Source organism: Protopterus annectens, chromosome 14.part0 (genome assembly GCF_019279795.1).
Source record: "Protopterus annectens isolate FY-2018-M chromosome 14.part0, PAN1.0, whole genome shotgun sequence".
NCBI classification, from domain to species: Eukaryota; Metazoa; Chordata; order Ceratodontiformes; family Protopteridae; genus Protopterus; species Protopterus annectens.
The window spans coordinates 201,543,473-201,615,561 of record NC_056748.1 but is presented as its reverse complement, the minus strand read 5'-3'; positions in this window follow the sequence as shown (position 1 = coordinate 201,615,561).

Genomic DNA, 72,089 nt, shown 5'->3' with positions numbered 1-72,089 from the left:
ATTGTTCAGTACTAGCAGCAAACAAGATCTGGGGAATTACACCACTGCATTGTGGGATACCTTCTTGCCATGAGCCAGGTTTGAGATTTTCAGCTAAGTATTTGGCTGAGTTGGAGGCGAGGATCGGCTCCAAACCCATCATTGTAAGAATGAACGATGAGATGGACAACAAACATGGAACATTATGGTGAGTCATAACTTCTTTATTTCACAGATCTTGACTGGATTGCTCAAAAAAAACCATGTCTTCCTTAAGCCATATGAGACATGGCTGCACTTTGGGCTATGCACTTTACAATGAGAAGGTAAAGTTTGGAATGTAACTGGAGGCATGAGGATCTATCTGCAGAATATCAAACTTGATCTGGGTTAACTTTTATTTTTAGGTTCTCTGTCAGCATTATTTGCTATTTGCATTTTGATAAAGGGTTGTAAAATCATACATGCTGTTTCCAATTTAATATGTGAGAGAAATGCTATAGTCACATAATCTGACATGATTGCCACCAAATAAAACATCAGGGGTAATTGACCATAAGAGTAAATGGTAAATGTACACTGCTGCCTTGGGTAATAGCAAACTCCTGCCAAACTTGAATAAGTTTAACACTGAATAGATCACATTTACAGTCACTGGCTCCTATTACTTGAGACATTTCAGACTGAGCCTAGTGTCTTCTAATAAAATGTTATCAATAGAAACAGAACCTTTTTCCAATATTTGTTTAACACAAATACATGCAAAATACTTTCTTGGTGGTATTTATGATATCTGTCATATATCAGTACTCCCTTTCCTGTTTTTACAGTAAGATTGCTAACACCTAAAATTACCCCTAAAATACAGCAACAGTTAAACATCTGTGTATTACTATAGCCTGAGCAACAACTCTTTATAAGGCAGGAGTCAATAGTAAATGTTGCAGTTAAATACATATACCCTTACTCTAATAAATAAATCATCAGTGGTGTAGATTAATGAGTGAGTATATACCTTTAAGAAGCTATCCAAGGGCTTGAGTATAAATACTGAGCACATGTGAGCCTGACTGCTAGCTGTTGAGATGTGAGCATGTATGTATGTAAGCTCTGTCTATTAGTCTGTTTGTATTTAATGATGCTGCCATTCATCCTGATGTGTTTCTATGTATTAAAGCATCTAAACAAAAACCCCAGCCTTCTTATTTATTTTAGAGACAAATGAGTGACATGGTGTCAGAAGCAGGGTGTCCAAAGGACATAAAGTCAGAACCGGCATATCCAAGGGGCATGACATTTGAGACAGCATGGCTAAAATGATTAGAGGCACTTCGCTACAGCTAGAGAAATATACAGGAGAGAATTGTCTTAAAATAGGGAAAACTTTGCAAAACAGATCAGAAATTAATTTTAAATATTAAAACTTACTCAGCACTATTTCTTATTTGCAAAATTTGAAAAGGGGCATACAGAACATTCTAAACAATATTCACATAAATAGATATGTACGATACTGATAAAAGTATTCAAATTACTATGGAAAATGTTTGAATTAAAGTCCAAAATGGATAAAATTAATAAAATAAGGAGAAATAACCACATTTTCAAAAAGCATATGTATTTTTGTATTAAGCAAAAATATTTGAGTTATAAGAAGTGTATAAAGTGTTTGCATATTTGTGCAGTGTTACAGGAAAGCTATTTCACAAAAGTATAGCCATTACAAGGCATATTTCACAGAATAAAGCCACTACAGAGCATATTTTGCAAAGTACAGTATTTCGAAGAGTTTACTGGTCTGACTGCCATTTTGTAGTTAGCTGTTGAGATGTGAACATGTATGTACGTATGTAAGCTCTGTTTGTTTGTATTTAATGATACAGCTATCCATCCTGATGTGTTTCTATGTATTAAAGCATCTAAATAAAACCCCCAACCTTCTTAGTATTTATGTTATAGGTGAATGAGCAACAAGTGGCAAAAATTTATCACTGAATAGTAAAGGTCAGTAATATCTGAAACAAATAAAATTAAGCAATGCACTTTGAAAAATCAAATATACAAGCAGTTATAAGGTTACATAAAGCACCTGCAAACTAAATGTGTTTAAACAGGCAAGTGGCTTATAGAAGGCCTCTAACAGCTTACCTGGATCTTCTCTTTACCAGTAGCTAATTATTTTCCTAATTATCTATGAATACTGACTTGCACATCTAAACAGTTACAGATGAGAGAAAAAGAACTTACAATAATGGAGTCCAGTGTGGCTGTTTTAGAATGAAGGCAGCAATTGACCCGGCTGTTGCCTTCTTTCTAATTAATGAGACCAAAGCAGTATTTCTTATTTTTCTTCAAATGCAGACAATGTTTATTTGGAGGAGAGAAGAGGTTGACTCCCAAACATTTTTTCCAAATAAGGTGATACATATTTCAAGTTGAAAACACTATAGATTTGTGCACATGCAAAAAGATAGATTTCATTTCACGTTCTAATGGTTCTACTGCATTTTTATTTATTTATTTATTTATTTATTTTAATCTATTTATTAACTGGATAAGCACACCAATATCCCAACCTGTACAGGCTGGACAGCCTGGGGGTGATCTTAATCCAAGTCAGGTTGGAAATTTGACTAATAGAGGCAATACCAGCACTAATAATGAACCAGTAAGTTGGAAGAATAATAGTTTTGATTTTCAGTTTGAAAGAAGGAAAAGTGGCATAACTCAGCATGAAGCTCTGACCCTGGTTGAAAAGTTAAAAGTGTTTGAGAAGGATTTGCTGGTTTTCAAAAAACTTCAGATCGAAATAGCATATCTTGAAAGGAATATTAAACTGGGACAGATACCACAGGGGTTACACTTATGGAGATATCCCAATGGAGTGGAAGGTCAGCCTGGATTACTTAAAGAACTGCAAAATTTATTTGATCATACAGGCATTGAAATGTTAAAAAAAATGGTGAAATATAATGTACAAGCTATGGATAAACTCTCCAAAGATTTGGATGAGAATAATATATTAATTCAAGCTGATTTGGGGTTTGAACAGTATAAAATTAATTATTTTAATGTCTTTACAACTGTTGGAAATGTTTGCGTCACTATATTCGTGAGGAAAATGAACAAAATTAAAAGAGACATCAATGAGTATGCCAAAGAGAAGGTGTACCCTTTTTCAGCAGGTCCCCTGGGTTAATGGTAGAGAGGGGACCAATAGCGAGGCGCCTAGAGAAGAGGATATGACCTCAGAAGCAAGATCTGATAAGCAGCAGCATAACTTTTTTCAGTCCTATAATCAGAATGACGAAGGAGTGAGACGGTCTGAGAGGCTGAGAAGCAAGGAACAACAGCCCCATTTTTCCAGGAAGAGTTACAGAGACTATGTTGTCTAGGGGGGCAGACCGAAGAACAGGAAAAGCAGGAGTCGGTGACGGAACAACTAATAGACATGGCCTTGTCCTTACTGAATAATGTAAGTGTTAATATTGGCGGTTCATCCGTTAACAATATTCATGAACAAACACAAATTTCTAGTGACTGTAAAATCATTACCGAGACTGTACCATTGTCTAGTTCTGCCCGTATTGTGCTTAATAACACTACTTCCGTTCCATTAGGGGACCCGAATGTTGGAAATGCACACGTTATTGATAATCATTTTTTAGTTGCAATGATGATAGCGGTGCTTGTTCATTTACAGATGTAATTTCAGCAGCAATGTATGTTTTTAATGGTGATAAAGATAATACAGCTGGTAATAGTGCCAGCAGTGAACCTTTATTTGCCATGGAAGGCATTAACATTAATATGAGTGGTCCATTGTCATTCATGGATATTAATGATATACGAGCACATGTTACTAGTGAAAGTAGCCTTAGTTTTAGTTCTAGTGCTAATATTGAAATGCTATGTGAATGTATAGCGACCCATGGGAATCCTAATAGAGATTTCAATTTGCAAAGCAACAACAATATGGGTAATCAGAATGTTAATGCCATTTCTTGTTCTAATATACATGAAGTATTAATACCAGTACTTCTTGTTAGCAATAATGATTGCATAATGAATAATTATGCTGAAGGACAAGTATATGGTCGCAATGATGGCAAGAATGTTAATAATGTTGAATTATTAAGCAACTGGGATCAAACTGTTGGTTTAGCTTTATCAAGTGTTTTTAATCTGCATATTAATGACAATTTAAATATGCAAGAAACGATGAGCAATTCTTGTTCAATTTTAGATGAAGCTAATGGTTCTAATGATAATTTTAATGAAATAGTGATACAGTTTGAACCACATGTAATAATGAATGAAGCCCAAGACTTTAAGGTCTGTAAGTATTCTGGAAAGTATATAGGAGTAGAACATGCCAATCTCCTGGCAAAAGGATTTACGTATGAAGGGGAAGGATAGCTGACATATTAATAGATTTAAAGTGCTTTACCCAAAAGTTTAACCTGAGGGTGTGGTTTGGTGATGGTGGGCCTATTCCTGAAATACAAGAAAAAAGGCTAAAAAAAACAAGTGTATTTAACCCCCGATGAACAATTTGGTAAAAATATATGAAAACGTTTGTGAGAAGGAGATTAGGCATGCACACAAACAAAAGGATTATATAAAACATTAATAATCTCACTCAGGAAAAGGAAGTGTTATTAATGGATTTAGCTGGGAACATGAATATCTGTACAATGAAACCCGATAAGGGGAATGGAGTGGTCATTATGGACAAGAGTGATTACTTAAATGGTATGAATGTCATATTAACCAATGGAACATATGAGGAAGTTTCCTTCAATGAAATACTCATATCATATAAAAAAACAGACCTAGGTTTGGAAGATATGTTGCCCCAAGGACAGATTAAGGAGGATGAATATAGTTATATGATTAACCAATACCCAATGATATCTAATATATTCGGCATACCTAAAATCCATAAAAGGCTTAATAAACCTAAGTTTAGACCCATTGTGGATGGAAAATGCTCAGAAACCCACTTTATTAGTAGAGTTTTGGATTTTCATCTTCAGAAGGGGATGACAGTATTTCCATATATAACAAAAGATTCATGGCAATTTTTAGAAAGGTTGGATACATTAAAAAATAATCACTTCAGACCAGTGACAAGTGGAGTACCACAGAGGTCAGTTCTGGGTCCTCTCCTGTTTAGTATCTACTTCTCTGAAGTACAGGCTAACACAGAAGGTCTTTGGCTAACAAAGTTCGCAGATGACTGCAAACTAGGAGCCATAATCAAAACTCCTAACGATGTGGGCATCCTACAAAAGGGCCACACTGAGACAGATGCTTGGTGTCAAAGCCATGGCCTCAAGCTCAATGCCAAAAAGTGCATTGTCATCCCTTTGGTAAAAACTCTGTACCCATGAACTACCATATACGTGATAGTCTACTTAACACCGAAAGTGTGATAAGAGACCTTGGGACACAGGTGTACACTAGTCTCTCCTTTGATAATTATATCGCCACAGTAGTCAGGAAATCCTTCTATGTGGCACACCTCATCACAAAAGGTTTCTCATCCAGGAAAAAAGAGGTCATTGTTCCCCTCTACTCATCACTCATTAGACCCATTATAGAGTACAATGCCCCATTTGGTATGTACCTCACAAGACATCTACAACTGGAAAGGCCGCAGAAATACCTCACAAAGAGGATTACTGGCCTCAAAGAGATGCCCTATGCAGACTGTCCCAAAAAACTCCAGCTTTACTCTGCCGCATATCGCCTACTCAGAGGTGATCTCTGCCTAACATGCAAAACTATGTCAAACCCAGAGCTGTTGGACATGCTGCACTTAAAGAAATCCCAGTCCCTCCGAGCTACATGCTCTAGGGACCTAAACCTTGTCACCACAATAAACAGAACATGCCGGAAGGATATATTCCTGTCCCAGAGACTTCCCATACTCTGGAACAAACTACCTATCTATATCAAACAAAGCTCCTCGTTAGCACTTTTCAAGAAAAATCTTGATGATTGGATGGGAGATAGGAAATTCACCCCAGGGATCACTTCTGTGGCTCTGCTCGACAGGGGCACAGGAAAATAATGTTCTTGGGTGGCGAAAGCCAGGGTACCATTTGGCTAGGCTTATATAGGCCCTAGGGAAAGTAGCCTAATACCTACCTATGAACCTGTGGAGATATTATCTTTGTAACCATTGATGTCTGTAATTTATTCTCTGTGATTCCCCACCAAAATGGATGTGACTGGTTAGAAACCCAGTTAATTAAAACTGGTACCTATGATCAGGAAGATATAAACAAGTATGTCACTCTAATGGAGGTTGTATTAAAAAATAATTATATATATTTTGAAGGACAACATTATAGACAATTAACAGGAGTTGCAATGGCATTTTTGCTAACTATGGTATGTCCTTCTGGGAACAGCAATACATAATGGATGGGCCTTTATTTAGTAAAATTCAGTATTATACCCATTTTTTGGATGATTTGTTTGTTATTTGGAAGGGTACCAAATCGGAGCTTAAGCTCTTTCTTGAATATGTGAATAATACATTAGAATCTTTGAAATTTGTTTATAATTATAGTGAAACACACATTACATACCTTCATGTGGACTTGACCTACAATAAAGTAGGTAGAATATTGAAGTTGGCTATTTATAGGAAGCCCTCTTTCTCCAATTCCTATTTGTAATTCAATAGCTGGCACCTGGCTCATCAGAAAAAAAAATCAATTGTTAAAGAGCATATGGTACGGGCTGCCAGGATGGTCACCATAGACAATGAATTTATTGATGAATTGTCCTTTATCAAATAGTTGTTTCTTAAGAGAGGGTATCCTTTAGATTTACTTAAAATACATGAAGAAGTTGTACAAAAACATAGGAATGGGTTTTATAAACCCTTATTAGAACTAGGTGAAGGGTTGAGTGTTAGAGTGCAGAATAGTGAAGGATGTACTATGAATAAATATTCAGTTAGTTTTATTACTACATTCAACCTGGATACTCCCAATGTAGTGGAAATTATTCAAAACAACTGGGAGATTTTGAAATATGATAATCATATTGGACAAAGGATGGGTACAACACCTAAGGTGGTCTATAAAAAGGACCAGTCCTTTAAAACTATATTGGAGTCAGCTGCCTATGCCAATAATAGGCATCAACACAGAAGTAAGGGGAAATTTAAGTGCAGAATGTGCACTTTTTGTCCATACATTTTGGAAACAGCTGACCGGTTTAGGTTAAACAATACATCCATATTTATTAATGGACATTTTAATTGTTGTGGCCAAAATGTAGTATATGTGGCTAAGTGCCAGCAATGCCCTATTTTCTATATAGGGAAAACAAGTAGTCAGTTTAAAAATAGAATAGCTGAACATTTGTTGGATATTAGATATAGTAGGTTAACTAATGCTTTAAGTAGACACATTAAAGTATATAAGGACCATAAATTGAAATTATTGGCCATTCAGCAGGTGGTAAAAGATTCCCAGGGAAGAAATTTGGATATTCACCTAGATATATGTGAACGTAAATGGCAGTTGCATTTAAACGCAACTGAGTACCCGGGTATAAATGAGACCACTGCTATTACATGTGTTTTAAAATTGAAGAACATTTTAGGTTAACTTTGTTTTTTAAGTGTAATTTTATTGCATCATATATATGTGTTTTAAATTTATACATATAACTTTAAATGTTGATTGATGGTTAATGAACTAATTGATCAGTTAAGGATATGATTTTTTATATAAAGGATGGGTGGGTTATTCTTCATTGTTCTGAGGAAGTCCCTGTAAGTGGGAAGAAAGCACTAAACCATTTGTGAATAAAGATTGTACTCTTCAGTTGCTGTGTCATGCTGTGCTTGTGTGGTTCTACAGTTTTTCAGTTGGTTGTGAAACAGTTAACCTGAACACCCCAACCCCACGTAGAAAACTGGGAAAACAACAGAGTTGATGATGATGATGAATGACTGTATGCAAAATTTGATACTGTTGAACATGGCATTCTAATTTATCTATTACATTCTCCTTGTGATCTATTTTTGTAGTCTGTGACTAGCTACATTCCATCTCTTAGACTGTACCACCTAGGTAGTCTTAGGTCTGAATGCCTCTTTCTCATCTTCTTGAATGTAAGGCACGCTTGAGTCTGTTGATTTGCACAGAGTTGATTTTACCCTTAAGGAATCTAAATAAATGGAAAGGTTTAGCATATAATGCTGGCAGAGAATTTTACCTCCTCTTCATTTGGAAACACAAGGTCAATGTGTATTCACTCTAGATGACTTTAGAAGTCACTGATATTTAGGTTGATAAAGGACTAGATGAAGTTAAACACATCTAAGAACTAAGACCATGACTGAGCATGGTATCTTGAGATCTTGATCAACTTATCTGCTTCTACCTTTTATTTTCTGTGATAAAATGAACCTTGGTTTGTGTCAAAGGTACATGATCTTTGGGTTACCCTCAATCTTCTCTCATCTAGACTGTAGTAATGTCCACTTTCACTGGGAATCATTTTCTACAGTCTGTACAAAGCTTGGCAATGTGTTTGTTTACTAGTGCATCACACTACAACATAGATTTTACTGGTTTCCAATTTATTTCATATCATTAACATTTTAGTGTTGTTATTTTGGTCTCTGAGTTTCTTTTACTCAGTGAGCTTACTGTTGTCCCAATCTGCTACTCTGTGGCTGCTGGTTTTAATTCCTGGGGGATAACTAGATATATCTGTCACTAATTTTCTTACCTTTCAAGTTGTGGCCCTTGGAAACATATTGTCTCAGAGGATTATGACTGCTCTACTTCTTCAAACTCTTATTTAAAAACACTGATTTATTTGGCTCAAGTTTTAATGAACATCTCTTGGACCAGTTACATGTTTACTATAATTATAGATGATTGCATTATCTTGTTAGAATCGATTGCTTTTTGTTGCTTCTACTCATAAAGCACTTTGATTGTAATATCTTGACTTTTTTGTTTGTTTGTTTTAACTATATTATTATTTAACCATTGTTCAAGTATTTGGCCGACTAAGGAATTTAATGAATATGAACAGAGGTCCTAAATAACTCCATTCCATCCAGCCACAACCCCTTTTTTCTCATTTTCATCCATGGGGTTGGGTTGTCTCTTCAATAGTGACAAACTAGATCCAAGGTTTACACCACAGGGTGGTGAGCCTGCCATAGTAGTTCGTCCACACCACACACTTGCATCCATTCTCACACCTATGACCAGTTTAGAGTATCCAAACCACCTACTGCATACTGCATATCTTTGGAATCTGGGAGGAAACTGGAGCACCTGGAGGAAACCAATGCAAGCACAAAGAGGATATGCCTTAAAAAATAAGGTAGTAGAAATCTTTGCTGGCATTGTGACTGCCACTGAATCTCTAGATCAAAGTCAGCAATCTTACTCCTTATGACAAATGAAAATTTAATTTTGCCTAATGTAAACAATTTATATTTCTAATACAGAGCTTGATGTTATTCTCATAGTCTTGAGTATGTCTGCTCCTACAAAAAGAAGCATAAAGCACCAAACCAATCAATAAAGTACAAGAATTACTGACCAGTTAAACAGATATAGGAGATACTTTATTAAGTATTTCATATACGAGATAATATGTCTGAGATAAATTTAAAAAATGTAAACATCATTTAACTGCATGGATTATATTTTTTATCTTGTTTTACCATTTTGGTTGGTATCTAAGACTTTATGGTTTTGACTGTTGAGTCAGGTTTTTCATGTTCAGTTGGTTGCATAAACGTTTGATTGTATCTCTCATTTTTTCATAATTCATAGCTTATTTCAATGCTTTGTGAACCCTTTTCATATTACATGAATCAGAAATGGGGTTTTATCATATGATTTTATACTTCAAATTAAGGAATTTCTTTTTTACTTGAAAATATGATAGCTCGGTAGTCCCTTGAGGCTTTTTATTGGGGTATTTACTGTTCAGTGTTGTTTTCTCCAATATAAATATACTTTGGTCTTGCTTTACAAATTTGCTTATGCTTTTAAATGAATTTTATTATACCTAATGCCAGTAAAGTTTTGTATTTTCAAAGAGCTATAAAAGGGTTTCAGTTTTAGTGTTCTTCTAATAATTTTATAGTAAGTTTTCAATAAAACTGAAGTTATAAATTTCAGCAAATGAAGCATTTTACTTTCTTTCTTTTTATGACCAAACATTCAAAGTAGCTGATGGTTATAAACATTTCATTATTATTATTATTATTATTATTATTATTATTATTATTATTATTAGTTCCCTTCACATTTAGGTAAAAAATCACTTATGATATCATTCTTTTTTCTTTATAGAATACTCTCTACTCATATTACCAAGGTTTGTATTTTAGTGTGCTTCTCTATGATGTTGCTTTTTTTTTTTTGCTTTTATACCAAGTCTAATTTCAAACATTTGCAGAGGAAGCTATATTTATTCTACATGCCTTCATGTTTGTAGTTTTTAGTATAGTAGTAGGTATAATATAGTATAATAGTAGGTTTAATAATCTTTCTGAGTACTTTATTTAGTATTGTTGCAAACTGAGTGGCTTGACAAATGTCTTTTGTGATGTTTATGATGAAGGTCTGATAAGACTTCTACACTTTGAGCTATATTTATCCAGAAAGAATAGGGGGTTGTTGTTGTTGTTTGTCTTTCGGCTTTTCCCGGTAAGGGGTCGCCACAGCGGAACTCCAGTCCACTAATGATTGGCAGTAGATTTTTTACAAAACGCCGAGGTGCCAGCTCAATGCTCAACCTTCAACGAAGGCACACCCATTTACGCACGCATGTCTTTCAAACACTACCCAACCGCGGGGAGGACATGCAGACCCCACACAGAAGGCACTCCCAAGCCCAGCCGAGAATCAAGCGGGAGAACCTCTTGCTGTGAGGTAACAATGCTACCGCCATACCACAGTGACATTACAGAGCAAAATTTGCTGATTTCACTCCGTGTGATTTTTGAAATGTTTTTTCATTCCCTGGCAGATTTGCAACATATAATATAAACAGATGATCAACATATTTTTAAATTTTTGATTGTGGAAGTTGTTACAACTCGTTTATGTGAAGGAGACATTAGGAATTTCACTGAAAGCAGGGAGGTTAGATGGATTATAAAGTTAAGGGCAGACCAAGGTAAAGGTCTTAATGAGAAAGAGCCCCTTAAACCTATTTTGAAATCTAGAGGCCTTAGCAACAATTACGAGAATGATTGATGTATTTATTTATGTGTTTGCACATACATTTATTATTTTATTACATGTTTTACTATATATGTATTTTTGTTGTTTATTTTTCATTAATGTATTTTCTACTGAATATTTACTGCTTATTAGGTATTTATGTGTATGTGATTGACTCTTGTATTTTTAATTAGAATGCCAAACAATTTAGGTGATTCATTTTCTGATACATTTGCTGCTCAGATATATTCAAGTTCTATGGGATATGAACTATATGGTCTGAAGAACCTGTTAGTAAAAGTGCTTACCTCTGTTCTACTATTTGTGATTAGACATGTTGATTTTATGGTTCCTTGTGCCTTGGTTCATTCCATTCTGAACGTCAGTTAAAACGAAGGATTTACAAACATCTAAATGATGTCAAAAATCAGAACGACCGGAAAGCCCTTTATAAGTATACATTAGTTTGTAAAGAGGCATTTTTTTAAATTTTTTGTTATTGAGGTGGTGCCTAGGGATGTGAGGGTTGTCCTTGGGAAACCAAATTAGAATATAGAGAAACCTACAGGCAGATAGTGCTGAAGACTAACAAGAACCCTGGACTGAATGATAATATCTCACTGGCACCAGTTTTAAAAGTTAAGGGCTGCTAAATTGTAATTGTATATTTTTCATGTCATCACATAGAAGGCATTAATTTATTTATCTAATTGGAGATGTTCTTGTAGTATTATTTATTGTCAGTAGATGGTATAATGACATAATTTTTAAAGTTTAATACATAATATTTTATATATATGTATAAGTATCCCTTTTATTATGTAATGCTAGGATTTTTATATTCATTTTTAAATGGATGGATTTTTTAGGGAATTAGTATGTATTAATCTATACTATTTGTTGAATGTTAATTCATTTTTACTTATGGTACATCTTTTTAAAATGTTTGATTGATTAGGTCATTTTGAGTGACAATATAATAGGGGTAGAGTGTATTTTTTGTTGTATCTGATGAAGTCTTGGCATTTACGGATGAAAACATTTTATCTAGTTATTGAAGTGTTAATATAGTGTTTTGGCAATAAAGGAGTTGTTTTCACCACCAGATCCTTTCCTTCTGTGTCTTCATTTTTTCTGGTTCAATGTTATTGTTATTGTTCTGGGCATATTCTCCACTTTCTTTGGGTTAATTTCTTCTGAATTATATCATTATTTAAGGTTTAGCAACCCCCTTATACATGTCATCCAGGGACTCCATAAGATTCATAAGAACAACATTAAACCACCCTTAAGACCTATAGTTGCTAGACGTGGTCACTTTATGTTGAGAAGTTTCTGTGCCCCATTTTAGATAAAAATAAATTTGTCCTGAAAGACTCCAAACAATTCTTGATGGACCTATATGGCTTTACTAAGACCCTCCCTTTCGATAGTGATTACTTTTTTGTGACATTGGATGTCCAATCATTGTTTATGATCATTCCAAATGCTGAAGGGGTTGATTGTGTGCAGAAATATCTGACCAGATACAGTGGTTATAGTCAGTCCTCCATTGATCCGTTATGTCTGTTATTAGAAACAGTTCTTGAGAACAATGTCTTTATGTTTGATGGGGCCATTAATTTGAAGAAGGATGGCATAGCTATGGACACTTTGTGTGCCAGTAGCTATGTCAACATGTTTATGTCATCATGGGAGGAAGATTATATGTTTAAAATAGAGCTATTCACATGCTTTGTTACTTTCTATCATCGTTTTGTTGATGATTTATTTTTTATTTGGGCAGGTAGTAGAGAGCAACTGGTTACCGCCCATGAACAGGGCCACTAGTTATTTAAAATCTACCATTGCATTCTCTCAGGTTAGAATTGAATATTTGGATGTCTTCATACAGAGGCAATGGAGTGGTTAACATGGGGGTCTTTAGGAAACCATGCTACAGAAACACATTACTCCATAGGTGCAGTATGCATCCAAACTATGTTTTTAAGAATGTTATTAAAGGACAAGGCATGAGGGCCTCAAGACTTAACGCATCTGAGGAAGGCTTTCATTCAGAATTATTGGAGTTGAGAGACAAACTATTGGTTAGAGGGTATAGTGCAACTGAGGTGGATAATGTGCTAGAGGAGATACCATGGCTGAGGGGGAATTCAGCGTGCCCTTACTTTTCATCTCAAGTTAGAAATGATACATCTGTGACACCATGTAGGAATTTGATGAAGGTAAAAGTATCCCTATATTATACCAGTGACATGAAGGCAGTAACAGAAATTATTAGGAAAAACTGGGGTGTATTGACGGTAGACCCTGAGCTGAAGGAGATAGTAGGGGAGGCACCAAGCTTTTTGTATTAGAATAAGTTGAATTCAAAATGAATTTTATGTTATCCAAAGGACACCTTGACCTATACACCACCTGATAACTTCGCCACGGTCCCATGTGGTAGGTATAATTACTGTGAGCATATTGCATCCAGACACTGGACAGAAATTTGTGTTTAAAATTTATTCTGATTGCTCCACACAACATGTGGTTTACTTAGCCTACTGTATAGTATGTGGGTCATACTATGTAGATAAAACAGACAGGATATGGGAGCATTTATATAATATCAGAATACACTCTAGTAACAATGCACTTTCTAAACACATGATACAAATAGATGATCAACATATTTTTAAATTCTAGTAATGGAAGTTATTACACCTAGTTTACGTGAAGGAGAAATTAGGAATTTCACTGAAAGCAGGGAGCTTAGATGGATTATAAGGTTAAGGGCAGACCAAGGTAAATGTCTTAATAGGAAAGCCCCCCTTAAACCTATTTCGAAATCTAGAGGTCTTAGCAACAATTAAGGGAAATATTGATACATTTATTTATGTGTTTGCACATATATTTATTATTTTATTATATTTTTTACTAAATATGTATTTTCATTGTTCATTTTTCATTAATGTATTTTCTACTGAATATTTCCAGCATGTTAGGTGTTTCTGTGTATGTGATTGACTCTTGAATTTTTAATTGGACTGCCAACCAATTTAGGTGATTAATTTTCTGACTGGTTTGCTACTTAGATATATTTGAGTGTTATGGGATATGAACTCTATGGTCTGAAGAAGCTGTTAGTGAAAGCACTTACCTCTGTTCCACTATTTGTGATTGAACATCTTGATTTTATGGTTCCTTGTGCCTTGGTTTGTTGTTATTTTATTTTTATCATTATATAATGGAACATTTACTCTCTGGAGTTCTTTTTTGTATTTGCTAAACATTCAAAGTAGTTGATGGTTATAAACATTCCATTATTATTATTATTAGTTCCCATCTGGATTTTTCAGTTAGTGTTTCATATTTAGGTAAAAAAATCACTTATGATATCATTCTTTTTTCTTTATAGAATACTCTCCACTCATAATACCAGGGTTTGTATTTTAGTGTGTTTCTCTATGATGTTGCTAGCTTTTTTTTTTTTTTGCTTTTATACTAAGTCTAATTTCAAACATTTGCAGAGGAAGCTATATGCATTCTACATACCAGATTTTCATGTTTGTAGTTTTTAGTATAGTAGTAGGTAATATAATCTTTCTGAGTACTTTATTTAGTATTGTTGCAAACTCAGACACACACCCCTGCTTAGCTGTGCTTAGCTGAGTACAAACAGGAGCTGCTGAGCTTACACAAACCCCTACACACACCCTTTTCATGTCAGCTGCCTCTTCTGCCTACACTACCACATTGTAGCCCTTACACAGTTAGGTACCTGCGGACACAGTGGCCCATTTTGCTATTCAATAAACTTAGCTCATTTACATACACCTGAACCTATGTCTTTAGCAACCACTATAACCTGCCATTGTATGACTCTGCCTACTGGCCAGTATAATGTGAAACTTCAATAGAGATTTATATCTCATATTTTACTAGTTTCATTTTTATTTTATGCCCTATTATGTTTGTGCATTACTGCGCACCACTTAAACATGGCATATGTGTTAAAAAAAATTAGATTTTTCATTGATTGCATCACTTTTAAATGTCAATGGCCATAGTTTTGGCCATGGGCATGTCTACTGCACCTAATACATGCTTTTATTTCAGTTGTCACAGCCCCTTTTTTATTTTTACATTCAGGTACACGGTTAGAAACCGCATGCATGTTTTCTGCAGACACGGCTCCTACACTAATGGCTGTCTGCTTCCTGGATCACAAATACATCTCATTTGCATGGTTTTCACCTGCAAATGAGGTGATCTGCATTATGCGATCATTTCTATGGCTGAACAGAGCTGGGAGGCTTGTGCACGCCCCCAGCTTTGTTTCCTGGATCGCCCGGCCTCCTGATTTCGTGTTCGGACCGTGGCACTATTCCTACATGGAGAATCACTCCATGTAGGGCTTACTGAATTACCCCCATTATCTTTTCTCAGAATACTCCCTTTTCTCTAAGGTATGTCAGTCTTGAGATTGGGGATCTGGGCAGCTACAAAATTTGCTCCTCTCATTGATTTTTCTTTTTTTTTGGGGGGGGGGGGGTGTCAGCAGTGTCAACATTTCGATAGAGAGCCAAATAAATATAGTTTCTGAAGCTATACTAAATTGGTGTGTATGAAAGCTATTGAAAAGTACTGAAATGAATGACTGAATTAAGAATTTAGATGTGAGATGGGAAAAGATGAGTAATAAGGAGACTTGGTGTGATGGCTGGAGGAATATTCCAGTTATAGTGCTGGATAGATGAGATACAGTGGGGAACTGAGAGCAGAAAGGGAAGGGAAGAACATCAGTGGGGTTTATAATTAGTGGACTGAGATCTAGACAGTTGGTGTGAATAAATACAGACTGGAATGTATAGAGTAAACATGTATAAGTTTGTCTTCTCAGATGTGTGCATTATATCTATGAAAGTCTAATAAAATGGTTTAAAAATGTGTATTTTATAAAAAAATTAGCTGTATGAGAGGAGGGAAAAATAAAGGGAAAAATATTCAATATCTGAAAGAAGCAAAGAATTTTATGAAATCACTCCCCTTCAACTATTTAAATTTATTGACCATCCTATTGTATTCCATAGTACCAGAATACAAAAGTGACCACCCCCTTTCAATCTATCTTGCTGTTATAAAAATAGCGACTCTCCACTAAAACTTAACTTTTTAGATGGGTAAAACTTAAGTTACCTACTTTCACATCTAAATCCTCTAGTGCATAGTGCAGTGTTTAAGAGAAACTATTTTTTCATCTTACATTTAAGCATCCCTGTGACTAGCACTTGGTCTAAAACCTACTGGAAAGCACAAGGAGGCCATAAACTGAAACAAGCACTCAACTCTCCTTGTTAATAAGGAGAAATTAATCATAGGCACTAAGCCTATAATTTCAAAGTACCTTGCTAAGGTAAGGGAAAACAGCTCTTGTACTTTACAAAAAAAGCACCAAACCAGGCATGTACAAGTGTCAGCTTCCGGTGATTTCTCCTGTCCACCTGGTGAATCTTGGCATATTGGGGCAATGCAGCTATTGCCTCATGTACACAGACAACCCTCTCCTCCTACCACCCAACACTACAACCTGTGAGAGATGCATTTACATAGCCAAACTGGAAGCAAACCTCTCTCCAGCAAAGATTGTGCTAGACAGTCAAGAAGAGAAGGTTAACACCCACATTACACCTCAAGCAACACATAGCCCTTTTAAACCCACACCACCAACACCCTCACATAGCAACACTAAACCCTTATATGCAGAGGCCCTTAACAGTAATCTGCCCAAGCAACAGGGACCTCTGAAGCTGAAATGCAAACAAACGCCAATCACAACCAAAGTGTCACATAGCTCACAACACCAGTGTGCCACCCAACAACAGCCCCTAAGGCAAGATAACATACCCAACACTTTAGTCATAAGTAACTCTATAGTCAGGCATACTGATGTCCCACTCACCAGGCTGAACAAGGAGAAAATTACAGTCAGCTGCCTGTCCGGTGCCAAGATCCGCCACATAATGCATGCACTCAAGTCACTCCACAACAAGTACAAATATGACTCTGTCATTGTCCATGTTAGAGTGAATGACTTGAGACCTACCTCCCTGGACTGCATGAAAAGAGGCATGGAAGAGCTCTTGGATCATGTGGCCCAGGCAAGAATGACCCTAGCCCTAAGTAGCATCCTGCCTTCGCCCAGAATGATACCACAGTATAAGGACAAAATGATTGACTTCAACAATTGGCTAAGCTTCTGGTGCCATTCAAAGGGGATCCGGTATCTGTCTGCCTGGGATGACATGATCAACAGACCACAATGCTTTACCAGAGATGGTATGCATCTGTCGCCCCTGGGATTCAAGTTACTGGCTATGGTTCTTGCCACCCCTATAGTGCCTTTTTTAGGCAAAGTTCAAAGGACAAAACCACCACCGTAACAGGTACAAGCATGCAAAATCTGAAGGTAATGGTACTCAATGCTAGAAGTCTAAACCTCAAAATGCACTCTCTTGATATCTGTGCAGTAACTGAGACCTGGTTCAAGGCTCCAGACAGCACCCCTGCAATACCAGGCTACAACTCTTACCACGCTTTTTGGCCAACAAACCAGGACCGAAACACTAAAGGTGGAGGAGTGTCCATATTCACCAAGGATATTCACACCACCAGGCTAGCTGCCCAACACAATGCATCTAAAATTCTCAAGGTGCAACTAACACTAGGTAAGACTGCAATCCAAATTGTAGCTTGCTACATATACCCCACCATGCCCCAAGATTCTCACTACACCTTTCTAAACATACTGGAACATATTAAGATACAACCAAAAACCCTAATACTGGGTGATTTCAACTACCCTGCCATTACCTGGGAAAACTACTTGTGTACCAACACATTTGCCCAACAGTTCTTGGAATTTATAAATTCCAATGCCCTGGATCAAGTAATCCATAGTCCCACCAGGGGCTCCAATATCCTAGATCTGATCATTACCAACATGGGAAATCGATGCTCCACACCTATGGTCACCCCTCGTTGGTCAGGTCTCACCATAAGCTAATCACCCTTGACATCCACATCCCTCCCCCAACCTCCAGTAAGGAAACCTCCATAAAAAACTTCTCCAAAGCCAACGTTATGCTACTCAAGTCAGAAGTGACAAATTTCATGATGCCCATGCAGACAGGAACTGAAAGTTCGACTGCTGAATCCTACACAAAGGCACTGTACAAGCACATCCACTCGTGCATGAATCGTGCCATCCAAATAGAACCAAGATGGTCTCAAAAAAAAGGAAGCCAATCTGGTGGTCCCCTGCCATAAACAAACTTTACAACAAAAAGAAGAAACTGTTGCAGAAAAGAGGAAAATCCCAGGATGCAAAAAACTCCCTTACCACCCTCAGTAAGAAGCTGAGATCCCTCATAAAATCCTCCAAAGCTAGTTACGAAAATAAAATTGCCAAAGATTTGAAAGACAACCACAAGGCATTCTATAGCTATGTCAAGAATCTAAATGGCAATGCTCAGATCTGCTCTGAGCTACAACAGAATGGCATTAAATATACTGATCCCAAGCATATTGCCAATATCCTAGCAGATCGATTCAGTGCCAACTTCACCCCCCCTCTCACCCCCTAAAGGGCCCATCTCAATACCAAAAGATTGCCAAATTATGGTAATAACGGCCATACAGGTAAAAACTGCACTCTCTAAAGCTAAGAATACAGCATCCATGGGACCAGATGACATTCCGGGCTGTGTACTACATGAACTACAAAACAAACTAGCACCTCACCTAAGTGTCATGTCTAATCATAGCCTCACCTCGGGCTTCGTGCCCACTGATTGGCACACAGCTACAGTTATCCCACTCCACAAGGGAGGATCCACCTTGGATCCTGGGAACTACCTCCCCATCAGTCTGACGAGCCTGATCTGCAAGGCCATAGAATGTATTATCATGGAACTTATAAACAAAGATATTGGCAACCTTCAAACACTGGACCTCACACAGTTTGGGTTCATGAAGGTCCGATCTTGTCTCCTGAACCTGACTGACTTCTTTGAATCAGTCTCCAGAGCTGTGGACGAGGGTAAGGTGGTCCACACAGCCTATCTGGACCTCACCAAGGCCTTCGACACCATCCCACACTCTGGAATCATAGATAAACTTACTAAGCTGGGCATTAATCCCTACATCACTCGATGGGTTGCCAACTGGCTTACTGACAGAAACCACACTGTAAAAGTAGATGACTCCAAATCCAGCTCCAGACAAGTGGAGTACCTCAGGGGTTCAGTCCTGGGACCCCTCATTGTTTGACATTTACTTCTCTGAAGTACAGGGCAACACTATGGGACTCTGGCTAACAAAGTTCGCAGATGACTGCAAACTGGGAGCCATTATTGAATTCCCAAATTATGTGGGTATTCTAGAAAAGGGCCTTATAGAAACAGATGCTTGGTGCCGGAGCCATGGGCTCAAGCTCAATGCCAAGAAATGTATAGTTATCCCCTTTGGGAAAAATCATGTACCTGTGAATTACCACATAGGTGGCAGTACACTAAACACCAAAAGTGTGATAAGAGACTTAGGGACACAGGTGGACAGTGGTCTCACCTTCAATAACCACATCTCCACAACAGTCAGAAAATCCTTTTATGTAGCACACCTCATCACTAAGGGCTTTTCATCCAGAAAAAAGGAGGTCATTGTCCCACTGTACTCATCCCCCATTAGACCCATTATAGAATACAATGCCCCGTTTGGTATGTACCTCTCTAGACATCTGCAACAACTGGAAAAGCCACAGAAATACCTCACTAAAAGAATCACAGACCTAAAGCAGATGCCCTATGCTGACCGTCTAGAAAAACTCCAGCTATACTCTGTCGCATATCGTCTACTCAGAGGCGATCTCTGCTTAACATACAAGGCCATGTCAAACCCAGAGCTGTTGGACATGCTACACTTAAAGAAATTCCAATCTCTGAGAGCCACACACTCCAGGGATCTAAACCTTGTCATCACAATGAACAAAACATGCTGAAGGGATAGGTTCCTCACCCAGAGGCTCCCCAGACTCTGGAATAGACTGCTCATACATGTCAAGCAGAGCGCCTCTTTAGCCCTCTTCAAATGGAACCTTGACGATTGGATGGGAGATAGGAAATTCACCCTGGGGATCACATCAGTCACCCTGGTAGACAGGGGTCCAGGGAAGTAAATACTGTAGGAAGAAATAGCCAGGGAACTGTTATGGCTAGGCTTGTATAGGCCCTAGGGCCGATAGCCTAGTACCAACCTATGAACCTATGACTCTATAATTCAGAAGAGGTTGTCACATCAGAAGTGCAGAATATTAATAATATAAGTTTTTGTTCTTGAGAACTTTAATTCTACACCAGATGTGAATGTGTAAAGGATATACTTCATTCCCTACCATTTCATAAATTAATTTGGTTTATTTTTGGACCATAAATATTTTGTAGGCATGGAAATGTAAAATTAATTTCTGCAACAGGATGCAGGAATTTATTAAATTACTATGTAACACTATTTATGTCTCTCCATGTTCTAAGTTCAAGTCAGCACAACTGATCCTATCTTTGCTGTGAGACAGATAGTTGATAAGAAGCAAGAAATGAAGAAAGAGTCCAACTGGGCATTCCTGGACATGGAGAAAGCATATGACAAGATCACAAAAAAGCTGATCTGGACTACTGCAGTGGTTCAAAGTCCCAGAAACATTGGTAGAATTAGTGCAGGCTATGTATAAGGACTCAATGACTGAAGTACGAACAGTGTTCGGCCTCAGAGGGGGTTCCACTGGGAGTGGGTGTGCATCAGGGTTCAGCTCTGAGCCCAGTGCTGTTCATACTAGTGATGGACTACATTTGCAAACAGGTAGGAGGGGACAGATCAACAATGTGGAGATGATGTGGCATTATAAGTAGACTCTGAGCTAGAACTCCAACAAAGTATAGAACAATGGAATGCAAAACTGAAGGCACATTGGATGAAACTAAGCACAGATAAGACAGTGGTAATGGCAGCAAACTGGGAAAATCAAAAGAAGCTGAGAACTGAGATAGAAGGGAAGATAGTGGAACAGGTAAACAGCTTCAAATATCTGGGAGGGGTGGTTGAGGAGAAGGGAAGTCTGAATGAAGAGGTCAAAGCTAGAATTAGAGGGGCTGCAAGGAGTGTGACATTGAATCAAGAGAGATGGCAATAGTTAACACGATTCCCCTACCCATGTAGACAATGGGAAAAAGGGGGCTGATGATGATGATGTGACAAAAATAAAAGGTACATTTGTCAAAGCATTATAAGTTTCTATCTGAAGTTGCTGCACATAGGTGAAGTAGCAATTACTGACAAGAAATATGATAACTATCTATTTCTCTGAGGTGAACTAACCTCATACTAACCATAACTCAGTACTAAGCAACTACATAAGTCATGCTCCAGAAAAAAGAAAAAAATGAAATTGAACAATTAACACTTTGAACCAGCATAGTCAAATAGATAACTTAGGTCAAGAGCTCAAGGAACTGAAAGCATGCTGTCAAAGGGAGCAATTTTGTCCCCAGCCCAATGACATGGATGAAGTCTTGGCTATTGCCTAGATGACCTGTGCTCAGTCTGCAGCATGGATGCTAGACATCCAAGTAGCTGAAGATGGTCTTAAGTGACCATTTCAGCTTGCCCATCTTGGAGGGAAGGTGGAGGCTAATGCCACCGCATTAGCAATGCCTAACAGTGGGTAGGTGATCATTCTTGTAAGAATTTGACAAAGTTCTTTCTGTTGAAAGTGGTCTGAGTACCCCAGAATCATGGAGGTAGACATATGTCACAGCATGTGCACTATTCCCTGACTAGGTAGCTATTGCTAGATTAAACTGCTACTAGGCTGGGGCTATAGGTAGTGGGGAGAGGGATTTACACAGGAACAGCACCCAACCTGCTGGATAATGGCTGACTCTTATCTTCCTGTGAAAAACAAAAACTGGTACGGCTCCCCAGACAGGAATTAATAGATGTAGGGGTTTTCTCTTAATGCAGAGATGCATGGGTCTTGCTCTATGGGGAGTGACTGAGTCAATGGGGCAAAGGGAGGGGCTCCAATATGCAAGTCTCAAAGAGGGATAAAAAAGTGAGTCTCTTGTGTTGTTATACAAATCGATGGCACTTATTGCAGGACAGACAGACCATCCAGTAATTTTTCAACTTTTCCCTCATTATATGTTACCAAAAATATATATATATATTTTAGTATATCCCACTGGCCACACCACTATTTCTTTTTGTAGGCTATTTTTGTTAGCCTAATTGAACAAAGTGCAAATATACAATGGGTGGCTTGCAGTAGTCAAGAATAGGGAATAGTGTTAAATATTTGGTAGGGATTTTATTGATTGTATAGTATTGCAGTATATATTTGTTTCACTAAATTATTTTTTTCTGTGTAATTTATAAAAGATATTTACTGCTGTGAGGCACAATTCATGAGACGTAACTAAATATATTTGTGCTGGCAAGGCAAAGACCAAAAACTGTTAAAAGAGCACATCTCTAAGATGATAAGGAAGAGCACTGTACTGGGAAAGGAGTACATCTGGTACAGCTTGAAAATATTATCTATGTAACCTTCGTAGATAAAGACAACCTGCTACATTACTATGACATTAAAGAATATAAAATATGTCACGTGTTTGTCAAATAAATGATTACGTTTAATTTTGCTAATTAAAAGATTTCAAGTTTAAATCTTGGAAGGCTAGCCAGTGCTTAACCACTACATATAAAAATGAGTACCTTGTACTACATAGTAAAATTAAGGCTGTGGCATCTTAGGTTGAAGTGAATGTGTCTGAAAACTATAGATGAGTATTTATGTGTTTATGTGATCATCTATAGTGAAAAACATGGCAATAATGGAGAACACCGGATTGAGCATAACTTGCTTGTATGAACATGAACACAAGTTCAGTCAAGTGCTCTCCATTACTGCCAGTAAGTCAACATGTAGAGATATTACAAACTATCTAAATGCGAATTTGGCATTTGTAGCATACCTGTTAGAGCTACATTTTAAGCTGTGGTGTACTTTATCAAAATGCTATAAGCAGGTGTACTGATAACTCATGATTCCTATATTACTTCATAGGTTACCAAATTGTATATTTAGTCATTGTAGATGTGTATACCTGTAGGTGGTTCATGTGCTTGTTTTCCTAGTGCTAATTTCATAGGTTCATAGGTTCATAGGTAGGTATTAGGCTATTGGCCCTAAGGCCTATACAAGCCTAGCCAAAAAGGTACCCTGGCTTTCGCCTCCCAAGAAAATTATTTTCCTGTGCCCCTGTCAAGCAGAACCACAGAAGTGATCCCCGGGGTGAATTTCCTATTACACATCCAATCATCAAGATTTTTCTTGAAGAGTGCTAATGAGGAGCTCTGTTTGACATAGATAGGTAGTCTGTTTCAGAGTATGGGAAGACTCTGGGACAGGAATCTATCCCTCCAGCATGTTCTGTTTATTGTGGTGACAAGGTTTAGGTCCCTAGAGCATGTAGCTCGGAGGGATTGGGATTTCTTTAAGTGGAGCATGTCCAACAGCTCTGGGTTTGACATAGCTTTGTATGTTAGGGAGAGATTGCCTCTGAGTAGGCGATATGCGACGGAGTAAAGCTGGATTTTTTTGAGACGGTATGCATAAGGCTTTAACATTGCGCATGTCATTTGGCTGTGTTGACATGTTGCCTAAGCAACCAATAATTAAAGCTAATTAATTACATCATTAATTTGTTTGCTTGTATAAAAATGAATTTTTAACAGCGTTTCAACTGCTTGTCTATGGAAGGCGAGGCACTGTCCTAGCTGAAAGTGTAACTTACAATAAATAACACTAGCTCTAATTGTACTTGGCCGGCTCTTATTGTGTTCTTTTCGCTTTGGTTTTATTTTAAATGCATAAGGCATCTGTTTGAAGCCAGTAATCCTCTTTGTGAGGTATTTTTGGGGCGTTTCCAGTTGTTTTAGATGTCTTGTGAGGTACATACCAAAAGGGGCGTTGTACTCTATAATGGGTCTAATGAGTGATGAGTAGAGGGGGAACAATGACCTCTTTTTTTCTGTATGAGAAAACATTTGTGATGAGTTGTGCCACATAAAAGGATTTCCTGACCACTGTGGCAATGTGATTATCAAAGGAGAGACTACTGTCCACCTGTGTCCTAAGGTCTCTTATCACACGTTCAGTGTTAAGTAGACTACCGCCTATGTGGTAGTTCATGGGTACAGAGTTTTTACCAAAGGGGATGACAATGCACTTTTTGGCATTGAGCTTGAGACCATGGCTTTGACACCAGGCATCTGTCTCAGTGAGGCCCTTTTGTAGGATGTCCACATCATTAGGAGTTTCAATTATGGCTCCTAGCTTGCAGTCATCTGCGAATGTAGTTAGCTAAAGACCTTCTGTGTTAGCCTGTACTTCAGAGAAGTAGATACCAAACAGGAGAGGACCCAGGACTGAACCCTGTGGTACTCCACTTGTCACTGGTCTGAAGTCTGATTTAGAGTCTGCTACTTTCACAGTGTGGGTTCTGTCAGTAAGCCAGTTGGCAACCCATCTTGTGACATAGAGATTTATACCTAGTTTATTGAGTTTATCTATAATTCCAGAGTGGGGGATGGTGTCAAACGCCTTGGCGAGATCTAGATAGGCTGTGTGAACTACCTTACCCTCATCTATGGCTTTGGTGACTACTTCAAAGAAGTCTATCAGGTTTAGGAGACATGATCTGCCTTTTACAAACCCGAACTGTGTGGGGTCCAGAGTTTGGAGATCTCCAATGTCTTGGTTTATGAGTTTCTTGATGATACATTCCATGGCCTTGCAGACCAGGCTCGTCAAGCTAATGGGGTGGTAGTTCCCAGGGTCTGTTTTGGCCCCCCCTTTGTGGAGTGGGATAACCATCACGGTGCACCATTCAATGGGCACAAAGCCTGAGGTGAGGCCATGATTGAACATGGTACTTAGGTGGGATGCCAGTTCATTCTGTAGTTCATGTGGAAGGCATCCTGAGATGTTGTCAGGTCCCATGGATGCTGTATTCTTGGCTTTGGAGAGTGAAGTTTTCACCTGTGCAGCAGTGATTACAGGAACTTTGCATTCTTCCCATATAAAGATGGGCCCTTTAGGGGGTGAGAGGGGGGTAAATTTAGCACTGAACCTATCTGCCAGGATGTTGGCAATATCAGTTGGTTCTGTATATTTAGTGTCATTGTGCTGTAACTCAGAGCAGATCTGAGTGTTGCCTTTGAGATTCCTGACATAGCTATAGAATGCTTGTCTTTAGAATCAGTGGTGATTTTGTTTTCATAACTAGCTTTGGAGGATTGTATGTGGGATCTCAGCTTCTTACTGAGGCTGACCAGGTAGTTCCTCCAATCATGGGATTTTACTCTTTTTTGCAACAGTTTCTTTCTTCTGTTGTAGAGTTTGTTTATGGCAGAAGACCACCAGATTGGCTTCATTTTTTTTGGAGGATAGCATCTTGGTTCTGTTAGGGATAGCACAATCCCTGCACTCGTGTAAGTGCTTATAAAGTGCATTTGTGTAGGATTCAGCAGTCGTACCTCTATTGTTCATCTGTATGGGTGTCATGAAGTTTGCCACTTCTGTCTTAAGAAGCATGAAGTTGGCTTTGGAGAAATTTTTGCTGTTGTTTTCCTAATGGTGGGGTGGGAGCGGGATGTTGATGTCTAGGGTGATTAGCTTTTTGTCGGATTGGACCAATGAGGAGCTGACCTCTGGTGTGGAACACCAGTCACCCATGTTGGTGATGACCAGGTCTAGGATATTGCTGCCCCCTGGTGGGGGTGTGGATAAGTTGATCCAAGGCATTGGAATTGACGATTTCTAGAAAATGTTGAGCATGAGTAGTTTAACCAGTTAATGGTAGGGTAGTTGAAATCACCCATTATTAGAGTGTTGGGTTGTACCTTAATATTTTCCAGTGTATCAAGAAAACAGTAGTGGGAATCCTGGGGCATGGTGGGAGGTCTGTAGCAAGCTACCATCTGGATTGCGGTTTTGCCCAAAGTTAGTTGAACTTGGATAATCTCGGATGCATTATGCTGAGCAACTAGCTTGGAGGTGTGGATATCCTTAATGAATATGGACACGCCTCTGCCTTTAGTGTTTCGGTCCAGGTTTGGTGGCTGAAAGCTGTGGTATGAATTATAGCCTGGTAATGCAGGGGTGCTCTATGGAGCTTTGAACCAGGTCTCTGTCACTGCACAGATGTAAATGTTCTCCATTTTAAGGAATGCCTCGAGTGAGTGCATTTTGAGGTTTAGACTTCTATCATTGAGTAGCATTACCCTCAGATTTTGCTTGCTTGTACCTGTTATGGTGGTGAATTTGTCATTTGAACCTTTCCTAAAAAAGGCACCATGGGGTGGCAAGAGCCTTTGCCAGTATCCAGAATCCCAAGGGCGACAGGTGCAGGCCACCTCTGGCAAAGCAGCGTGGTCTGTCGATCATGTCATCCCAGGCAGACAGATACTGGATTCCCTTAGACACCAGAAGCTTAGCCAATTGTTAAAGTCAATCATTTTGTCCTTGTACTGTGGTATCATTCTGGGTGATGGCAGGATGCTACTCAGGGCTAAGGTCATACCCGCCTGGGCTACAAGATCGAAGAGCTCCTCCATGTCTCTTTTCATGTAGTCCAGGGAGGTACGTCTCAAGTCATTCACACCAACATGGACAATGACAGAGTCATATTTGTGCTTGTGGAGTGACCTGAGTGCATGCGTTATGTGGCGGATCCTGGCACCTGACAGACAGCTGACAGTAAATTTTTCCTTGTTTAGCCTGGTGAGTGGAACATCAGTGTGCCTGACTATAGAGTCACCTATGACTGGAGTGTTGGGTACGTTATGCCTTATGGGCTGTAGTTGAGTGGCACACTGAGTATGTGGGCTATGTGTCATTTGGGTTGTGTTGGGGGGTGGAGGTTGCTTGCATTTCTGCTTTGGAGGTCTCTGTTGTTTGGGCAGGTTTTTACTGAGAGCCTCCGCGAATGTAGGTGTGTGTTTTGTGCTTCTGTGTGTGTGTGTTTTGGTGGTGTAGGTTTTGAGGGACTATGTGATGAGTGTGGTGTGGTGCAAGTGTTTACCTTCTCCTCTTGACTGTCTAGTCCAGTCTTGGGTGAAGAGAGCTTTGCTTCCAGTTTGGCTATATAAGTGCATCTCTCACAGTTCATAGTGTTGGGTGGTAGGAGGAGAGGGTTGTCTGTGTACATGAGGCAATTGCTGCATTGTCCCAAGATGCCCAGATTCATCAGGTATACAGGAGAAAACACCAGGAGCTGACCTTTAGACACGCCTGAATAGGTGCTTATTTATTAAGTACTAAAAACTGTTTTCCTCTAGACAAGTGAGGAAAGTTGAGTGCTGTAGTAATTTGTAACTTATTTAGTGCTTACAATGAGTTCTGAACAAGTGCTGAGCTCAAAGAAACAGATTTGAGTGCTAAAACTAAAAAGCTGGCTAGTTGCAAGGGAAAATTTGAAGAACAGACTTTATGGCACCAGGAATAGTTTAACCCTAGTTAAGTGTGTGGGGGGGGGGGGGGGCTCAGGAAACAGTCCTGGACACAACAAATCCATATCTGGACAAGACCTGCCACAGGAAAGGTGGGAAGCAAGCTTAGAATATTTTTTTTCAGTAAAAGTGGAAATGGAAAAAGCTAGAACAGAAGTTAATTCAACGTTAAGAATCTGAGTGGGTTGGCCTTCACAAATGGTCTCTATTAGATTGAATGAACTAATGACACTAGACTGGGAGGAGTGTCACCAGATGAAATATACAGTATGGGCGGGCAACTGCAAAGCCACCAAGTATAATAACACCAAAACACTAGGGAGGATGGGTGGTAAAAATTAAATTACAGTTCCTAGCTGTAGCCACTAAATGAAATTTTTAAACAGATCAAGGAGCAAAAGCAGAGTCTAGAGAATGCTTTTAACTGTAAACAGGTATTTAAATAATTTAGTATAAAAATATTTCTTCCTCAAACAATTATTCAAATCAACACAGTTGAGCAATTTAACCCAAGTGACAGGACTTCTCTAGACCTGAATTGAAATCCACACTTTCCATCTTATACAGCAAAACACATATCAGTTACATAATCAAGTACCATAAAGCCTCTAAAATGGGAACTTGGATTGGTAAACTGTACCATAACGCTTCTGAAAAATGAGAACCTGAAAATTGTAAAGGTGAAAAATACACAAAATGTAAGCATAAAAAACTGACTACAATAAAAATGTGCAGGTAGTCCTTATCCTTCAGTCTTAATTAATGAAATTCAAAATGAGGTAGCACCCAGAAGAGCTAAACGGGACTTTGCCCCAATACTTGGAAAAGGTGTCTGTTTGCATTTGAGAGAGGAATTTGGTGATGGCATACACAAATTTGCTAAGCCTATGACATTGGTATATTGTGCTGATTTTAGTGACATTAAGGCTAGTATTTTTAGAAACGGGACCATTTTCATCATCAATCAGAAACTGGTGAAAGTGGTAGTTGAAGTTCCTAAGGTAGTATATACGAAGGACACCTGCTTTAAGGCTCTTATTGAAGACGATAGGGACCTGGGTTTCAGTGGAGTTATGACCAAGTATAGACTGTGTGACCAATATAAAGTGATTTTTAAGGGATACATACTTACTAGTCAGGGCTACGGGAAAATTAAACTGAAGCACAAATTGTCTTGCTATAGTAAAGGAGTACTTTATGTATCACACTGTCAGCAATGTCCCACTTTTTACATTAGAAAGACTATGAAGCTCTTCAGATCCAGAATTTGTCAACATTTGTATGATATAAATAAAAAAGATCAGCATAATGCACTTTACAGACATCTTAGTGTCAAAAGTAACCATAATTTCAAGTTTTATGCCATCGACCAGGTAAATGTTGGATCTCATGAGAGTCCTATGAATGATATTCTTGAGTTGGCGGAGCTAAAATGGCAACTTAGAATTAATTCCTATGTGGAACTAGGTCTTAGTGATTTGGTTTCTATTTCTAGTGTTTTAAGGCTCAAAGTGTTTCATGTAGCTGAATTTGTTATGCCTAAGCTAGTGCCTGGAATTATTAATTTATTTAGTTAGATTGTATTAAATGTGTAGTTTGTTTTAGACAATCTTGCAATTTTATGATATGATGGATCTGTGCACATTTTTATTGTAGTCAGGTTTTTATACTTATAGTTTTCATGTATTTTTCACCTTTGCATTTTTCAAGTTCCCATTTTACAGACGTTTTATGGTGCATTTTAATAATCCAAGTTCCCATTTTTTTAGAGGCTTTATGTACTTTATTATGTAACTGATCATGTGTTTTGCTATACAAGAAGTAAGTTTGTGGATTTCAATCCAGTTCTGAAAAAGTTCTGTCACTTAGACAAAAGCTCTCAACTGTGTTTAATAAAGTGCAGTTATACGGTAATGTTCGGTGTCTTTTTCTTAGTTAAGTTTATAATGTTTTTGTCTTTTTAAGAATGCATTGTACAGACATTTTAAAGACTGCACTAAAGAAGGTTACAATACCTGACAACAGTGGTAATTGGGCTGCCTTACTGGAGGTATGGGAGCTTTATTGACATCTACTTTTGGATGCTAAGAATGCTCCTGGTCTTAATGAAATCATTTCAGTTTATAGTTTGCTGATGTTAAAAAATGTCAGGTTGTAATGTAAATATACTACAGTATTATTATATGTTTGTAATTTTTGTCTTTGTTGTTTATGTTGAATGATTATTCATATGATAGAGGTGTATGGGGTGTCAGGGAGAGGTAGTACCTCTGAAAGGCAAACACGTCATGCTCTTCGGAGTAGTTCATCCACCTTGGTCCTCACCTGACACTCAGCTCTCACCTGCAGCTCCTCACAGCTGTCTGGATGCAACAGCAACCACAGCCCAGACAATGACTTTGATTGGCCGTTAAGAAACAGGTGAGGGTAGCTGAAAGGTTTGTAATCCTCAGGGCGTCTGGGCTTTTCTACCTATGCATATAAAGACTGGATCTGGTGGACTGTGTGGAGAAAATCACCATTCTGATTCAATGGGCAGTAAGGCGGACTCAGCAAAGTGCTGTGGAGCACAAATGTGGTACAGTGAGACACATTAGGACACTGCTGGCCATCCACTGCACCCCGACCCATCTCCAGTTGTCTCAACTACGTTCTGCCACTGGACTAAGAAAGGCTGGGATGAAAGAGTGAGACTGACGATCTGAGCAACTCTCCCTCACTATAATCCAATTCATGCGCAAGTCAAGACGCTACCCCCCCCTGTCAAGTCCTGTGGAGATGGGCGAATGACAAAGCAGCAGGTGTGGATACACTGGAAGCTGTAACCACAACCTCACACACAGGTGGCCCAGGGCAATGGGTCACTCTCTACTGGACTGAAGCAACAGTGGAGTATGACAGCCCCCTGGGTGTCTGAGCAGCCCTATTTAAGATCATTCTGTTCACCTCCATGGTCTGAGGAAGGGGCTAGAAAAGGTGCCCTAAACATAGCCTGCTGCACCCTACCTCTGGCCTGCTTGCCATGCCAGGTGGGGATCCAAGCTGAGCAACTCTCCCTCACTATAATCCAATTCATGCACAAGTCAAGACATTTCTCCACCGTCAAGATCTGTGGAGATGGACGAATGACAATGCAACAGGTGTGGATACACTGGAAGCTGTAGCCACAACCTCGCACACAGGCAGCCCAGGGCAATGTGTCCCTCTCTACTGGACCAAAGCAGCAGTGGAGTTCGGCAGCCCCCGGGTGTCTGAGCAGCCCTATTTAGGATCACTCTGCTCACCTCCATGGTCTGAGGAAGGGGCTAGAAAAGGTGCCCTAAACATAACCTGCTTTACCCTACCCCTGGCCTGCTTGCCATGCCAGGTGGGGATCCCAAACATGCCGTCAAATCACAAAGAAAAAAACATCAGTGACTTTGCTCACCATTGGCACATGGAATGTTCGCACACTCATGGATAGCTTCAAAACAGATAGACCTGAGAGACGGACAGCACTCATCGCAAGAGAACTCAGCAGGTATAACATCCAGATAGCAGACATCAGCGAGATCAGGTTCACAGATGAAGGCCAGCTGACAGAAGTTAAAGCCAGTTATACCTTTTTCTGAAGTGGTCGCAGCAGCGATGAATGTCATGAAGCAGGAGTGGGTTTCACCATCAGATCTAATCCGATCAGCAAATTAGCTAGCCTCCCAAAAAGATTCATTGACCAGCTCATGTCTCTGCAGCTCCCCCTCAAAGGAAAGCGCCACGCCACCTTCATCAGTGCATATGCCCCCATGATGACAAATCCGGAGGAGATCAAAGACAAGTTTTATGAAGACTTGGAGTCCCTCATAGAATCTCTGCCCAAGGTGGATAAGCTCGTCATCTTAGGCAACTTCAGTGCCAGAGTTGGTGCAGATTACTAGACATGGGATAGAGTCACTGGGAGGAATGGAGTCGGCAAAAGCAACAGCAATGGTTATCTACTTCTGAAGACCTGTACAGCTCATGACCTGTTGATTACAAACCCAGTCTTCCACCTACCCAACCATAACATGATGTCCTGGATGCATCCAAGCAGCAAGCACTGGCATCTCATTGATTACATCATAGTAAGGAGAAGGGATAGGCAGGATTTTAGACTGACTAAGGGCATGTGTGGCACAGACTGCTCAGCAGACCACAGACTCATCCTCTCAAAACTCAACATGCACATCCAGCTTAGGTGGTGCCCACAGTGGAAAAAGACCAATAGGTGCCTGAATGTCAGAAAGTTATAATGGCACTCTGTGTGCCAGAATCTCAGTGAGGACCTCAACAGTAAGCTTGACCAACTCAGCTTTGGCACCAATGGTGCAGAAGAGGACTGGGCAGCCTTTAGGGATGTGGTCTACAACACTGCTCTCGCTCACTTGGACCTGAACACATGCAGACCCCAGGACTGGTTCAATGATAATGATGAAGACATTCAGAAGCTGCTGGATAAGATGCATGAAGCCTTCAGATCCCTCTAGCAAGACACTTCATCCATCTCCAAGAAGGCAGCCTACAACTCTATCAAATGAAAGGTGCAAGCAAAGCTCAGGGTGATGCAAGACACTTGGCTCAGCAGAAAGGCTGATGATGTTCAGAAGTACGCTGATAGTAACAGCTCCAAGCATTTCTATGATGCCCTGAAGACCATCTACAGGCCACAGTCCTCTGGAACATCACCACTGCTTAGTGTCAATGGGTCCACTCTGCTCACTGACAAGAATGCCATCCTTGAAAGATGGGTTGACCACTTCAACATTGCCCTGAACAGGCCTTCCTCTATCAATGGCGAAGTCATTGATTGCATGCCGCAAGTCGCCATTAACATCTCCCTGGTAGAACCTCCAAAAGAATCACAGGTTAAGGAAGCAATTAAGCTTCTCTCCAATGGTAAAGCACTAGGCTCTAACTCCATTCCAGTTGAAATCTACAATACAGGGGTCCAGTCTTGTTACAGAAGCTCACCAAGCTCTTCCAGACCATGTGGCAACAAGAAGTTATCCCTCAGGAGCTAAAGGATGCCTCCATCATCCATCTCTACAAGAGAAAGGGAAACAGGTAGTCTTGTGACAACCACAAAGAAATCTCTGTCTTGGTCATTGCATGCAAAATCCTTGCCAGACTCTTCCTCAACTGCCTCACTCAACAGATGGAAGATGGACACCTGCCAGAGAGTCAGTGCAGCTTTAGAGGGGGCCGAGGGACAGTGGACATGATATTTGCAGCACGTCAACTTCAGGAGAAGTGCCATAAACAAAACAGGGACCTTTACACAACATTCGTGGACTTGACCAAAGCCTTTGACACAGTCAGTCATGAGGGGCTATGTTGGATCATGTAGAAGTTTGGCTGCCTAGGCAAATTCATCGGTATGGTGTGCCAGTTCCACAATGGCATGCTTGCTTGAGTACTGGATGATGGAGATTCCTCCAATGCCTTCCCCATTACCAACAGAGTCAAGCAAGGCTGTGTACTGGCACCCATTCTGTTCAGCATGATGTTCTTGATGTTCTCAGCCATGTTGTCAGGTGGCTTCTGCAATGACGAAGGAACTAGCATCACGATCAGATACAGGACTGATGGCAGGCTCTTCAACCTATGGAGGCTACAGGCCAATACCAAGGTCGAATAGGATTTTGTGTGTGATTTCCTGTTCTCAGATGACTGCGCATTCAACGCTGTCATAGAGTCCCAGATGCAGCAGAGTATGAACTGCTTTTCCACTGCATGCAGAAATTTTGGCCTCACAATTAATTCTAAGACGACTGAGGTTTAGCATCAACCTGCACTGCAGAAGACATATGCAGAACCAGTTATCACTGCTGAAGGTGAGATCCTGAAGACTGTTGGCAAGTTTACATACCTCAGCAGCACACTGTCCAGATTTGTGAACATTGACGATGAGGTAGACACATGCATCGCCAAGGCAAGCTCTGTATTTGGACGGTTGTGGAAGTCAGCATGGGAGAGGAGAGGTGTCAAACTGTCCACAAAGCTGAAGATGTACAAGGCAGTCATATTGCCCACACTACTGTATGCCTGTGAGACATGGACTGTGTAGGAGCATCATGCCAAAAAGCTGAATCAGTTCCATATGAACTGCATAAGAAGGCTGCTGAAAATTACCTGGCAGGACAAAGTTCCAAGCTGGACTGCCAAGTATCTACACCCTGCTGATGAGAGCCCAAGTCAGGTGGGCAGGCCACCTTGTACTTATGCCAGCCACACACCTCCCCAAGACACTTTTCTATGGTGAACTCACGAGAAGCAAACACTCACAAGTTGGGCAGAAAAAGCACTTCAAGGACATGCTGAAAGTCTCTCTGGAGAGCTTTGACATTGACCTATACTTCAGGGAAACCTTAGCACAAGACCTCCCCACCTGGTGAAGCTGTGTCAGCAAAGGTGCTACCTCCTATGAGCAGAACAGGACTGCAGAGGTGCAGAGGAAGCGTGAGCTGCATAAATTCACAGCCAACTCTTTGTCAACCTACTTAACAGACCAGTTGTGCCCAACATGCGGCAGAGCTTTCCAAGCCCGCATTGGACTGATCAGCCACAGCCGGACACACCATATTCAGTCAACCTCCTTGATGTGATGTCCTTGGTCATAGTCGACGACGACGGATGAACAACAATTTTTGCCTATTTTGTTTATGTTGAATGATTATTGATTAATAAAGTTGAAGTGTGATAGATTCTGCCACTAGATGGCAGTACTTTTTAAATATTTAAAGGGTTTTGTTGTCAGAGAGGACTGTCTGATGAAGTTCCTAGTAATTTGTATTGAATGAAAACACTAAGTATTAAAAGTGTGACCTGCTGACTTGCCTCAGGAACTTAATTTTTCTTGTGAACTTTAATGATTTGTAATATATTTTAAAACTGGCCAGAATTATTGCCACGTACAAAATTTGCAAATTAACTACAACCAGATTTATTGAAACATTTGTGTATATATATTTTCACAATAAAAGGTCATTTGTTTCTAAAATTGTCACATTTTTTATAAATGATATGAAGCACTGCAAACATACCTCTCGACCGTACTAAATTTCTCGGCATTTACCAGTTTTGAGGGCAAAATAATTGGTGCCACGAATTCCCAAGTGGCCCCTTTATTTTTTATTTATTTATTTATTTATTTTGAGAGTACAACTTTAAATTTATCGCTGACATCATCACGCTTCGCCATCAATTTGAATAGCTTCAGGCCAGCACAGCAGCGAGCGGAGCAACTCCTGACAATTCAAGATGGACGCGAGTTTTTTCCCCGAGTAAAGTAGCTAATACTAAGTTAAACACATTATGCTTTTAAAGTAGACTTTACAGACCCATTAATTAAAGAAGTCATCCTTTTAAAGAAACATTTTTGGTGTGAATGACGTTTGTTACACCAAGCTGTCTAATGTAAGTCAAACAAAAATGGCAGATGGCATCATTAAAGATGTTTAACTGTAATTTATCACCAGAAAATTCTGTCTTAAAACAAAATAACCACCCCCTCCAATTTAATATTTATTTAGCATAACATCTCCATGCATCAACTGATGTCCGTATACAGATAGGCGATTTACTCCTTATTATTACAGTTTCATTCCTTAGTAAATCACATTCTGCATGGGTGGTCTTGTGCCCAGTGAGATATTGTAGTCATTTTTGATATTTATTTAGCTAGTTAGTTATTTATAGTGGTGTGTTTGCTTTGTAATTATTTATATGAGTTTGTGTCCGGAAATGTGACCGATTGTTAAATTCTTTTAATCTATTTTATATTTAATGCCTGTAGGCGAAGTTGAAGGCAATCTTGTTCAAAGAAATGTAGTGTAACTCGTACCAGTAGTTGCAGAAGAGCTTTACTTTGAATGTGGCTATGTTGGTGTAATGGGGAATAATCAGTAAACACAACATATGTTTGAGGTTTGATAATCTAGCATATTTTAACAGTGTAGCCGTTGAGACATTGTACAGATGGCCTTTTAACTGTAAACACAGTCCAAGCTGACAGATGTGTTAAGTTCTCTGAATAATCCTTAGGAATAATGAGCATCAATTGTGTGGTGGAGCAGATTCTGTGAATTATGGACAGTCAGGCAGTGACAGGCACATTGTCTTATACCAGCTGTGCTTGAAAAGTGAATACTGTTCCCATGTAAGGGAAATGCGGCCTTGGGTTATTTAAATATGGTGGTTGTTAAGTTCTTGAAATGGTGAACTACGTTCTTTTTGATTAAGCTGAGGAGTAATTAGGCCATCAGTTGTATACAGGTATTTTTATGCAACAAGACATAAGCTTGGTGGAGCTTAGCATGAGCGTTCTGAAAGAGTTACACTGTACCTCATGATTACATTATCAGACATCTGTTTTTGTGTTCTTTCCCATTGTAAAAGTGGGCCTTTGATAAAATATGCAGACCATTGCAAACTAGGTAATACAGTTACTTTATGAAAAGATGTTAGACGTTGGCAGTGTATTCTTAATATACATTTATGCAGTATCCTCATCATACCTCTTAGAGCAAAACATTTGGACATAGCCCCAAAAATAGGGGCAGTTTATAAATACAAGGTCTAAAATTCAAATGCCTGTCATTATTTCTGGTTTCATCCTCAAGGATTTGACAGTCATTTGCCAGAAAACCAAAAAGTATGAAGAATAGACGAAAGTCTGGACATTCTGCAAAGATCTGGCAGTTGAGAGGTATGCTCCAGATCATGTTTATAATGTCACTTAATGTTATTAAAAAAGTATACAGTGAAATCATAAAGACATTGCCACCAAAGATCATTCATTCCCCTATATTATTTAGAAATGAGATAGTCACACTAAACTCAGTGACTTAGGCTGAAGTCCTTCTGCATTGGGACTCCCCAATCAACACTGCCAGACTATTTTCTGTTAGTCTCATTTGTGTGTGTGTGTGTGTGTGTGTGTGTGTGTGTGGGGAGGGGTGTTCCTTTGGAACTAGGTAAGTGAGAGAGGGCAAACCCCCCTTGCAGATTGGATTAATGAAATATACAGTTTGCTGGTATGGGTGCTATGTTCTGCAGCACTCATCACAGGTTATGCTATCTCAAGGGTAGATATAGCAAAATAATGCCAAAATGGCTGTTAATGTTTGCAGACAGCACTTTAAACTTTGGCCATTGGAAGGAGGTTTGTGTAATAACTAAGGTGTTTACCTTACAGATATGTAGGGTTTGATTTTAACATGGGATAATTGGCTAGGCTTAAAATGGTCTACAAGGGCAGTTAGCCTAGCACTAAGCTATGAACATTACCACTTGTTCTAATCTTTGGAGAAGAATCCCAAGTCAGGCAAAAAAGTGCTTTTCAGTGTCTTCTTTTAGTGCTCATTACACCATCAGCTTGCAATAAACTGGTTGGAGAGAATGTTGAGTACAGGTATATACAAAGTTCCTTGTCATACATGAGTACAACAGACTGCCAAGAAGTGAGTCAGTCAGTGAGCAACTACGCTACTGCTGTAAAGCTTCCTAATTAATGCTGCATTCTTAGCAATGACTGAGAAGATAAAGATCGAGCATCGCAGGAAGTTCAGTTAAACACTGCTTAAGAAAACAAAAGTGTTCATATTCTTCCGGTCCAGCTAGCTGGAAGACACATAATTTGTGTTTATTTTACATAAAATTTCAGATATATGGGTTAATGATCATCAGTCACAATGACTACGTGCTGTCACTTAACAAAGGTTCTTGTGACAAACATACTATCCAATTCGAGAAAAACACTGTAATAATTCCCTCAGCCTACACAGAAGGTCAACCAGGAAATGCATGATGTTAAAACACTGGAGTGGTTGGGAGGGGAACACATGATACAAATACAGCACTGGGTCTTTTCTCTGTTGGGAAGTGGCTAGTGTGTCCTGTCAGGGGATGCTGCTCTGCTAAACTTTGTAGACTCTGTACAATGATGTGAAGGCTGCCAGCCCAGCTAGCTAGACTTTTGTAAATAATTCTATGTCATTTGTGAATAGTAATATGATTTCTATACTTGCCTTACAAATGTAAGAAAACTATATGTTCTGTACTGAGCTTTAAGAATGTAACAACAGTGCACCCTGCTGGAAAAGAGCAGAAATGTGTATAAACTACATGCCTGTGCAATTGTATGTGTTGATGGTAAAGGCTGGAATATACAGAGACAACTTGCAAACTCTAAGAAAATAAGTAAAGAGTTTTACGATGTGTTATAAAGTTAATTTGCCTCAGCTAAGAAACAGAATGCCTAGTGCTACGGGTTTCTTTCTATTGTCTTAAGACAGAGAAAATGTATTTATTTATTTTACATTTGTTGACCGGGCTAGTCTAGCTGGATGTATTTCCATTTTCAGTAGAGGCCCAGGGAGAAAAGCTCCACACAGATATACAAAAGTATAGAAATATTGTTACATGGTAAATAAAGGATTAATAAACAAAATAAAATAGGTAGTTGTTACATTCTAGAGATAAAAACACTTGAGGAAAGCTACAGTAAACACAATATCACTTAAGAAAGCTAAACAAATGTAATACAGTAAGAATTATATACAATTGTTCACATCAGGTAGAAGGATTTAACCAATAAGTTGATTAGAGTTTAAATAGTGTCAGTTTTACTTACAAGACTAAGCATTTAAATGTTTGGAAGTTTGGTTATAAGAGGAAGAAACAGAGGTGAAGAGGGTGGTTAGTCAGGGTTACTACAAGGGCATAACCAATGCATTTGGAGGTGTTTTTTAAGTTTTTGTTTAAAGAGTGGCAAGGATGTAATTACAGTTAGTTCATTGGGTAACAGGTTCCAGTTTTTTCCTACTGTGTTGATAAACAGAGAGTCACCAGCCGTATTATTAGACTTTGTTATGCTAGCAAGGAGTTTGCTAGAAGAACGTAGGAAGTTCAGATTATTATATGGGATTACGAGCTTTGAGAGTATAGGGGTGTTATTGGGTTGGTAAAATATCTTGTGGGCAATTGTGAGTTGGGGGATTATCAGATGGTTTTGGAATTCCAGCCAGGCTAGTTGCCTAAGATTAGAACAGTGGTGGGTTCTGAAGGGATTGCCAGTAGTGAATCTGGCAATGTTATTATAGGAAGTTGCTAATTTGTTAAGGTTAGTTTTCTTAAGGTTGGTAAAAATAGGTGAAGCATACAGAAGGGTTGAGATTAGATGGGAGTGAGTGATCTTGGCTATGGCTGCTGGGGTTAAAAAAGGTTTTCTATATAAGGAGCCTATTTTTCTGTTGACTATTTTAATGGTGTTATTTATATGGTAATCAAATGAGAGGTTATTGTCAATGGTTATTCCTAAAAGGTTAGTGGTAGAGTCTGGAAAAATAGCAGTGCCATTATTTGAAGAGATTGAGAAATCTAAGGGGGAAGACCTAGTAGTGGGAGTAAAGAGAAGGAGTTTTGTTTTTTGGCATTAAGAAGGAGGCAAAGTTTGGTAAACCATGTTTCTACAGTGTTGAAAACATTTTGAGTAAGAGAATATAGTTCAGATGGAGAGGTTGCTGAGCATATTAGTGTGGAATCATCTGCATACTGAATACAGGTGGCTTGAGGAATTGCTACATGGAGATCATTAATAAATAATTAGAAAATAAGTGGTCCAAGAATGGAGCCCTGAGGGACCCCGATGGTGACAGGTAAAAAGGATTAATTTTGATTTTCCCAGAGAACTGCCTGTTGCCTGTTGCTGAGGTATGATCTAAACCATTTAATGGCCAGAGAGTCAAATTAAAGAGATTCAAGAATATTGATTAAGAGGGTATGGTTTACCATATCGAAAGCTTTAGAGAGGTCAATAAAGAGTTCAGATGAGAGGATGTTTTTGTTACGGTTTCTATTGATGGTACCTGTAAAGGATAGAAGGGCAGTAGTGGTACTATGTGATGGCCTAAAGCCATGTTGACAGTTTGCTATTACGTTATGTTGAGAGAGATGATGTAAAAGTTGTTGGTGAATGCATTTTTCCATAATTTTTGCTAAGGGTGATAAGAGAGCAATTGGCCGATAGTTAGAGTAATCATTAGAGTTCCCACCTTTATGTAAGGGGATAATGTGGGAGATTTTCCAAATATCTGGGATGGCTCCTTCTTAGATTGTCCTATTTATAAGGATAGATATAGGGCAGGCAATTACTTTGGCTGCTTTTTGGAGATATTGGGAAGGAAGCTGGTCAGCAGATGGAGTACATGGCTTGAGTTTTTGAATAACTGCCTCATGTACATAGACAACCCTCTCCTCCTCCCAACAAATTCCAACACATTTGAGAGATGCAACCATAAAGCCAAACTGGAGGCTAAGCTCTCTCAACTCAGTACTGGCGTAACCAGTCAGGAGGAGAAGGAAACTATACTCACTACAATTCCAGTCTCACATAGACCTACCACGACAGCAAACCAAACACATAAACACACAAAAACATACTCGGAGGCTCTAAATAAAAATCTGCCTAAGCAGCAGAGACCTCCAAAGCAGACACCCAAGCAACCGCTACCCCAAAACAAAACACGTGCAACACATAGCTCACAAAGCCAGTGTGCCGAACAGTCACAGCCCTTAAGGCTAAACAACACACCTGGTACACTTGTAATAGGTGACTCTATCATCAGGCACATTGACATCCTGCTCACCAGGCTGAACAAGGAGAAGGTCATGGTGAGCTGCCTGTCGGGCGCTGGGATCCGCCACATAACACAAGCACTCAGGTCACTCCAAGGCAAGTACAAATATGACTCAGTCATTGTCCATGCTGGTGTGAATGACCTGAGACGTACCTCCCTGGACTACATGAAAAGAGACATAGAGGAGCTCTCTGAGCATGTAGCCCAGGCCGGTATGACCCTGACCTTGAGTAGCATCTTACCCTCATCAAGAATGATGCCACAATATGAAGACAAGATGATCAATTTCAACAATTGGCTTAAGTATTGGTGACATTCAAAGGGGATCCAATCCCTGACAGCCTGGGATGACATGGTCGACAAGCCACGATGCTTCACTAGGGACGGCTTGCACCTGTCACCCCTGGGCTTTCGGATATTGGCAAAGGCTCTTGCTACTCCCATAGTGCCTTTTTTAGGCAGGGCTCAAAAGACAAACCCACCTCCATAGGTATCACAAGGGATAAGAAACTAAGAGTAATGCTACTCAACGCCAGAAGTCTAAACCTCAAGATGCATGCACTCGAAACTCTCCTTAGCATGGAGAACATCGATATCTGTGCAGTAACAGAAACCTGGTTCAAGGCTCCCGAGAGCACCCCAGCACTACCAGGTTATACCTCATACCACGCTTTTTGGCCCCAGAACTTGGACAGAACCACAAAAGGAGGGGGAGTATCAATATTCGTCAAATATACCCACACCTCCAGGTTGGTGGCACAGCACGAAGCATCAGAGACTATCCATGTGCAACTAACAGTGGGTAAAACTGCCTTCCAGTTTATAACCTGCTACAGACCACCCTCTCAAACCTAGGAACCCCACTCAGCCTTCCCGAGAACACTGGAAAATATGAAGGTCTCTCCAAACACCATTATATTGGGTGACTTCAACTACCCAAACATAGACTGGGAGCATTACTCTAGCTCCAACACCCTAGCCCAAAGGTTCCTAGAATTTATAAACTCAAATGCTATGGAACAACTTGTTACCACTCCCACAAGAGGGGAAAACATACTGGATCTGATCATCACCAACATGGGGACTTTATGCTCCAGACCAGAAGTGTATCCCTCACTGGTAAGATCAGACCATAAACTAATCTCACTGGATATTTACATCCCGACCCCACCCCCTGCCCAGAAAACCACAGTGAAAAACTTCTCTAAAGCAAATTTCACACTCCTCAAAACCGAAGTGAAATCTTTCAAAGCCCCCGGGCCTGTGGAAAATACGGCCCCAGACCACAGAATCCTTTATAAACGCATTCTATGAACACCTTCAGGAATGCATGGATCATGCAATCCCAAATAAAACCAAGACCCAATCCTCCAAAGGCAGACGTCCTGTCTGGTGGACCCCAGTCATAAACAAACTATACAATAGAAGGAGGAAGCTACTACATGATAGAGCAAAATCCCAAAAAGGGAAGGCATCTCTGATCAGTATTAGCAAAAAACTACGGGCACTCATAAAATCGTCTAAGGCCAGCTTTGAGAGAAAAATTGCACAGGCCACTAAGGATAATAACAAGGCTTTCTTTAGTTATGTTAGTAACCTGGGTGGGAATTCCCAGATATGCTCAGAACTAGTCCAAAATGACAAAAAATACACCAAACCCACAGACATTGCCAACATGCTAGCTAACAGGTTCAGCGCAAACTCCCCCCCTCCCCACCAAAAGGGCAAATATCTATCCCAGCAGAGTACTGCCCCCCTGACATCTCAGATGCTCAGGTAAGAGCCGCCCTCTCCAAAGCAAAAAACATAGCATCAATGGGACCAGACAGTGTCCCGGGCTGCATCCTACATGAACTCCAAGAAGGGCTAAACCCAAACATAAAACTACTGTTCAATCTCAGCCTTACTACAGGATATGTACCCAAAGAGTGGCGTAAAGCAACAGTGATCCCTCTCCACAAATGTGGTGCCTCAACGGATCCTGGAAACTTTCGCCCCATAAGCCTGACTAGCTTGGCCTGCAAAGCTATGGAAAGGATCATCATGGACCTCATAAATAAAGATATTGGGGACCTACAGACACTGGATTCTACCCAGTTCGGCTTTGTTAAGGGCAGATCCTGCCTCTTAAACCTGTTCGATTTCTTTGAAACAGTCACCAAGGCCATTGACGAGGGGAAGGTGGTCCACATGGCCTACCTGGACCTCGCAAAAGCCTTCTATACAATACCACACTTGGGCATTATAGATAAGCTCACCAGCTTAAATATAAACCCCTATGTCCCTAGATGGGTTGCAAACTGGCTCAAGGACAGAACCCACATGGTTAGAATTGCTGGAGCCATGTCAGACTCCAAACCAGTTACAAGTGGCATCCCACAAGGCTCAGTCCTGGGACCTCTCTTGTTCGGTATATATTTCTCGGAGGTACAGGCCAACATGGAAGGACTGTGGCTGACCAAGTTCGCAGATGAGTGCAAACTGGGCACCATAATTGACACTCCAGCCGACACAAGCATCCTCCAAAAGGGCCTCATAGAAACAGACAACTAGTGCCAGAGCCATGGCCTCAAGCTAAACGCCAAAAAGTGTATAGTCATCCCCTTTGGCAAAAACAAAGTGCCCACAAATTACCATATAGGTGGTAATCCATTAAGTACAGAAGAAGTAATTAGGGACCTGGGGACCCAAGTTGATAGCAATCTCTCATTTGACAACCACGTGGCCAAAGTGGTTAGAAAAACATTTTATATAGCCTACCTAATCATGAAGGGATTCACATCTAGATCAGGGGAGGTCATCGTGCCTCTTTACTCATCCCTCATCAGGCCCATAATTGAGTACAATGCCCCTTTTGGGATGTAGCTTACCAGGCACCTGCAGCAACTGGAAAGACCCCAAATGTACCTCACCAAGAGGATCAAAGGGCTCAAACAGATGCCATATGCTGCCCGGTTAAAGAAACACCAGCTCTACTCAGTGGCATACCGCCTGCTCAGAGGCGATCTGTGCCTGATGTATAAAGCCATGTCCAACCCGGAGTTAATGGACATGCTGCACCTCAGAAAATCCAAATCCCATTGAGCCACGAGCTCGAGAGACTTGAACCTCAGCACTGAAATAAATAGTACATGCTGGAGGGACAGATTCATAACCCAGAGGCTCCCTTCACTCTGGAATAAAATCCCAGTCCAGGTTAGGCAGAGTCCCTCATTGACTCTCTTCAAGGGGAATCTTGATGAGTGGATGGGAGATCGTAGGTTTACCCCGGGTATCACTTCTGTGTCACTGTTAGACAGAGGCACAGTATACTAACCTCGAAAAAGGGCATAGCAAAATTAATTTAAAATGGGTGGCGAAAGCCAAACACACTCTGGCTAGGCTTATAAATGCCCTAGGGCGGATAGCCTAGTATGAACCTATGAGAGAAGTAGAGATGGGTTGTAGTTTGAATTTAGATAAAGAGTGTGGTAAGTTGATGGGAAGGCTGGAGTTTTCTGAGATAAGTTGACTGGCTAGAGATTGTATAGTCTCAGTGAAGAAAGAGTTAAAGGTATTGGCAGTTTGATGGGGAGTATTTGGATCTGCATCAAGTGGGGTGGGTGTTCGGGAGTTACCTGGGGAAACGAGCTTATTAATGCAAGACCAGAACTTTTGAGGATTATTTTGATGAGTTTGTTGGAGTTTGTTGAAATTACTAGGTTTCACATGTAAAGTGTTTTTGTGTTGCTCTGTGACTTCCTAGCAGCTGCACATCTGAGAGATAAGTATTTTTCACAGACACGTGCAAAATTGTAAGTTCCTGTTGGCCTGGAAACTAAGGCAGAGGTGAGAAAAATGATGTAATCTGAGATGACCCAGAAGAAATGTTTTATAGTAACTTATGAACGATCGCAGAAAGAACGTCTGTGCATTTTGTATCTTGTTTTGGATCTGACAACATCCTATCACCAGCACTTATCTTTGCTCAGCAAATAAGACTTAAATCATAGTATTTCTCTTAGAGATAGATAGGAATATAGCAAGATTAGTCTAGATGTTTTCTATATTTATGTGAGACTGTCCTGCAATGTTGTTTTAAAGTATTTCCTGTGATTCTGCTGTCAATGTGTTAAGTTAATGAGTATTGTCTTGTGCTTTTATTTATTATTACATATTTTTAAACCTTTTAATTGTGGCTGGTTTATTAGAAATATTTAAGCTCTCAGAATACTTGCACATGTATTTTCTAACACTGTAAAGGCCACTCTTGAATAGCCTTAGATTTGGACACACTTACCATTTGGATAATAGTAACATTACACGGTAAGATTGGGCACCCTTTGGTAAGGGCCTTTATAGTAGCTGATAAGTAATGATTGGTGGCAGTGATAACTACTTTTTAGTCTGAGCAGCAGGGGCATAGCTACTAAACCTGTGGCAGCCTTCCCCAGGAGTGTCTTTGTGTTTATATATAAATCAAATGTCAAAGTGTGTGTGTGTGTGTGTGTGTGTGTGTGTGTGTGTGTGTGTGTGTGTGTGTGTGTGTGTGTGTGTGTGTGTGTGTGTGTGTGTGTGTCAGCTACTTGGGTAGGGACAAGAAGTACTGCTTGGACAGAGAGGGTGCTGGAGGTTTTGGCTTGACCACTTGGCTGAAATCTTAACCCTATAGCTGTGCCAGTGCAGAGTCATTGGGGATCTGGAGAGAGGGAGAAACTATCCCCAGACTGACTGTGTTCTCTGTGTGCCCTTAAGAGAAATTGTACATTACTGTGTGTGTACTTGTCATCCTCCCAATGTGCACATCCCTCACTGGTGTTAGTAGTGAGGATTGAGGCTCCTTCATTACTGGGCCAGTGCAGGGGCATCACATATTAATTGTTTGGCAGTGGTGGGGTAGCCACATCACATATTAACTGGTTGATAGTGGTGAGATAGCCATATCACATATTAATTAGCTCGTAGTGGTTTGGATACTGAATTCCTGTTGCTTGTTTACAGTGATCACTGAAGGTTTTTTTGTACTCTAAATCAACCACCCATTGAACATTCAGAGTTCATATCACCAGTGTTTTATTTTGTTTTATTTTATTTAGTCAGGGAGGGCAGGCAAGCATGTCAGCAGAGGAGTATGGCAAAATAACAAGGAGCCAGTTGGCTGAGATGTGCCAGGCTAGAGGACTGGTGCATGGAAACCTGACTAAAGCAGAGATTATTGCAGCTTTAGTCACAGCTGTATCAGAGAATAACAACCAGGAAGATGATCAGCCTGGCCATGGAGATGTACAACTCTCAGAAAATGGACACCTCAACCTTTCTATAGAGGACTTAAAAATCCATCTGGAGCTAAAGAGACTTGAGTTGGAGGCCAATTGTTTGGAAATGGAAGCAGCAGAGAGACTGAGACATCTGAAAGCTGAGGAGAAGGAGAGGCAGAGTCAACATGAAAAGGAGATGCTGACTCTTTATCAGAGTCATGGAGGGAATGGGGAAGGGAGTAACTGAGCTTCAGAAGCAACAAAGGTCAGTAAATTTGTTCCACAATTTACAGAGGGGGATAATTTTGATAGTTTCATTCATATGTTTGAGAGGGTATTTAAACAATATAATGTTGACCAAGGGCTCTGGATCTGGTTCCTGACGCCATTACTCCATTGTAAAGCAGTAACTGTTCTGTCCCAACTGTCTGATAATGACTTTTTAAATTATAATGTTGCAAAGAATTGTTTGCTAGAATTTTTTTAAGTTAACACCTGAAGATTATAGGAAAAAATTATGTGAGCATAGACACAAGGCAGAAAAAATTGTGTGTGTATACATTTCTGAAATGAGCACCTATTTCCATAGGTTGGTGAGTTGATGTCAGGAAACCACGTTTGAAGGGCTATCAAACATTTTGGTGAGGGAACAACCCCTTAGCAATTTGCCGGAGGACATGAGAATTTGGTTATCTGATAGACAATGCTTTACAATAGATGAGTTGGGGAAGAAGGGAGACCTATACCTAGCAAGCAGGGTATCACTGCACAGGAATGGGACACCCAATGCTGCTCATGGGTCTAATGGAACCCATGGTGGGCAGCCCAGGCTGCCCCAACAGAATTTGCCAGTAGCAGGGGAAGCCACTAGTCCAGGTACACATCCAGGACCTAGGGTTAAATGTTTTAAATGTAACCAGTAGGGCCATGTAGCATATAGATGTCCACAGAGGCAAGGTGGGGAACTAAAGCTGGGAGAGCCAGTAAGTGGGAATGCCAAAATGCCAACAGTAGGTTGCCTTGAGACAACACAGGTACCAAACTACCACAAGAGGTCATATCCTATCTTAGTGAATGCCAAAGAGATCATGGCTATGAGAGAGACAGCCTCTGACATAACCATTGTGAAGCCTGCAGTGGTTACAGATGAGCACTATTTGCCTGGGCAGTCTACTCCAGTCAGAGCTTTAGGAGGGACCCCATTCCAAATACCTTTGGTTAGGGCTCACCTTGACTGGGAGGGTGGAAAAGGAAGTCATCAAGTAGTTGTGTTTGAGGATATCCCTGCAGATGTCCTAATAGGGAATGATTTTGATAAAGCATTACCATGTGTTCCTGCATTTACACTCAGTCAGACTTGGAGACAAGCATGTGGGTCTGGTAGCCTGGGGAAGACCCAGAGTGCACACTTGCAGCCAGGACTGATGAGGTGGTTACTTCAAGGAGGGAGCTACCCTGTAGCAGTGAGACTGAAGGTCAGCCACAGCAGCTTGTTGGCACTGATGTTCCCTTGGACAGAGTGACTGCAAGGGGAGAGGTGAGTAGTAGTGCCCATGCTGACAGTGAGGCACTGCTGTCAGAGGATACCAGGCTTCCTTTGGAAGGGGAGCTGGAAAGGGTTACAAAAAGAGAGTTGAGACAGACTCAGCTCTCAGAACCTACATTACAAAGCCTGAGAGAGGTAGCTGGTGAGGCACCTGATTCTCAAGGGAAAGGGGAATCTGTATACTGGGATAAAGGGTTACTTTATAGAGAGTGGACCCCTGAGGGTGGGCTAGAGGGTGAGGAAATACAGCAGTTGGTAGTGCCCAAAACCTACTGTTTGGCACTTCTAGCCATAGCCCATGATATTCCCTTTGCAGGTCATATGGGCAGAACACCTAAAAATAGACATGTTATGCAGAACTTCTGTTAGCCTGGGATTTCCAGGGATGTAACAGGGTACTGCAGGACCTGTGAGCAGTGCCAAAAGGTAGGCAAGGCAGGAGACAAGGTGAAAGCTCCTTTGATGCCTTTGCCTGTGATTCAGGAGGCATTTCAGACGGTAGCTATGGATATTGTGGGACCTCTGAGTACTCCAAGTTCCACAGGGAGAAACTATATCCCAGTGGTAGTAGATTATGCTACCAGATACCCTGAGGCAGTGGATCTGTCATCCATTAAGGCAGAAAAGGTGGCAAATTCTTTGCTAGAGATTTTCAGCAAGGTAGGTTTCCCAAAAGAAATACTGACTGACAGAGGTGCCAATTTCATGTCAGACCTGCTGACTTGTCTGTGGAAGTAGTGTGAATTGACGCACCTAAAGACCACCCCATACCATCCCCAGACTAATGGTCTTGTTGAGAAGTTAAACTCTACACTTAGGGCCATGCTACGGGCATTTGCAGACCAGTTTAACTCATTACAGCCGAGTGATGTCGCCAGGCGTTTCTGCAGTTACCTCCTACTGCACTTCTAGGCATCAAATATTGCCTGTTCATATTTGCATTAATATTTCCAAAACCATGCTACATACAAGGTATCAGAATATTTTAACTTGAAGCATGCATGATGGCAAACACAATTGTATTGATATATGACCTCTGTCAATTAATATTTGGTAGAACTGTAAGGTGATAACTTCATTTTTTCAAGGCTGAAGCCACACCCACTGGAAGTTACAGGTGCACACTTAAAAGAACTCTACTGGAGGGAATGAGGGAGTGGGACAAATATTTGCCACATCTGTTGTTTGCTTACAGAAAGGTTTCCCAGGAAGCCACAGGTTTTTCACCCTTTGAGTTGCTGTATGGGCATAGGGTTGGGGGCCTCTAGACCTAATTTGAGATGAGTGGGATTGTGAGTGTGAATCCCACAAGGAGTCTGTTTTGGCATATGCCCTAAACCTCAGGCCAAAGCTCAGGGAACTCATGGGCTTGGCCCAGGAGAACCTGGCAGAAGCCCAACAGCAGAAAAAGGTCTGGTATGACAGGAATGCTCGAGCTAGACAGTATGCTGTAAAGCAGCAGGTAATGGTTCTCATTCCTGTCAGACACAACAAGCTGCAGGCAACTTGGTAGGGCCCCTACAAGGTGGTAAGGAAGGTCAGTGATGTTAACTACATGGAAAAACAGCTAGGAAGGAGGCAGGGGCACAATTTGTACCATGTTAACATGATTAAACCTTACCATGATAGGGAGGCTCTTGTGCTGAGTATTTGCAGTTGACTGCTGGAAGAGTCTGAAGGAGAGCTGGTGACTGAGCTCCTCAGTGAGGCTCAGACTGACACTTCAATGGAAGGGGTAGCAATGTCCCAGCAGCTATCCCCTACCCAGGTTCGAGAAATCTGATCAATGTTACAGGAGTTTGGGGACATGTTCACTGGGAAACCAGGGTGCATCCTCCTGGTGCCGCACCATATGTATGCAGGACCCCAAAGGCCTATTAAGCAGGGTGCCTGAGAGAGTCAGAATCTGAGGGAGGAGATACAGGAAATGTTGAAACTAGGGGTAATTCAGGAGTCCAGTGGGCCTTCTCAGTGGTGCTGGTACCAAAAAAGGATGGCAGCACCAGGTTCTGTGTGGACTACAGGAAACTAAATAGTCACACAGAGTCAGATGCTTACCCCATGCCTAAGACAGATGAAGCTCTAGAGCAGTTGGTTAGGGGTAAGTATCTTACCACTATTGATCTTACCAAGGGTTACTGGCAGGTGCCCTCCACTCCCAGTGCTAGAGAAAGGTCAGCATTTGTGACTCCTTTTGGCTTGTAAGAGTTTACAAAGATGTCCTTTGGAATGAAAAGTCAGAAGTGACAAACTTCCTGACACCCATACAGATGGGAACTGAAAGTTCAACTGCTGAATCCGACACTAAGGCACTGTATGAGCACATCCACTCATGCATGATTCGTGCCATCCCAAATAGAACCAAGATGCTCTCCTCCAAAAAAAGGAAGCCAATCTGGTGGTCCCCTGCCATAAACAAACTTTACAACAAAAGGAAGAAACTGTTGCAAAAAAGAGGAAAATCCCAGGATGCAAAAACTCCCTTACCAGCCTCAATAAGAAGCTGAGATCCCTCATAAAATCCTCCAAAGCTAGTTACAAAAATAAAATTGCCAAAGATTCCAAAGACAACCACAAGGCATTCTATAGCTATGTCAAGAATCTAAATGGCAATGCTCAGCTCTGCTCTGAGCTACAACAGAATGACATTAAATATACTGATCCCAAAGATCCTGGCAGATCGATTCAGTGCCAACTTCACCCCCCTCTCACCCCCTAAACGGCCCATCTCAATACCAAAAGATTGACAAATTCTTGTAATAATGGTCACACAGGTAAAAACTGCACTCTCCAAAGATAAGAATGCAGCATCCATGGGACCAGACGACATTACTGGCTGTGTACTACATGAACTACAAACTGAACTGGCACCTCACCTAAGTGTCATGTTTAATCATAGCCTCACCTCAGGCTTTGTGCCCACTGAGTGGTGCACAGCTAAAGTTATCCCACTCAGAGGGATCCCCCTTGGATCCTGGGAGCTACCACCCCATCAGTCTGACAAGGATGATCTGCAAGGCCATGGAACTTATTATCATGGAACTTATAAACAAATACATTCACAACCTTCAAACACTGGACCCTACCCAGTTTGGGTTCGTGAAGGGCCAATCTTGTCTCCTGAACCTGACTGACTTCTTCAAATCAGTCTCCAGAGCTGTGGATGAGGGTAATGTGGTTCACAGAGCCTATCTGGACCTTGCCAAGGCTTTCAACACTATTCCCCACTCTGGAATTATAGATAAACTTACTAAGTCTGGCATTAATCCCTACATCACTTGATGGGTTGTTAACTGGCTTACTGACAGAACGCACACTGTAAAAGTAGCTGACTTCAAATCCAGCTCCAGCCAAGTGACAAGTGGAGTACCTCAAGGTTCAGTCCTGGGACCCCTCTTGTTTGGCATCTACTTCTCTGAAGTACAGGCCAACACTAAGGGACTCTGGCTAACAAATTTTGCAGATGATTGCAAACTGTGAGCCATTATTGAATCCCCAAATGATGTGGATATTCTACAAAAGGGCCTTACAGAAACAGATGCTTGGTGCCAGAGCCATGGGCTCAAGCTCAATGCCAATAAATTTATAGTTCTCCCTTTGAGAAAAAACATGTACCCGTGAATTACCACATAGGTGGCTGTACACTAAACACCAAAAGTGTGATAAGGGACTTAGGGACACAGGTAGACAGTGGTCTCACCTTCGATAACCACATCACCACAACAGCCAGAAAATCCTTCTATGTGGCACACCTCATCACTAAGGGCTTTTCATCCAGAAAAAAAAGAGGTCATTGTCCCACTGTACTCATCCCTCATTAGACCAGTTATAGAATACAATGCCCCATTTGGTATGTACCTCTCAAGACATCTGCAACAACTGGAAAGGCTGCAGAAATACCTCACTAAAAGAATCACAGGCCTAAAGCAGATGCCCTATGCTGACCATCTAAAACAACACCAGCTATACTCTGTCACATATCGTCTACTCAGAGGCGATCTCTGTTTAACATACAAGGCTATGTCAATCCCAGAGCTGTTGGACATGCTACACTTAAAGAAATCCCAATCCCTCAGAGCCACATGCTCCAGGGATCTAAACCTTGTCATCACAATGAACAAAACATGCTGGAGGGATAGGTTCCTCACCCAGAGACTCCATAGACTTTGGAATAGACTGCCCATACATGTCAAGCAGAGCACCGCCTTGGCCCACTTCAAAAGCAGCACTGACAATTGGATGGGAGATAAGAAATTCACTGTGGGGATCACGTCAGTTTCCCTGCTAGACAGGGGTCCAGGGAAGTAAATATTGTGGGAAGAAATAGCCAGGGAATTGTTATGGCTAGGCTTGTATAGGCCCTAGGGTCGATAGCCTAGTACCAACTTATGAAGATATGAACCTATGAAAAATGCACCAGCAACTTTCCAGAGTGATGCCCCTGCATTTGGCCCAGTAATCAAGGAGCCTCAATCCTCACTGGTGTTCGACAAGTGCGCACACAGTAAAGTACAATTTCCCTTAAGAGCACACAGAGATCACAGTCAGTCTGGGGCTGGTTTTTCTCTTTCTCTCTCCAGATCCCCAATAAGACTCCCACTGGCAGAGCTATAGGGTTAAGATCTCAGCTGAGTGGTCAAGCCAAAACCTCCAGCACCCTCTCTGTCTAACCAGTGCTATGTGTCCCTGCCCAAATAGCTGACACACACACACTTTGAGATTTGATTTATATACAAACACACAGACACTCCTGGGGAAGGCTGGCACAGGTTTACTAATTATGCCTCCCTTCTGCTCAGACTATAAGGTAGTTATCACTGCCACCAACCACTACTTATCAGCTACTATAAAGGCCCTTACCAAAGAGTGTCCAATCTTACTGTGTAATGTTACTATTATCCAAATGGTAAATGTGTCCAAGAATAAGGCTATTCAAGAGTGGCCTGTACAGTGTTACCAAATATATTTGCAAGTACTCTCAGTGCTAAAATATCTCTAACAACCCAGCCACAATTAAAAGGTTTAAATATATTTAATAATAAATAATAAAAGCACAAGACAATACTCATTAACTCAACAGTGACAGCAGAGTTCAGAATAACAGGAGATGCTTTAAAACAACATTGCAGGACAGTCTCACAAATACAAAAAGATCTAGGCTAATCTTGCTATATTCCTATCTATCTCTAAGAGAGATACTAGCAAAGACAAGTGCTGGTGAGAGGATGCTGTCAGATCCAAAACAAGATATCAAATGCATAGACTTTCTCTCTGACATAGTTCTGAAGTTACTATCAAACATTTCTGCTGGGTCAGATTACAGCATTCTTGTCACTTCTGCCTTAGTTTCCAGGCCAACAGGAACTTAAAATTTAACATGTGTCTGTGAAAATACTTATCTCTCAGATGTACAGCTGCTAGGAAGTCACAGAGCAACACAAAAACACTTTACATGTGAAACCTAGTAATTTTCTATGTCTCAAGACAATAGAATGAACCCCCTAGCACTAGACATCCTGTCTCTTAGCGGAGATAAACTAACTTTATAACACATCATAAAACTCTTTACTTATTTTCTTAGAGTTTGCAAGTTGACTCTGTATATTCCAGCCTTTCCCGTCAACGTATACATTTGCATAGGAATGTAGTTTATACACATTTCTGCTCTTTTCCAGCAGGGTGCACTGTTGTTACATTCTTGAAGCTCGGTACCGAGCATATAGTTTTCTTACATTTGTAAGGCAAGCATGCAAATCATATTACTATTCACAAATGACACAGAATTATTTACAAAATGCTAGCTAGCTGGGCTGGTAGCCCTCACAGATGGAATAAACTGATTTGTCTTTAGGATATGTTTAACATATCCATATGCTGTATTTGGCAGCAGCTTATGATTTGTTGTGTTGTGTAAACAGTTGGTAGGAATGCTTGCATTTTACCTTTATGTGCCTTCTATGATTGATGGATTGCTTGCAGTAGTTGTTTTTGATTTCTGTCTAGCTGCTTTTGTCATATGATTTCACATTTTGGGAAGGTAGCTCTGAAGGCCAGTTTCCATCTGCAATGAGGTCCAGTGACAACAGAGTTTATTACAAATAGTAGTATGATGCAGGGTTTATTGTTGTGTGTTTATGTTGGAGGGAAGGGGATGAAGCCGCCGGTAGAAAACATTTTTTTTTTCATTTTTTAAATGTGGGCAGACATTTGACAGAATTTATGACTGTTTTTTAGAAAGGTGCTGTCTGGTCTAAATCCCTCATACATATTTCTAGAAATTTGACAGTTTTATCAACAGGTAAACATATAGACAGTCAAACCTCTCCCAGGTAAAGTGTCAGCTATATTTGTTACAGTATTATATTTGCCAGTTATAAGTGCCAGTTATGTTTGTTACAATATCCATAGCTATAAGGATATGCAGATTTGTAGATGGGACATTCTTCAACTCTTTGGGTTGGTGAAAGCAGATCAAATGAGTGGGGCTTTATAAGGCTGAGCCCTACAGCAATTTAAAAAGCATTTATTTAGCTTGCTTTCTTTTGCATGCATGCATACATTGCTGTTGGCGAAAATCTGAAATATCATTGTTACATTTATGCCCTTTAGGGAATGCTTTGTGTAAGTACTACATTTAAGTGTTTTTGTTGCATTATTCCAAGCATAGATCTGCAAATGTCTGAACATGACACCGTAGTAAACATACATTTGCTGTGTATTTACAAGATTGTGTCCACGTTTGCTTCATATTTTTTATTGGGTCAGCATATTGTTCTTGTTCATTATCCATTGCAGTAATCATTTTCAGGCATGATCAAAGAAATTACCTTAATATGCTACAAGGAAATATTCAGATTTATGCTGTATAATATGCATTTTTTTTAGAAAAATGCAGTACAGTATTCCAACTTAGCACCCACAATGAGCTCAGGATTGCTTCCTTCTGTAATTCATATGGAGTTATATGTACTGGTAGCATATTTAAGTGTGATTGTAAATTCTTTTTTATTAGACCTGTTGCTCCTACTCCAACTGGAACTGTCTGGTTATCTATCTTCCACATTGCTTTAATTTCTCTTTGCAAATTATGGCCTATGTTATTCATCTGACTGACAAGGAGGTTATGTTCATCCCTGTCAAAGGGCTTCTTTGAAGTAAATGAAAGCAGTTCTTGTAAGAAAGTTCCTCTCACTATTTCTTAGGATCTAGGGAGTTGCTATCCAACAGGCAGTTGACATAATCTAGTCCTGTCGATATCCATTTTAAAGATATCCATTAATGCTATATTCGCTAATATGGAATTTCCTATAAAAAATTGATTTGTATTTATTTTGGTTTTATTTTATACCAGTTTAGTAGTTACTAGAATTCATTTGATTTTTACACAAATTGTATTTATTTTAATTTTATATAAGTGCATTGTTCTGGTTATAGTTTGTATTGAATATTTTGTCTGTCCTTCAATATGCGTTTGAATGTTCTTCTTCTTCTTCTTTCGGCTGCTCCCGTTAGGGGTCGCCACAGCAGATCAACTGTCTCCATTTCTTTCTGTCCTCTGCATCTTGCTCTGTCACACCAACCACCTGCATGTCCTCTCTCACCACATCCATAAACCTTATCTTAGACCTTCCTCTTTTCCTGTTACCTGGCAGCTTCATCCTTAGCATCTTTTACCCAATATACTCTGCATCCCTCCTCAGCACATGTCCAAACCAATGTAATCTTGCCTCGCTGGCTTTATCTCCAAACCTTCCAACCTGGGCTGACCCTCTAATATACTTATTCCTAATCCTGACTATCCTCATCACACCCAGTGCAAATCTTAACATCTTCAACTCTGCCACATCAAGCTAACATTCAAACACATATTGTCTATCCTTCAATATGCGTTTGAATGTTAGCATCCCATAATTCCACTGGAGTGGTTGGGGTTACATAATTATGCATGCACATTTTATGTTAATCAGCATACATCTTTTGGCCAGTTGTACCTACTTTTCATAGGCCTTTGTCCAGATTTTTGATGTTTCCAGGTTGAGAGATATGACTGCAAAACATTATACTTGTAGGACAACCTATTTGTAAACATATTCTGTATATTTGTGTCAATTTCCCCTAAGAGTGAAATGAGAAGAAACACAGAAAATTGGTATAAGTATATGAGAAAATGTCTTTTTTGACTATTTTTTGGAAAAAACAGCAGTTAAACTTGTTTTATTAAAATGTATTTCAGTTAGCAATAGTAAGACAGGTTTACAGATTATGTCAAGATTTAAAGTTTTGCATTTGGTTATATAATTTGCAATGAGAATGAATGTTAAGCATTGCTTCACATGAGTAAAATGAAGGATAAATAAAGAGGCTATTACACAGAATTATGGCATGCATTTTACTTGCTGGAGAAGATATATATCTCTTGCATGGTACACATCCCAACTTATAACTATTATGTGCTATTCATGTACTATTTCTGCCTGCAGTATGTACTGTAACTTGAGACATTTAATATAAATGCATATATCAAGAATTTTACAGCAAGACTCATTCACAAGACATTGATTCAGAAATATCAGTTACTAATTAGGGTGATCTAAATGGCTTGTTTGTGACTAACCCTGTAATAGGAGCCAATAAGTATCACTGAGATTAAGTAATTTAGGAATATCCAGAAAAAGTTCCACCAAGGCACAAAAACACTGAGAAACTGCAAAAAGTGCCAAGAGACACAAAGAACACCAACCAGAAGACAGTAAAGGATATTTATTCAGCCAAAGCAGATGTTCCACAAACCACATTAACGCTTCACAAATACAATATGTTTTAATTCATAACAAACTTCATCAGATGTGGACTGACAACATGAACTGCACATATATATCCTCTTTTGCTGGTAGCTGTGAATGTAAAGATTTACATGTCACAAAGACACAACATGCAGCAGTTATGAAATGTGACTACTGGGCTCAATGGACAAGATGATGCCAAAAGGAGGTAGTTGTAGGGGCTTAAGAAAGATGGTGGTTCCCAAATATAATCAGGGATCAGGACACTATAAATCACAGCTCTTAACTTTCCATGTCCAAATTGTGTATCACTACCTCATAATGTTGAGCAAATGGACAAAATGTGGAACACTTTCTAACAGCTTACTAACAATTTTATCTAGGAAATCTTGGTCCTGATCTAAATGGCTTATATGTGACTAACCCTGTAATAGGAGCCAATGAGCATCACTGAGATTAAGTAATTTAGGAATATGCTGGCAAAAAGCACACGGAATGCATAAAGAACACCATAGTTTGATGATGGTCACATGACCTGAGGAGCCAAGCCATGTGCATGTAGCAGAACCATGACTATGCATGATCATTCATGCGAAGTTATCTGCTACAATAACTCCAACAGCCATAATAGATTTTTTTGAACAAAGCCCTAGCAATTTTATATCATTAATGGGAAGAAAGTGGGTGTGCAGCTTAGTCAGAAATGAAGAAGTGTCAGCAGATGAACACAAAAAAAGACAAGAAGAAGAGAAGAATAGGATGGGGTTGGAGAAGCAAGGATACAATTTTTGGAGTGAGTTGCCCTTTTTTAAGAAGTGGAGAGAGGGAAGGGAATAAAGGGAAGGTATGAGCAGGAAAGAGGGTATACTGATGGTAGCAGGACAGACAAACACATAATGGTCAAAAGACCATCAGGGAGTTGCTGACACAAATAAAAGGAACACAAAGGAGGGACACAGAGGAAGAACTCTTTGTGATGGAAGGATAGGATCACACATTGGGGAGGAAAGTGAAGAAGAAGGATGGGAAGCACCATGGTGGTGGTTATAATGTGGTGACACTTGACCTTCATGTTGCCAACTGCTACACCCAAGCACAGGTCAGTCTGTGTGTGATATAGGGAAATATTGCCAGCCCAGCTATCTGGAATTTTGTAAATAATACTATGTCATTTGTGAATATTGATATGATTCATACAGAACTGTATATTATGTACTGAGCTATGAGGTATTCACAGTGTACCCTGCTGGAACCGAGAACATTAACTTGCAAAACTTAAGAATAATTGAGGTTATATTACTTTATAGCTGGGCTATAAACAAAAGATGTTATCACTCAGTTTCAGTTAAATAGCAGACACAATGTCTAGAGCTAGAAGTTTTTGTATTGTCTGCAAAGAGAAATAATTGCTAGTTTAAAATTTAAAGGTGTTTTATTGCTTTATCACTTCCTATGAACTGCAAAGATCTGAGATATATGTATTTTTAACACAGAGATGTTAAATTCTGTTAGTTTCTGTTTTAGCCTGGAAAATGAAGTCAGATAACAAAAAATGATGTCATCCAAGTTAACCCAGCAGTAATATTTGATATTAATTTAAGAACTCTCTCAGAGACTGACTGGGTATAGCCCATGATATTCCATTTGCAGGCCATATGGGCATAAAACGTACAAAGAGATGTGTTATGCAAAAGTTTTATTGGCTTGGGACTTCCAAGGATGTAACAGGGTGCTGCTGGACCTGTGAGCTGTGCCAAAAGGTAAGCAAGGCAGGAGACAAGGTGAAAGCTCCTTTGATGCCTTTGCCTGTGGTTGAGGAGCCATTTCAGTAGTTATGGATATTGTGGGGCCTCTGAGTACTCCAAGTTCCACAGGGAAAAATTATATCCTTGTGGTAGTAGATTATGTTGCCAGATACCCTAAGGTGGTGGCTCTGTCTTCCACTGAGGCAGAAAAGGTGGGAAATGCTTTGTTAGAGATTTTCAGCTAGGTAGGTTTTCAAAAAGAAATACTGACTGACAGAGGTGCCAATTTCATGTCAGACCTTCTGGCTCATCTGTGAAAGCACTGTGGGGTGAAGCACATAAAGACCACCCCTACCATCCCCAGACTTATGGTCTTGTTGAGAGGTTAAACTCTACACTCAAGATGATGCTACAGGCATTTGTAGACCAGTTTAAGAGGGAGTGGGACAAATACTTGCCCCATCTGTTTGCTTATAGAGAGCTTCCCCAGGAATCCACAGGTTTTTCATCCTTTGAGTTGCTGTATGACCATAGGCTGAGGGGACCTCTAGATTTGATTTGAGATGAGTGGGAGGGTGAGTGTGAATCTCACAAAGAGTCTGTTGTGACATATGTCCTAAACCTCAGGACAAGGCTCAGACAACTCATGGGCTTGGCCCAGGGGAACCTGGCAGAAGCCCAACAGTGGAAAAAGGTCTGGTATGATAGGAATGCGCAAGCTAGAGTGTATGCTGTAGGGAAGCAGGTAATGGTTCTGATTCCTGTCAGACACAACAAGCTACAGGCAGCTTGGGAGGGACCCTACAAGGTAGTAAGGAAGGTCAGTAATGTTAACTGCATGGTAGAACTGCAGGCAGGAGGCAGGGGAACAAATTGTACCATGTTAACATGATGAAAACTTACCATGATAGGGAGGCCCTAGTGTTGAATATTTGCACTGGATGGCAGGAGGAGTCTGAGGGGGGATCTGATTGATTTCCTCAATGAGACACGAATTGACACTTCAGTGGAAGGGGCAGCAATGTCCCGGCAGTTTTCCCCTACCCAGGTTTGAAACATAAAGCAATGTTACAGGAGTTTGGGGGTAGGTTCACTGGGAAAACAGGGTGCACCTACCTGGTTCAGCACCATGTGGATACAGGACCCCAAATGTCTATTAAGCAGGCCCCTTATAGGGTGCCTGAGAGAGTCAAACAGACTCTGAAGGAGGAGATACAAGAATTTTTGGAACTAGGGGTAATCCAGGAGTCCAGAAGTCCATGGGCCTCCCCAGTGGTGCTGATACCAAAGAAAGAGGGCAGCACCAGGTTCTGTGTGAACTACAGGAAATTAAAATCACACAGAGTCAGATGCTTACCCCATGCCTGGGACAGCTGATGCCCTAGAGCAGCTGGGTCGAGCTAAGTATCTTACCACTATTGATCTTACCAAGGGTTACTGGCAGGTGCCCTTGACTCCCAGTGCTAGAGAGAGGTCAGCCTTTGTGACCCCTATTGACTTGTATGAGTTCATGAAGATGCCCTTTAGAATGAAAAGTGCCCCAGTGCCTTTCCAGAGGTCAGTAGATCATATCCTAGCAGGAGCAGCAGATTTCACCCTTGCTTACATGGATGATATTGTCATCTACAGCCATTCCTGGCAAAAACACCTTCAGCATGTCATGGAGGTGCTGGGCAAACTACAGAGGGCAGGGTTGACCATTAAGCCCAGCAAATATCAGGTGGGTATAGCAGAGGTCTTCTTCCTGGAACATAGAGTGGGGAGTGATAAGATCAGGCCAGAACTTGTCAAAGTAGAAGCCATTCAGGCATGGCCTGCCTCTGTTACCAAAAAAGCAGGTGAGGGCATTCTTAGGGACAGCAGGGTACTACAAAATGTGTGTCCCCAATTATAATACAATAGCTGCTCCCCTCACAGACCTGACAAGGAAAAACAAGCCAAATAAGGTAGTGTGGACCCCAGCATGTGAGCAGGCATTCCAGAAGCTTAAAAGAGCTTTGGGAGGACTCCCTGTGTTAGTCAGTCCAGATTACAGCCAATAATTTGTTGTGCAGGTGGATGCTTTAAACCATGGAAACCATGGAGTGTGGGCTGTACTCAGCCATGTTTCCTCAGAGGGAGAAGAGGGCCCAGTGGTTATCTCAGTCGTAGTCTCCAACCCAGGGAGGAACGCTATGCAGCTGTAGAAAAGGAATGCCTAGCATTAGTGTGGGCACTGAAGAAACTTCAGCCTTATCTGTATGGAAGGAAATTCACTGTAGTTACAGACCACAATCCCTTAATATGGCTACATTGAGCCAGCCAGCAAAATTCCAAGTTACTAAGGTAGAACCTAGGGTTGCAAGCATATGATATGACAGTGCAGTACCACAGAGGTTAGCAATGCCAATGCAGATGGGGTGTCAAGACAAGGAATGGGGTAAGGTATTCCCAGATAGTCTCAACCCTCTCAAATAATGTTTCTCATTAGTCACTTGAAAACCTAGCTTGAGTTTTCGGGGGAGGGATGTGATATAGGGAAATATTGCCAGCCCAGCTATCTGGAATTTTGTAAATAATTCTATGTCATTTGTATATATTGATATGATTTATACAGAACTGTATGTTAAGTAGTGAGCTTCAAAGATGTATCCACAGTGTACCCTGCTGGAACATAGAAGATTAACTTGCAAAACTTAAGAACAGTTGAGGTTAAATTTCTTTACAGCTAGGCCATAAACAAGAGATGTTATCTCTCAGTTTCAGTTTAGTAGCAGACACAATGTCTAGAGCTAGAATTTTTTGCATTATCTTGAAAGAGAAGTAATTACTAGTTTTAAAATGTTAAAGTGTTTTATTGTTTTATGACTTTCAGTTTTGAGCAAACATATGAGAGATATGTATATTTAACACAGAGATGTTAAGTTCTGTTAGTTTCTGTTTTAGCCTGGGAACTGAAGTCAGGTGACAAAAGTGATGTCATCCTAGCTAACCCAACAGTAAAATGTGATATTAATTTAAGAACTCTCTCAGAGAGAGACTGTGCATTTTGTATTTTGTCTCTGACCTAGCAAGAACATCCACTCATCATCAATCTCTGCACTTGCCTTGCTGTAAGTAAGATTTAGGGCATAGTATCTATGATATATATATAGTAATATAGTAAAGATTTTTTAGATGTTTTCTCTATTTATTTGAGACTGTCTGCAATGTTTTAAAATATTTCCTGTGATTTTTAACCCTGAAGTAAACTATGTTGGATTTACTGAGTATTGTCTTGTTATTTTACAATGTATTATTCAATAAATTAAAACATATCTTTGTTGCTGATATTTGTGAGGATATTTCAGCTCTTAGAGTACTTGCACATGTATTTGATAACACTGTACATGCCACTCCTAAATAACCTTGCAAGTCTTGGTCAGACTACCATTTGGATAATAGTAACATTACACAGTATGATTGGACAGCCTTTGTAAGGGCCTTATAGTAACTGATAAGTAGGTATTGCTGGCAGTGGAAACTACCTTATAGTCTAGGCAGATGGGGGCATATCTAGTAAACCTGTGCCAGCCATCCCCAGGTGTATGTGTGGGTTTTTATATAAATCAAATCTCAAAGTTTGTGTGTGCCAGCTACTTGGGCAGGAACACAAAGCATTGGCTGGACAGAGAGGGTACTGGAAGTCTTGGCTTGGCCCCTCAGCTGAGATCTTAACCCTTCATCTGTGCCAGCTGGCAGTCTTACTGGGGATCTGGAGAAAGAGGGAGAAACCAGCCCCAGAATGACTGTGGTCTCTGTGTGTTTATAAGGGACATTGCACTTTACTGTGTGTGCACTTGTCATCCTCCCAATATGCATACCCCTCACTGGTGATAGTGGTGAGGACTGAGGCTCCTTGATTACTGAGCCAGTACAGGGGCATCACAGGCTGCATGGTCACACTCAGGCTTTCTGTTTTTTTTTTTATCATCCAGAGTTTGGCTTGTTTCATACCAGACTTAATCAGTTTCTTTCCTCTCTTTGTTGTGGTACTATAATAACATTACTGGATTACTGAGAATGATTCTTGGAACAAAAGCCTCTTGTGTTTTATTGAATCATTAACTCTAATTTCTCTGATTCTCTGCTTTTTTATGACTATAAATTTCATATGTTTTGTTGCATGATACATTGACCCTGGGATTCAGAAAAGGTTACAGTGAGCAATAAGCCCCTACCTTGAGTGGCCAGCCCTTCATTGTAATCCTTTCACATTTAGAGACCTCCTTAGTACAGTGATGTTCCATGATGGGAAGCACAGGCACAGAGGGTGGTCTGACCCGTCATGGTGCATACTAAAAAGACAATTGGGGGAGAAGCTAATGCTATAATTAGTGATGTGATCTCCCTTGGAAATTCCTACAGCTTATAATTTGTACTATCAAGTAACAGAGAATTGTTTGGCAGCACAAATTACCATAGCCAGCCAAGACATTTACCTTGGCCAAAAGGCAGCAGTCACCAATTGAAATCAGTAGATAAAGAAACACTGCAAGCAATTCAGAGAATTTCAACAGATAAGCAAAAGGGCTCTGGGCGTGAGAGTGCATGTGTATGACAGTGATTTGGATCTCTGCAGAGGTATTAATGGAGTTGTATGACTTTGTGTGTGGGGGGGTAGGTTGAGGATAGAGTGGGTTGCTGTATGTGTTTATGTGTGTGTGGGGAGAGGGATGAACATTGGAGTGTTTCTGTGAGTACGATCAAGTGTGGAAATGTGTTATTTTGAGGGGATATCTGCGTGTGTGTGTGTGTGTGTGTGTGTGACTATCTGAATACGTTTTTGTGAATATTGGGTTGGCACCTGTCACACCTCTCAACGTCATTGTTGAAGAATTCTGGATGTAATCAAATGCAATGGCATAATAAATGACTGAAATTAGGGACAGTTTTTAAATATTATGCTTTTGGTGCAGCAGTAGCGTTGTTGCCTCACAGCAAGAGGTTCTCCCGTTCGATTCTCGGCTGGAGTGCAGGGAGTGCCTTCTGTGTGGAGTCTGCATGTCCTCCCCATGGTTAGGTGGGCATTCAGAAGACATGCGCAAATGGGTGTGCCTTCATTGAAGGTTGAATGTCGAGCTGGCACCTCGGCGTTCGTGAAAATCTACTGCCAATCATTAGCGGACCGGAGTTCCGCTGTGGCGACCCCTAAACGGGAAAAGCCTAAAGACAACAACAACAACCTTTTAAACAATAAAGCAACAGGTTAAGCATCAATACATATTTTCTAAACAATACGAAGTATAAAACTCTAACATCTGGCATTATTGACTGAGTAAATATATATGGTGATCTCAGAGACAATGGAAAGTTTCAGTGTCTGTGCCAAAGAAATATATTGGACTACCAAAGGACACTACTAGCTGGAACATGTTTTTAGCACAAGTAGGAAAAAGAAATGACTCTGAGACACCCAATTAGCTAACAATGTAACTCTACCTCTTTGCTGATAAAACTGTCTCTGAATCATTTTTTCCATGATTGTGTAAACTGACCTGTTAAGTAGGTATTTTACGTAACCACAGCCTTTTCTGAATACCAGCCAAAGTCTCAACTTATGTGCCAATCCATAATGTTATTATAAGAGGTTTGCTTGCTTTATTCCACCTTAAAACAAAATTACATATGGTTCTGTTACTTGTTTATTTTTGGCTTTTGTATGCAGCTTGCATTGGCTTTGGTTGTCTTTTTTCACATTTTTGTTTTATATTGGATATCTTAAAGGTTTTTTTTTCAATACCTCCACTCAAAATTGACTTTGTCCACCTGGAAAACCCAGTTAGAAAAATAAAATGCCAAGTAAATAAAAATAAATAAACAATTATACAGATAAATAAAATATTTGGGCTAGATGCAGATATGTTTCCCTCACATAAGATATATCTGAGGTCACAGTTGGGTTTATGGTCCTTCTGCATTATGTACATAGAGAATATTGAAATTCATTTTCATCCATGAATAGTTAAGGGTAGTGAATTTTGAGCTGTATTTCATGTAATGATTCAGCATATACATTTGTTGATTGGTTTACAGGTTGAAAGTAGCTACTTATTTTTGAGATTTCTAATTCAAGAGTCACTGTGTACAGTCTCCTGAGATTTTTTCCAGCATATGTATGCTGTTTCTCATAAAATAAAAATGCAAATACCTAGGCATCAGAGGTGCATTTTAATTCTTTCAGCTTTAAAGCACTTAATGAACTGCAGATGCTTCCTTAATTTTACAAAATGAGAAGTATCATTTTAACAAGGGAAACAACCACTTTTATTTTTCAGTAAATTTGTTGCCTCCTTAATCCAAGATTTATTAATTACAATGTTTTACAAAGTAAGCCGATAACTGAATTATTTTTATTATCTGATTCAGCATGAGTTTGACACCATTTACTGGTCTCTGTGATTATTTTCACTATACCTGAAGTGTCATTACTTCTTGTTATATTAGGTGGGACAGCCATGATGAAAAGGACTGTGAGATTTCCAGATTGACTTCCCAGATACCCATACAAGCACATGCTCATGTGACAACATGTAACACCTAAGCCTTCAGGTTTATCCAATACCTTGTTTACCATTTTTAGTGTAATCTTCATCTAGCAAACATTATACATGAGTTGGCCAATAGGCCTTATGCCAATATAGATGACAAAGGTATAGTCACATCATATTTTTGAGTTTGGCATTAGCCAGTTCCATGGCACAGCGGGATGGAATCCCAATTGGGAAGCAGATGATCTGGGCCTGATTAGCTGACCTGGCAGGCAAGGACATAGTTGGGCAAAGTGCTGAGATGCATTTTGGCAGGTTTCCTTTGCTGGAAGGGGAGGGGTGCTTCAAGCCAGAGCACTTCTATGGGCTAGGCTTGTAAAGGCTCCAGGGCCATTAGCCTAGTACACACCAATGAATCTATGAGCTAATGTTACATTAAATAGTAGAGACCACAGATCTAGGAACCAAGGTTATCAACCTCCTTTTTCCCATTTTCTACATGGGGTCAGAGTGTTGCATCAACTGTTGCCATCTCTGTCAAGTCAATACCACTCTGCTACTCTTCATCAGTCATGCCTGACTGCCATAGGTCTTCCCTCAGACAATCCAATCATCTATTTGCTGGGCATCTTCATTTCTTCTTGTGTTCTTCCTGTCAGTCTCAAATCTTCTTCAAGAGATTGTCTTTTCCTTTCCTGCACATGTGCCTGATCAACCATAATCTGTTCTCCTTGGCCATTTCTGCAGTTGGAGCTATTTACGCTTCTGCTCTGATTACCTAATTTCTTCTCCTGTCCCACAGCATTCATCCCACTACCCATATCAGATATGTCATCTCCATCAGCTCTAGCTTCCTCAGCTGCTCTGCCTTTACTGAACAGGTTTCTGTACCATACAGTAGTACTGCTCGCATCACTGTTTTTGTACACCTTACGTTTCAGCTTCTTTGGCATTCTTCTGTCACTCATTACCGCAGCACTCTGTGTCAGTTGGCTGCAGCCCCTCTGGTTCTAGCTTTGACCTCCTCATTCATACTTTCCTTCTTCTCAATGGCTACTCCCAGATACTTGAAGCTGTAAACCCATTCCACTGTTTTCTCTTCTATTTCAGTTTTCAACTTTTTCCGATTTCCCGCATTTGGTGCCATTGTAGCTATCTTACTTGTACTGTGTTTCATTCTGCGTGATGTCAGTTTTGCATTCAATTCTCCTATCATTTGTTGAAGTTCTTCTTCAGAGTCCACCTGCAATGTCACATTGTCTACTTACAGCAGTTTTGTTGATCTGTTTCCCCGCCAACCTGTTTGCTAATGTAGTCCATCACCAGTATGAACAGTAGCGGGCTCAGAGATGAACCCTGATGCACACCTAGTCACACTCCCATTGGGAACCCTTTTGAAAGTCCAGACACTCTTCACACTTGTGTCATTGAGTCCTTGTACATAGCTTGCAATAATTCAACCAATGTTTGTCGGACTTTGAACTCCTGCAGGACTGCCCAAATCAGCTTTCTTGGGACCTTGTCGTATGCTTTCTCCAAGTCTGAATTTCCAGTTGTATTCCTTCCTCATCTCTAGCTTCTTCTCAAGTGTTTGACTCACCGCAAACATCAGGTCAGTTGTGCTGCATCCTGATCGTAATCCAAACTCTCATTTCCTACCTTACTTTCTACTACTCTGTGTATTACTTATCAAACAACCTCTCTGGAACTTTTTGTGCAGTGTGACAGGAGTTTGATACCTTTATACTGCCCACAGTTGTGAATGTCCCCTTTGTCCATGTACACTTGCACTAGAATGTTTATTGTCCAGTCATCTGGTTTGCACTTTTCCTTCCATACTGCTATGATTATTGTCTGGAGCCATTTCTCTCCTAAATAACCCAGCATCTCGATTATCTCTGCTGTGATCTCATCTAAGCCTGTATCTTTCCTGGACTTCATTTTCCTTAGCGCTGTTCTTACTACTTCTGCCGTGGGCTCCTTTTCTTGTTCTTTCATTGTAGTTTGTGTCTGGGGCTGTACAACTTCTGTGGCATTTTCTTCATTCAGAAACTCCTGGAAGTACTCATTCCATATGCATTCAATGTCCTGTAGACTGCTGAGAAAGTAGTTGCTGGCTTCTTTTATTAAGGGGGTCTAGGGACTATCTTCTTTATCTTTCTGTCTTTGTCTTGCAACTTGATAGAGTTTCTCTGTGTTATTCGCAGAGTCATTTTCCAGAACTGGTTGACTCTGATACCTTGTTCTTTGCTATTGCAATGGCTCTCTTAGCACTATTCATTCTTAGCCCTGTGCATTTTTCTCTCTTTTTTCTGCCCTGCTCTTTTTTGATGACTTCCTGGAATTCTACATTTCATTACTAACTTCCATTTTGTACCTTATTTCCCAACCTGGCTAGGACACATATCAGTTCTACGGTCACTGAGCATGCTGTATTGAGGTGATGTCATTCCTCTTTAGGTTTCTTCTTCTCCTTCCTGAGATGCTAGAGACCTGTGCATTCTGTTGAACTGTAATGCTTTCTCCCTAGTCAACTTCCAGGTATTTAACATAGACTGTTGACATGAGTCTTCTGATCACAAACTGCAGCCGACTGTGGCAACCAGTGGTTTATGCTGTGAGCCAACTGTTTCACTGGTGATGACTTTGCAATCTCTGATTCTACTCCAGTGCTCTTTCCTTACTAGGAGGAAGTTTATCTGAGTTGCATGTTGACCACTCTTGTATGTGATTTTTGTGATTATCTCCCTTGCTAAACCATGTCTTGGCCACCATCGACCTATTTGCCAGAGAGAAGTTTAGAATGGCCTCAACTTTTTTACTCCTCTTTACCCCCATCCATGTGGACCCAGGCAGTCCTCATATCCTGTCTGTGCTGATATATGCATAGAGGTCCCCCATTATCAGCACCACCTCATGTTGTCCTGCTTTATCTAGTAGGTCCCATAACTGCTGCCTGAATGCACCCTTTCCCTCACTATCAAAACTGACTCACTTAGACATCATTTAGATTGTCATCTGGTATTCCTGTGGTTAAAGAACAGAAGGTGAGATGAAGACTATACAGGTACATAGTCTGGACTGGGTTATAATATGGACACATTCTGACCTAATGATACTCCTCTGGGACATATACAGCAGGTGAGAAATATTATTGGAAGGGTGACAAACATCTGTGGACCATTTTTTGAGAATAAAATATAAGGATTTTTTTCTTTTGTTTTATATAGGGTAATTACCCTCAAACAAGGTGCATGAGACAGCAGTATATTCTTAACTTTCAGGTCCATTTTATAGAATATGGTTTTCTTTAAAGATAGAGAAAACAATTCTTACATATTCATACCCCTGATCATAATAGCTCTTTCAAAAGTGCTATAACACATTAAGCACAGCAAATTTAGGTGGAGAGAAAGAGAGAGAGATAGGTATAGATATATACATATGCTATATGTTGAGAGAGATAGAGAGAAAGGGAGAAACTGCATTTAAGGTTACGTTTGTGATTAGGGCTCTTACCAAAATACTTCAATGATTATATAATTAAAAAGCATTTAAAATTCTGGCATTAATACTTAGAACAGTAAAAACAATTAATCTAAAAATCTACCTAAAATGTAATTGTGATAATAATATAAAATAAGACACTGAGCAAGACAAATACGTATGGGACAAAAGAATGATACACACTTTTAATCTAACTTTTGTTATTAGTTCTCCATGAATTATTTTAATTCATTGCTATAAACTGTCAAGGGTGTTCCTAAAAAATATAAAAAATGACTTGGTTTTAAGGCCTTTAGCTCTGCCTTAGGCCAATATTTCCATTTAGTTGGATATTAATCACAATAAAATGCCAGATGCCTTAGTTATTATTCAGCATGCCAAGTTCTTGCTGCATGAAGTTAATTCAGAACTCATGTGACAGGATTGCTATAGATTTTTAGCCTTCCTTTACTTTTTTTTAACTTTTTCTCCAGGCAACTGGATTGCTATACATAAATGTGCAACACTCCAGCTAGTTTTCAAAAATAAAGATTGAAAAACAGAAGCTGACATCGGTTCCAGGGTAAATGGTAGGGAATGAAAACGAAATAAATTCCAGCCAGCAAGATAATTAAGATTTATCACTGATCTCTGCTGACTGACTAACACTATGCAATGTTTAATTGAAGTCATTAACAGCACTCCAGGTATATTCAATGTAGCGAAGGAAATTTCAAGGCAAGTGTCAACTTTAAGAAAAAAGTGTTAAAATAATAAATGTGTAGCTAAACTGGCTAGAGAAAAGTGCAATCAATTAACTTCTGACCTGCAGATACTGCCAAGCCTACAAAGAAGGAAGACTGCCGGTGGACAATTTATATACAAGGATGCCAACTGAACACGGCAAATCAAAAAAAATAAAAGTATATATTCTAAAAGTAGGACCAGTATTTTCTCTAGTTGCATTTGTCCTGAAATGTAGTCAAACCCAATCCACAAAATGTTAACACTATGTACTGTTTTCACTATGTTGTTTATTTCTGATTGGATGAGATAACAAACGGTTCTTAATACTTCCTCCACATGCTGAATTTTCTACACTTGCATGATATGGCGTTTACAACACAGTTTATAATGCTGCTCTTAACGCAAAAGGACTAAAAGATATTTCTATGAATGCTTGGAAACATGACAGAATATATTATGACAATATGGTATCACTCCCACCTCCCATTATTCAGGAAAAATCTAAACAAAAAGGGAATACATTAGTTTTAGATTTTGAGTTGGCCTTCTTGCAGAAATATGATTATGCTAATTTAAAAAAAAAATTTTATTATAACTTTAAATGTGATAATATAATGGAAGTCATTTCTGTGCAGACCTTTTATGTCGATATCTTAAATCATTTTAAATCAGCAGGTATTAGGCCTACTGCTGCAAGACAGTTGAGGGCCTCTTCTAAAAAATCCTCTTGAAAGACATTTAGCTTTAATTTCATTTCCTCCTGATGATGTCACATTTTGAGATTATATAAGTGCCTGAGATGATGTGTTTTGCTGTACCCTTAATCCAACTGTAAACAACTTTTACTAGATAATTAGTTATTAGCTATTAATTTATAACTACTTTTAACGTTTAATTTATGCTTTCAGTTTTCCCTCGCATTTCTACAGGTTTGTATAGTGAGAGTTTAACTTGTATTTGCTGTAAGTCAGCTAAACATACCAAAAAAATATTCATATGTGAAAAATGCACCTTTCATAATGGATGGCAACAACACACTGCTCACCAGTCCATAGGACATCAAAGGCATATGAAAGGAATACTTCCAGTAGCTTCTAAAGGAAGAAAACCCCATAGAAGCTGTACTGCCCCAGCCACAGCTTACAATGAGAGAAGAAGAGGAGCCCACCTTAGAATAAGTAAGAATACCACTATGGAAAATGAAGTCAGGGAAAGCAGGAGGCTCGGATGAGGTCACAGAAGATATGATAAAATTGCTGGGTGAGATAGGGGAGAAAGGCTCCTGAGGGTACTCATAGCAGTGTGGAGAGAAAGACATTGCATACTTGTGCCAGTATACAAGAACAAAGGGGAAATCCACAATTGTGGGCAGTACAGAGGTATCAAACTCCTGTCACATTGGATGAAAGTTCTGGAGAGGATGATTGATAAATGGATACACAGATTAGTAGAAGGTAAGTTGGGAGATGAGCAGTTCGGATTCAGATCATGATGCAGCACAACTAACCCAATGTTTGCAGTGAGACAGATAGTGGAGAAGAAGCTAGAGATGAGGAAGGAGTCCAACTTGGCATTCCTAGACTTGGAGAAAGCATATGACAGAGTTCCAAGAAAGGTGATTTGGGCAGTACCACTGTGGTTCAAAGTTCCAGGAACATTGTGAGAATTAGTGCCATCCATGTACAAATACCCAATGACTCAAGTCCAAACAATGTTAGGTCGCACAAAGGAGTTCCCAGTGGGAATGGGTGTACATAAGGATTAAGCTCTGAACCCACTGCTATTTATACTGGTGGTGGACTACATTAGCAAACAGATCAGAGGGGACAGATCAACAAGTTGCTATATGCAGATGATCTGGCAATACAGGCAGACTCTTAGCAAGAAGTTCAACAAAGGATGGGGGGAATGGAATGCAAGTCTGAAGGCACATGGGATGAAACTAAGTACAGATAAGACAGTGGTAATGAGAGCAAATTGGGGAAATCAGAAGAAGCCGAGAACTGAGATAGAAGGGAAGAGAGTGGAACAGGTTTATAACTTTAAGTATCTGGGAGGGGTGGTTGAGGATAAGGGAATTCTGAATGAAGAGGTCAAAGCTAGAATCAGAGGTCTGCAAGCCAGCTGGCATAAAGTGTCAGGTGTAGTGTGTGACAGAAGAATGCCAAAGAAACCAAAAAGTAAGGTATACAAAACAGTGGGTATAGTCACAGAGATGAAGAAAGTAGACAGGAGAAGAAGGAGATGAGGCATAATATGAAAAGAGATGTGGTGAAAGCTAAGGATAAGGCATATGGTGAGTTGTATGAAAAGTTGGACACTAAAGAGAGAGAAAGGACCTGTACTGATTGGCTAAACAGAGGGACCGAGCTAGGAAAGCAGGTAAGGGTGATAAAGTATAATGAGGGAAACATACTCACAAGCAAGGAGAGTGTGTTGAGCAGATGGAAAGAGTACTTTGAGGGGCTGATGAATGAGGAGAATGAGAGAGAGAAGGTTCCGGCTGATCCCCCTCCCTTGCTTCAACTGGCCATAGCACCAGGTCCCAGCATGTCTGGGACCCAGAACGGTGGTCCTCCCTCTGCTGCCCCCTGCACTACCTGTGGCATCAGGTAGTACTGCCCCAGGGGATGAGGCCTGGCCCCCTTCTGTGAGTGTTGGCAGAGGGGGTGTTGTCACCCATATGGGGCTGCTGATCTTGGTGCACAGGATAGTCCACCATTGCTATGACCACCAGCTGTACTGGATTGAGTGCATGCTGGTCACCTTGGTAAGGCAGCCTCATCCTAATTCCCACCCTCCAGCACAGCCATCCTCAGGGCAGTGATGGAGCAGTGTCAACAGTGCCATGAGTGGGGACATGAGTCACACTGCTGTCATCTGTAGGCATGTGGGACTCAGATTCCACAACACCAACCCTATCCAATATGTTCACCCCCTCATGTGTCAAACACCTCCCCTGTCTGCTGTCTTGTCTATTTTGTCTGTTTGCAAAGGCCTTTCCTACCCAACTTACCTCCCCCACATGTACCTATGTCCCTTCCCCAACATTCCACTCTCACCTTAAAAAAAAGGGCACCTGTCTCAAAAAATATATCATCCCACACATAACCCTCCATTTCACACGTGTCCACTGTACACACGTAATTTAGTCCAATTGGCTTGACAAGAGAGTTATGTTGTCCTCAACCCCTCTCTCTCTGGGGTTTGAGAATCTAAATTCATCTACAAATTCTGTCAAAGTGCACAGTTGCTGCTGTACAAGAAATGGATAGCTATGGTTCATTCCTAAACTCTTTCTGCACATCTCTCTCTACCTTCCACTATGTTTTTCCCTCTGTTTGCCCCATTTCACCACTTTCCTAGCTCCCCTTTTTCCTTTTCTTTATATTTTTTTAGTGCAGAGCTGCGACATGAAACATTGTGCAGCTTCGCTAAGCTCAGCTAAATAGAGCTATAATGACTATATGTGTTTCTAATATTGTAAGACGTGTACAAAATACACACCTCTGCCATGTTTTGAATCCATCACACCAGCAGCACACTGCATTAACCC